The 72,089-nt window shown below is 39.7% G+C and overlaps 1 protein-coding gene across 1 annotated transcript; it reads left to right on the forward strand.

Annotated features, from left to right (window-relative positions):
* Positions 1-24,208: 24,208 nt before the first annotated feature.
* Positions 24,209-45,356, forward strand: RND3 (Rho family GTPase 3). The gene is made up of 5 exons (XM_020893099.2): positions 24,209-24,655; positions 25,147-25,234; positions 37,723-37,832; positions 41,328-41,462; positions 43,307-45,356. Exons 1-5 carry the CDS (start codon positions 24,506-24,508, stop codon positions 43,556-43,558), a joined length of 735 nt encoding a protein of 244 aa, XP_020748758.1. The 5' UTR covers positions 24,209-24,505; the 3' UTR covers positions 43,559-45,356.
* Positions 45,357-72,089: the final 26,733 nt, after the last annotated feature.

The raw sequence follows: 72,089 nt of genomic DNA on the forward strand, positions 1-72,089 counted from the left end.
GTCTCAGGAAGGAAAAAGCAGCAAATATATTTGGGATAGCCAACCAACAATGTCAATTACAGTGTAGCATGAAAAGGATTAACCCTGGCTCCATCGCTCATCCTTCTCTAGTCCCTCTCCTAGAAACCACTTTCTTTTTTAAGCCAATTTTCATTCTTTTTTAAGATTTTTTTGGGATGCGGATCATTTTTTAAAGTCTTTATTGGATTTATTGCAATATTGATTCTGTTTTGTGTTTTAGTGTTTTGGCCATGAGGCATGTGGGACCTCAGCTCCCTAACCAGGGATTGAACCTGCACCCCCTGTGTTGGGAGATGAAGTCTTAACCACTGGACCACCACAGAACTTCCCTAGAGACCACTTTCAACACCTTTATTCTTTGGATAATTATTCCTGTATCTTTAAATAATGTACTGCTATATCTTGATTTATGAATTTTAGAGCTTATCTATGGAATTTAACAGTACCTTATTTATATTCTCCACCACTAATGCAGTCTTCTAACAAACATAATTATGCTCTTATTTTTACTTACTTGAAATATAACCTTTGTAACTCTAAGGAAGAAAATGGATACACAATTTGCTTGAGCTCATGCTCTTGTTTTTTCTTTGTCTGTTTCCTCATTTTGCTGATGAATGTCTTTAAAAACTCCTGAGAAAATTTGGGAGGTTGAGTCTCTAAAGAGTTTATTCTGACACCATGTTTATTTGATAGGCCAGCTTGTAAATCACATTTCCAGCTTCAAACGTTTGTTTTGTTATTGTTTAGCCTTCAGAGTGGCTGTTGAAAATATGGATGCAAGTTATTCTCTTGATTTTGAACATTATATATATATATATATATATATATACATACACACATGTATTTTCTCTAGAAACGTTAAAGATTTCTCTTTATGGTCAATGTTCTGAAATTTCACAAGAATATCACTGATTATATGTTTTTCATTCATTTTGTATAAATGCTATTGAGCCCTTTCAATCTGAAAGTCCATGTTCTGCAATAAGAAATGTTCTTCTGTTACTTTAAAAAAATAATATTTATATTTTATTTTTGGCTGTGCTGGGTCTTCGTTTCTGTGCACAGACTTCGGCAATCTGGGGTTACTCTTTGTTGGTGTGCATGGATTTCTCATTGTGATGGCTCCTCTTATGTGCTCTATGTGCTCTGACTTCCATAGTTGTGACTTACGAGCTCTAGAACTTGGGCTCAGTATTGTGGCCCATGAGCTTAGTTGCGCCACGGCATGTGGAATCTTCCTGGATCAGGGATTGAACCCATGCCCCCTGAATTGGCAGGCAGATGCTTATCCACTGCTCCACAGGGAAGTCCCTTCTGTTACTTTTTTGATAATATATCTTCTTAACTAAGTTTACTTTTTCTTTCTTTTTGAAATATCATTTAGACAATACATTTGCTAGATGGGCTGTTTTTTAAAAAATCTTTTCACATATTTTCCTTCTTGTGGTGTTTTGACTCTATTTTTTGAAATAATTTATTTATATTTTCCTATAAACATTTTTATTTTTGTTTTTCTAATTTCAGTAATAATTTTTTTCTAACTCCAGGAGCCCTTTTTTCCCCTTTGTCCTTTTTTCATATTGTTTTACTTTTTCATGGATGTAATATGCTCGAGTCTACCTAAGGATGCCAATTGAGAATTTTTCATTCTCTTCAGCTTCCTGAATTCTCTTATTTTTCTCTAAAGTTAAATTTTCTCTTTATTTCTTTCTCTTTCATTTTGAAGACTTTCTACAAATGCCTGTTTCTCGATTGCCTTATCATATTCACGAAAAAGGCAACATACAAATTTACTCTGAGCTCGAGTTTAAAGATAGGAATCTTCAACAAGCAGTGTTCTCCCAGGGGGAGCTGGCAGGCAAGGGACTCTGAGTTTGATGCCCCTCTCATGCTGAGAGACTTCTGGTTTGGACTCTCAACTGCTACCCCATCAGCCCTAACTTCTACCACTTACTTCAGTTTCTTTAGGGAAGAGTGCTTTGGTAACAGTGGTCATGGTGGCAGGGACAGTGGTGGTGGGTAGATACCTTGATGCCAGGCATTCTGTTAATGGAGATCAACTGGGTGTCGTCAGAATTTAATTTCTCTGTTGTTAGTCCCACAACCTTTCTTTACCTTCAGCAGCATCTGCCATTCCAAAGTCCTAATCCTTTTCAGGGTCATAAGTCCCTCCACATGAACTCATGGCTGTATGTTCACTGACCAGCTTCATCATCCACCAAACTTTCATCCCACATTTGTCTCCCCAAAATCTGAAAATCTCATCTGTAGATGCTCACCTCCTCCCCACCTCCCAGCCACCATTTTCTTATTGTTACAGGCTTTTATTATCCTTCAGTTGATTTCAGTTCAGTCGCTCAGTTGTGTCCGACTACTTGTGACCCCATGGACTGCAGCACACCAGGCCTCCCTGTCCATTGCCAACTCCTGGAGTTTATTCAAACTCACGTCCATTGAGTCAGTAATACCATCCAGCATCTCATCCTCTGTTATTCCCTTCTCCTCCTGCCCTCAATCTTTCCCAGCATCAGGGTCTTTTCAAATTAGTCAGTTCTTCACATCAGGTGGCCAGAGTATTGGAGTTTCAGCTTCAGCATCAGTCCTTCCAATCAACACCCAGGACTGATTTCCTTTAGGATTGACTGGTTTGATCTCCTTACAGTCCAAGGGACTCTCAGGGGTCTTCTCCAACAACACAGTTCAAAAGCATCAATTCTTTGGTGCTCAGCTTTCTTTATAGTTCAACTCTCATACATGACTACTGGAAAAACCGTAGCCTTGACTAGACAGACCTTTGTTGGCAAAGTAATAGCTCTGCTTTTTAATGTGCTGTCTAGGTTGGGCATAGCTTTTCTTCCAAGGAGCAAGCGTCTTTTAATTTCAGGGTTGCATTCACCATCTACAGTGGTTTTGGAGCCCCCCCAAAATATAGTCTCTCACTGTTTCCATTATTTCCCTATCTATTTGCCATGAAGTGATGGGACCAGATGCCATGATCTTAATTTTCTGAATGTCAAGTTTAAGACAACCTTTTTGCTTTTCTCTTTCACTTTCATCAAGAGGCCCTTTAGTGGAAAAATAACTCCAGAAAGAATGAAGAGATGCAGCCAAAGCAAAAACAACACCCAGTTGTCGATGTGACGGGTGATGGAAGTAAAGTCCAATGCAGTAGAGAGCATATTGCACAGGAACCTGGAATGTTAGGCCCATGAATCAAGGCAAATTGGAAGTGGTCAAACAGCAGATGGCAAGAGTGAAAATCGACATTTTAGGAATCAGTGAACTAAAATGGACTGGAATGGGTGAATTTAACTCAGATGACCATCATATCTACTTCTGTGGGCAGGAATCCCTTAGAAGAAATGGAGTAGCCATCATAGTCAACAAAAGAGTCCGAAATGCAGTACTTGGATGCAATCTCAGAAACGACAGAATGATCTCTGTTTGTTTCCAAGGCAAACCATTTAATATTACAGTAATCCAAGCCTACGCCCCAACCAGTAGCCCTGAAGAAACTGAAGTTGAATGGTTCTATGAAGACCTACAAGACCTTCTAGAACTATCACACAAAAAAGATGTCCTTTATAAACAGATCACCAGCCCAGGTTGGATGCATGAGACAAGTGCTTGGGCCTGATGCACTGGGAAGACCCAGAGGGATCGGGTGGAGAGGGAGGTGGGAGGGAGGACCGGGATGGGGAATACATGTAAATCCATGGCTAATTCATTTCAATGTATGACAAAAACCACTGCAATGTTGTAAAATAATTAGCCTCCAACTAATAAAAATAAATGGGGAGAAAAAAAAGAATCAAAGTTAGAAGGGCAAAGTGGAGTTCAGAAGAGGCCCTTTCTGGGATTTGGGGACAGAAGTTGCACCAATGCAGATGAGAGCAGCAGGGCAGTAAGACGAGGCTTGAGTCTGGATATATTTAAATGTTGAAGCTGCAGGATGTGCCCATGGAGGTGTGAGAAAAAGAGAAGCTGCAAGGAAGATTAATGACAGGGCTGCAAATACACGTTTGAGAGTTAAGTTGTAGATGGTATTTGCAGCTGGGAACATGTCCAGAGAGAGAGAAGGGAAAGGCTTGACTGAGAGTTCTGGGCATGCTAACATTTAGAGGTCAGGAAGACTGAGGAAGACCCCAGCAGTAGAGCCAATTTAAAGCTATAAACTGGCATGCTTGTTTATATCTATCAGGGGCTGCCATAGATGCCATCACAACCTGTCAGGCTGTTGCGAACCTAGAACAACTTCGGCACATTTGTTACAATAACAAATACATCTCATGAGCCCTCTTGGGAGAAGGCTGTCTCCTCTTCCAGGAGACCCCATCATTATGGCCCATCTGTCTCCATTTGTATTTCAATATCTGTCTCATTAATACTTATGTCAGCTTTGGATGTAATTGTTATTATATTCATCCTGTAGATGAAAAAACTGGTGTGGGGGCTGCTCAGAGAAGCTGAACAATTCGTCCATGATCACAGAGCTTATAAGACAGGGAAGACAGGCTTTAATGTGAAGCTTCCCCCCCCCCCCAAAAAAAAAAATGTCCTTTTCATTATAGGGGACTGGAATGCAAAAGTAGGAAGTCAAGAAATATCTGGAGTAACAGTCAAATTTGGCCTTGGAGTACAAAATGAAACAGGGCAAAGGCTAACAGAGTTTTGCCAAGAGAATGCACTGGTCATAGCAAACACCCTCTTCCAACAACACAAGAGAAGATTTTACACATGGACATCAACAGATAGGCAATACCGAAATCAGATTGGTTATATTCTTTGCAGCCAAAGATGGAAAAACACTATACAGTCAGCAAAAACAAGACTGGGAGCTGACTGTGGCTCAGATCATGAACTCCTTATTGCCAAATTCAGACTTAAATTGAAGAAAGTAGGGAAAACCACTAGACCATTCAGGTATGACCTAAGTCAAATCCCCTACGATTATACAGTGGAAGTGAGAAATAGATTCAAAGGGTTAGATCTGATAGAGTGCCTGAAGAACTATGAACGGAGGTTCATGACATTGTACAGGAGGCAGTGATCAAGACCATCCCCAAGAAAAAGAAATTCAAAAAGGTAAAATTATTGTTTGAGGAGTCCTTACAAATAGCTGAGAAAAGAAGAGAAGCAAAAGGCAAAGGAAGAAAAGAAAGATATACCCATTTGAATGCAGAGTTCCAAAGAATAGCAAGGAGAGATAAGAAAGCTTTCCTCAGAGATCAATACAAAGAAATAGAGGAAAACAATAGAATGGGAAAGACTAGAGATCTCTTCAAGAAAATTAGAGATACCAAGGGAACATTTCATGCAAAGATGGGCACAATAAAGGACAGAAATTGTATGGACCTAACAGAAGCAGGAGATATTAAGAAGAGGTGGCAAGAATACACAGAAGAACTATATGAAAAAGATCTTCATGACCCAGATAACCATGATGGTGTGATCACTCACCTAGAGCCAGACATCCTGAAATGTGAAGTGAAGTGAGCCTTAAGAAACATCATGATGAACAAAGCTAGTGGAGGTGATGGAATTCCAGTTGAGCTATTTCAAATCCTAAAAGATGATGCTGTAAAAGTGCTACACTCAATACGACAGCAAATTTGGAAAACTCAGCAGTGGCCACAGGACTGGAAAAGGTCACTTTTCATTCCAATCCCAAAGAAACGAAATGCCAAAGAATGCTCAAACTACCACACAATTGCACTCATCTCTCATGCCAGCAAAGTAATTCTCAAAATTCTCCAAGCCAGGCTTCAACAGTACATGAACTGTGAACTTCCAGATGTTCAAAATGGATTTAGAAAAGGTAGAGGAACCAGAGATCAAATGGCCAACTACTCTTGGATCATTGAAAAAGCAAGAGAGTTCCAGAAAAACATCTACTTCTGCTTTATTGACTATGCCAAAACCTTTGACTGTGTGGATCACCACAAACTGTGGAAAATTTTGAAAGAGATGAGAATACCAGACCACCTGACCTGCCTCCTGAGAAATCTGTATGCAGGTCAGGAAGCAACAGTTAGAACTGGACATGAACAACAGACTGGTGTCAAATCATGAAAGGAGTATGTCAAGGTTGTTAATTGTCACCCTGCTTATTTAACTTATATGCAGAGAACATCATGCGAAATGCTGGGCTGGATGAAGCACAAGCTGGAATCAAGACTGCCGGGAGAAATATCAATAACCTCAGAAATGCAGATGGCACTGCCCTTATGGCACTTCCCTTATGGCAGAAAGCAGAGAACTAAAGAGCTGACCACCACCTGCACAACCATATGGAGAGATCACAGCTTTCAAGATGTTCTTTTGGTCACTGGCATATACAGTATGTATGATAGTATTGTGTGAAGAGCTCTTGGCTGGAAGAGTCGGAAATAGTCTTATTTCTCCATACTAATAAACCACACCACCATGGATGTTTATTTCCTTACCTGTAAAGTGACAGGGTCAGAGGTGATGCCATTTCCACAGTTCTTTTCAACTTAATGGCTGGTGTTTCTATAACCCTAAGACTGTGTCACCAAATGGTATCATTTGAGACTTGATAAACATTACTGTAGAAGTGTTTTCTGAGCATGTTGTTGTGGACTTGCAATGCCCTGCCTTTAGTGGGATGGGCTTCATCAAGAATTTTCCTAGGGCACCAAATTAAGTCTAATAATACTTAATAGTGAGGACTCTTACCTAATTGGGACAGTCATGCTCACTTAACTGAGATGCCTCTAGGTGATTGTGAGTTGTATCTACAGAACCGGAGGTGATGGGAGACTGGTGATGCTTTGGGCTTCTTCAAATAATTCTGTTAGTGCCACGTCAGCAGAGCAAGGTAGAGAAAGCAAACTCTTCTCCAGAAGAGTCATCTCTCCTCTGTGGGAAGAATCAATTCTCCCAGGAAGATTACCCATCAGTTCTCCAGTAAAAATCAATTAGTAAAGGGTACTCTGACTTCCTCACTGATAGGCTGGTCTGGTATGTCTCAAGATAGGTGTGTACCACAGCAGATAGTGTCTGCCAGAAAGAGTCTTATAATCGACATTACAAGACAAACTCACATAAAGATGGGAGGTAGAAGCTGAATCTGAGGCTGAGTTAAAGCAAAGGCTTGAAACGTACACAAATAGGCACACGCCTATTAGTCAAATTTTTAAAAAGGCATGAGATTATAGATTCTTCTTCACAATCTTCATAACCATAACAGAAATGCTGAATTTAACACTCGGTTGTTTAACCATCAGGCTTCTCCATCTTTAAATTGAATGATGTCTCTGTTTCTTTGGCTTAAGGTTTGTTGCCATTGTATCATAAAAATCTTGATTTTTCTTTTTCAATATAGTTCATTTTAACTCCTCCACTTGGCCTATAAGACAATATTTTCCTTATAAATAGCAGTTAGGGAAATTTTATAATGTAGAACTTTATTATTATAAGACCTAAAAGAAAGCATGGTTAAATTTTTCTCATGTTTTTGTCCACATGGACCTAGGAATTGTGATCTGATTTCCTTCTGTGGAGATTTTGATATGTACTGATAATTTGCAATAGTGAACATGTCCTAGGACAATCTTAATACTCCCTGAATGTTGAATAGTCTACACATAGCATTTGTTTCTAATCCAAATAATCCCAAATCACGTCTCATATAATCACTGCCATTGCCTACAGCAGACTCACACTAACTTTTTTTCCAGAGGGGTGGAGCCTTTAGATAATTCATTTAACAAAGTCAAAGGTGTAAGTTTAATTATTGCTTTTCAGCAGTTTACATTACATTTGGGCTCAGTAACATCATTGAGATTTCTTCCACCCAAAGCAGGAATGCTCCATGCCCTTGATTTAACCTCCTCTGAACTAGGTGCTCACCTACACTGTTATTAGCAAAAGTAGTTTACAACTCACTGCTCATGTAGGAACTTACTTCTCTTTACCTGTCTTACTGAGACACTGAGGCTGGGGCAAAAACCAAGTGGAAGTTAAGCAAGCTAACATGCTGAAGTCAGGTGGATTTCAACACCCCAAAGACACTTGAGTGACTTTCTAGCAAGGACAAGCTTTTATTTAGGACTCTTCTTTCCTTTCCTTTGGTACCTCCTCATGCTCATGTCTGATCTGTACTGAGCAGTGAATTGACATCTTTCACTACAATGGAACGTGATAATTTTGGATATATTAGTAAAAATAAAATATTTACTATCTTTAAAGAATCTATGATTTTGATTTAAAATTTTTAATTATTTTGCCCTTGTTATAAAATCTTAAGTTTATGAAACAATGCATCTTTGTTTCATAGCAATTTAAAATACTTTTGTGACATTGGAAGGTTGTCTCTGTTTGGAAAGCAGAGCAATTATGCCAGCAGACACTCAATCAATGAAAAATGTTGTTTATTAGATAACTGCTAAGAATACATTTTGTAAATTAACCCGTATAATATTTTATCAGTATTCTGGTCTATCTGATGATTGTTAAACATGCCAACAACTTCAAGTGTTAAATAAATTGCTTCAGTCCAGAGTTGATATCTTTCTCTTTGTGGCTATATATTATTACATTATTTATTCTCCTAAATAAGGTCATCTTATGACCCACAGAATTCCTAGGAATCTCTAACTCACTTTGAAATTCAGATTTATTGGATTAATTTATAAGGTCAAAGTTCTGCCGCTGCTTCATAGGAACAAGAATTTCTTCAGCTATAGGTTCGGGTTACCCCTTAAATGCAAAAGAGTTCTACATTTATTTTTGGACTTTAAAAGAACCTGGATAGGAGCAAGAAGGATTGTGGATGAGTTACTGAGAAAAGAAAAGTTTAACAAGAGTCAGAAGGCTGGTCAAGGTTGCAGAAGTGCCTCAGCTACTTATTTGTTTGTGATTCTCTTTAGACTTCAGTTTCATGAGTTTTACAGTGGAGGTGCTATACTGAGTCTCTCTGTCCATATGTGTGTGCTAGTCGCTCAGCTGTGTCTGAATCTTTGTGACCCAGTGGATTGTAGCCTGCCAGGCTCCTCTGTCCATGGAATTCTGCAGGCAAGAATACCAGAGTGGGTTGCCATTCTTTCTCAGGGGATCTTCCTGACCCAGGAATCAAATCAAGGTTTCCTGCATTGCAGGCAGATTCTTTACATCTGAGCCACCAGGGAAGCTCTGACCATATAAGATGTTAATGCCTTTTGCTCTCCACTTTAGATTCTCTAAAGACTCTTTATAAAACTATGGTGATCTTCTGAACCCAACAACTGGTGATGTAACACAGTCATTTTCAGATTTATGAAATATCAAAAGTCTACCAAAGTCAAGCAGAGATACAAAAGTATTTTACCGTTAAAAAATCTGGCAAAGGTAAAAAAAAAAATTCACATTTAAATAATTGCCTTTTTCATTAAAAATAAATTGAATTTCTTTAAGAAATTAATACAATGCCAGTAAATCTCCATATTTATTCTCTACTTTGGACTACATTGTGTCCCCCCAGTTCACATGTTGAATCCTAAGCCCCAGTGTGACTGTATTTAGATAGAATCTTAAGGAGGAAACTACATTTAAATGAGGTCACAAAGTTGGGTCCCTAGTCTGCTAGAACTGAGGAACTTAGAAGAAGAGGAAGAAGTCTCTCTCTCTCTCTCCCTCTCTCTCTCTGCCTGTCTCTCTTTTTTTTTCTGTCTCCATGCACACAGAAGAGGCCATGTAAGGACACAGCAAGAAGATAACCATCTACAAACTAGAAGGAAAGATCTCACTAGAAAAGGAACCCATTCAAACCTTGATCTTGGACTTTGTAGCCTCCAGAGCTATGAGAAAGTAAATTTTTATAGTTTAAGACATGTAGTCTTTTTTTATGGCAGCCCAAGCTAACTACGACATTCTCCATACTTATTAAAAGTACAGAGAAATGAATAAAATATGCCATAGAGGTCCACAGGAGTCCTCAAAACAGTTCTCTAGTGCTATTCTTTGCAAACACTTGACTATCTGGAAATCATGGCATCTAATGCTAAGAAAACCCCACTCTATTGGGTTGCAAAAGGGAAGGTCTGACCCTGGTATCACCCTGGTTAATATTCAGGCAATGTATACCACAGGCTTCCCAGGTGGTGCTAGTGGTAAAGGACCCGCCTGTCAATGCAGGAGACAAAAGAGACGTGGATTTGATCCCTGGTGTCAGGAGGATACCCTAGATAAGGAGATGGCAACCCATTCCAGTATTCTTGCCCAGAGAATTCCACAGAAGAGAAGCCTGGCGAGCTATAGACCATCGGGTCACACAGAGTCAGACATAACTGAGCGACTTAGCAGAACACAATGTATACTGCATGTGTAATTTTAAACTAAACAATGGCAAAGTCTATCTATTTACAGACACTCAAGATGATCTCTTAAGATTCATTCTGTCCAAGATAGAGAAGGGTACAGGTGTTCCCTCCAGGGTGGAGAATACTGTGGGGTATCCTATGGGGCTGCAGTATCATCACTACCAGCTTTCTTGGATTTGTAGGGGTTGTTCTGCCTTCTTTCAGAGTGAATGAGTATAGGGACAAGTAAAAAAAAAAAAAAATACAGAAGTCAGGGATGAATGGTACTAGAATCTAAAGAATGTAATTGAGATACCATCCACAAGCACAGAGAAGCTAAAGTTTAATGGACTTACCTACAGAGCTCATTCACAGGAAGTAAATGAAGTCCAGAGGAGGATTATTTGAGAGTTTCTTGTTGACCAGAGCTAAATTATTTGTCTTTAAGTGGCAAGAGGATGGGGGCTTCCCAGGTGGCTCAGTGGTAAAGAATCCACTTGCCAGTGTAGGAGATGTGGGTTCAATCCCTGGCTTGGGAAGATCCCCTGGAGGGGGGCATGGCAATGAAGCCAGCTCTCTCCAATTCCACTGTTCAATCTCTTACCCAGTCCACTACACATAACTCCTCTCTCTGTGGAGAATATGATTGGGCCTAAATAAGGTATGCCACAGATTCCACAGGATAGCAAAATACATTATAATATCCAATAATGGGTGCATATTACTCGATGGAAAAGCAACATGAAATATAAGATATTTATAAAAACACCAAACCCATTCCAAATTACTGGGTGTTATAGAGTAATTGTTTTTCTTCCTTTGTGAATTATCTAGGATGAGGACAAGTCAAATGATCTCCACATGTGTTCTAGAGAAGTAAACAAACTTATTTACTTTCCTTGACCGGTTCTCATTTTGTTATCTCTTATAGAGGTGCATTCTTTAAAGAAAAATAATGATTTGGCTGTGTGGTCATTGTCAAAATCACTTGTAAACACTCTTCCATAATGGAAAAGAATCAACCTTGAAATAAACTAAAACAGCTATTTTTTCTTGACTAAAGTACTGCCTAAGAAAGAATTTTAATTTACTTTCAACTATCAAAGATATTGTTTTAATTGTAGCACAGAAGAGCAAAGTAACAACAAAAATCAATCTCTGAATTTCTAAGAGGATCATTAAGGTTGTTCTAAGTCTATAGGTCTGAAATTATATAATACGGATTTTAATGATATTTGAACTTTCCATTTAAAAAGCATTGGCCCTATAAGCAAAACCCACCACAGATAATGACTTTTAATTGTAGCTCTTCACATGGTTTGTAGTATGCATTCAAACCTTGTGATGAATGGATATCTGGGTTTTTATTTCCCCAGTAAGCTGTAGCAAATTACACTTTTGAACAGTTCATAACTTAACATTTTTAATTTTGACATAGTATTCATGAAGAAGAATTCCATTTGTTGCTGACAAGTAGCGTCATACTCTTCAGTAGGTCTTGTGAACACATTTTGGTCAGCCAAGGGCATGCTTAGGTAAACTGTCTCACCGAATACCCCAGCCCTTGTCATTTACAGTAAAAGATAAAAGTGGCGAACTTACGGTAAAGGCTCAGCAGGGAGGTGGGCTCACTCTGGAAATGGTACTGGATGGTACCTAAGAACAAGAATGTGTCATTGGTTTCAAGTTGTATTTCTCTTTCTTGGAGTAAGATCTTGCAAGAGAATAATAAAGAGGCACATAGTAAGGGCAAATAAAAAAAATCTGATATGGAAGTTTAGGGATCTTAAACAAGATACTCCCATCTGTAGAGGTGACCATTCTAGATAGGTGAAACATATCCTAATTTTTAAAAAATCAAACCTCTGGGGAAGAAATATTGTGAGTTACCATACTAATAAGTAATGGTTCTTGCTGTGTGTTTCCTAAATTCCTACCATAGTATTTCATTCTGCATGTCCTTTTCTTTAGTCATCCATGGAAATGAAGCCCTTGGTTAGAGGAGACCAAGAGTGTCTGGTCATCATTTTTTAAATAAGAAATTTTCATAGGCTTATGATAGGTATTGTACCTAAACATTTTCTTCTCTATAATGAATAATCTCACTTCCTTGCATCTTTCCCCATCTCCTCTGATTTCAAAATCCCATGTTCATTTGTGAGCTAGAAGAAGCAATAGGCAAAGGATTAAAAGTTAGAGTTCTAGTTACAGTTCTGCCATGTACTATTCTGTTGGATGAAACACTTCAACCTTTTCGAGTTTCATCATTAATACAGCGTTGAAAGTTTGGACAGATTTATCTCTGAGTCTAGTTCTAAAACCAAAGTTCTGATGCTTCCCAGAAATCGAGCTAGTTCTTCCAGGTTAATTAAGGAATTTAGAACTGGACACAGCATGCTGATGTTAAGTATAGAAGTTAGGTCACCACTGTGACTTGGTTTATTATTATTTCTGAATCCTAGTCTCACAATAATATCTGTAATTTGTTGGACTTCAGTGGTAAAAGAATCATGTGATTATTCATGTGAACCTCAAGACTTTTTCCTGCTAATCTTGTTCATCCTTATTAGCTTTGAAAATATGTTTAGCTTTGTTTTTAAGGGTATCAGCTGAAGATTTACCTAAATAATACTCATTTTGTTTGCTACTGATTATTCCTCCAACATATCATTTCATTATTATAACCTGGGCAATCATGTACTGGCTAACCTTCCCACCTGACAGTGCATCATCTGCTCCCTTAATTATATTTCTTATAAATCACTAAGGAAAATATTTAGCAGGATCAGAGCTAGTGCTGGTCCCAGACAACTGCCACCAGTATTGACTCTGATCCTCTGATAAGTTCTTTCTGCATAGTAACCATAAGTTGTGTGACTCATCCTGAGCTTATGTTCCCAACTGACTTATTTTCCTCTCCCTGTTTATTTGATTATGTTTATCATGTATACATTCTATTGATATACTTCTTTTGACAGACAGAAAAGCAGTCCAAGTTGATAGGATGAATCCTAGGAACCTGCTTAGGTAATATATGACAAAAAGAAACTTAGCATAGCAGGAACATGAAAAAATAAAAGCAACCCCCAAATCATAGCCTAGCTGAATTGTATCATTTACTATATTAAATGTAAATGGGATAAGATCTCCAGATAAAAACAGAATTTTCAGAATAGAAAATAATACAAACCCAACTGTATACTGCCAATATAAAGCACACTTTAAATATAGAGTCATAAATAGTTTAAAAATAAAAAGATAAGGGGAAAAAAACACTTTCCAGACACTAATCAAAAGAAAGCTAGTTTGACTGTACTTATGTCAAAATAGGCTTCAAATAAGAAGTATTACCCAAGATAAAGAAGGATTTTTATAATAATAAAAATTGAATTTTTAAAAAATATTAATATGACAATTTTGAATATAATACAGCTAATAACAAATCTTCAAAGTAAATGAAACACAAATTGACAGAAACATATAGGGAAATAGATAATCACAATCATCATGGGAAACTTTAACAGCCAATTGTCTGCAACTGATAAAACAAATAAATTTTTAAAAAGTCAATAGCAATATGTAAGATATGAATGGCACTGACAAGTTACCTAATAGACTTTTCTAGAATATCACATCTGACAGATACAGAATATACATTCTCTTCAAGCATATGTGGAATATTAAACACAAAGACAACATGCAGTCTACTAAAGACTTACAGTATATTTAAAAGGATTGAAATCAGAGTATTTTACCTCACCCCAACAGAATTATATTTGAAGATATCAATAAATTCCTCCAAATATTTGGATATTAGGCAATATTTCTAAATGATTCACCAGCCAAAGAAGAAGTCACAGGAAAATTTAGAAAATATTTTGAATGGAACAATAAAAACATACAACACATCAGAATCTGTAAGTTGCAGTAGCTGCTGCTACTGCTGCTAAGTCGCAGCTAAGAGTGCCTAAAAGGAAGGTCATAGCTTTAAATACTTATATTAGAAAACAAACAAACAAAAAAAAAAAATCTCTAAAATTAATTATCTACCCTTCCACCTAAAATTATAGAGAAACAAATTAAGCCCCAAGTAAGCAGAAGAAAGAACATAAAAAAGGTAAAGCAGAAATCAATGAAATGAATCTCAAATAATAATAAAATTAACATTTGGAAGAATTGAAAATTGGTTCTTTCAAAAAAATTAATATAATTGAAACCTCTAGCAAAATTAATCAAAAACAAAAAAAGGTGGGGAAAAAAAAACAAAATCAAGAATGAAAGAAGGGCTAGCCCCATAGATCCTATAGATATTAGAAGAATAATAAGAAAATACTATGTACAGCTGTGTGCCAACAATTTCAACAATATAGATGAAGTAGACAAATTCCTTGAAAAATGTTATTTCCAAAATGGATACAAGAAGAAATATATAACCTGAATAAGAGTATCTGTGTTACAGAAATTGAATTTGCAGCCCTACATTGGGAGCCAAGCGCTATAGGCTGACAGAAGGCAGGCAATAGGGATGTGGTTCTTCCCACTAATCTAAAATACAATCTGAGTCATAGGCCATGCACTGTAAAGCTGTTCAAGATCTCAGACATCATCTAGGTCAGCTCTCTAATTTTACAGGTGGAGAAACTGACATCCAGAGAGGTTAAATATTTGCCTATGATCACCAAGCTAGTTGGTGGTAATAAAAATATCCATATTCCTAACACTATGTGAAATCATTATATGGGCATATCTCTCACACTTAGTTACCGGCTGTTTTCAAAGCCCAAAAGTGAGTGGCCCATTGGCGCATACATTCTTCAGTCTCCCTCAATCCCTTTAAGACTTCATCTGATAGATACTCTTAGAATAGAAGGGAAAGAGTGTGTGACTATGCCCAAGTCCATGAGGGCTGGCTCATGACTGAGGAAGAGTTTCATGACAAAGAACTGCATTTCAGTTTCTTGCATTCACTTCTCCATAGAGGTTTTAAGACCAGAGAGGGGAATGCAATGCATCATTGAATTGAACCATGAGGTGAACACAACCGTTCATTTGCATTGAGCTTAAACATAGTAATTTCATTGGGCTTAAAAAAAAAAATAACAATGTGGGGGTCATTTATATTTTCAAGATGTAAGCAAAATTTTACCCTCCAAAATATAACCTCATTGTTTTTACTCCTGTGTAATTTTAGAAAACCTAGAGACCAGATTTCTTTTTCTCCCAGATTTCTTTTGAAGACTGGGTCCACCATCTGATGACCTGTTTATATTTTAATGCAAACTGATTTTCCTCAAGGTAGTAAACAGTGTCACAGGACTGTGTGGGGAGGAATAGTGGATATCCGGGGCCTGGAATTACCCAAATCATTGACCCTCAGAAAGACTTCCTCCCTTATCCTTGCACCCGACATTTTGGACTATTACAGAACAAGATTTTCTGTTTCCAGAGTTTCCCTCGTCATTCACCTTGATGTGTTTCAGAGTCCTGTGAGAATTTCTGTCAGCACCAGTCAGTATAGGAAGCCTCAGGAGGTCATACAGTCTAGGCTCAGTAGGTGAGCTCCTGAGAACTGCAAAGTCTGCTGATTCTCTTTCCTCCAAATCTTTTGCCCCGACTTCCCAGGCCTTCTGACTGAGAAGTGTAGGCAAGGTAGCATTTCCCCAGACTGCTGAAAATACAAACAGAGAACTCAACAGGGGAGGTGGGGGGTAACACTGTGAATTTGTGTATGTATGTGGAAGGCATCATTTCTGGAAAGTTTCCAGGATATATTAATTGGGCAACAGCTAGTCAGCTTTTTGGGAAAATGAATCAAAGTTGAATGCCTTCCATTGTACATTATAATAAATAAACCCCTCTTTAGGATGCTAATACTAGCCTTTCTTTATAGTTCTTGTTTTTAAATAAAAATAAATACATTCATATTTTCCCTAATTTTCTTCTTTTCTCATCATGCCAAGATTTATGATGTACTTTGAAATTTGGTTTCGAATGTCTGTTTTAATTATATATGAACCACCATAAGTGCCCTGGTTCCAATGTGTTAAGAGACTTTAGCGACCTCGTCTAATATGAATCTAGACATCTATGTAGGACTTGATGACAAGGGGGACTCCTGAGAACAGTCATTGGATTGATTCCATACCATTGCTGTGACAGTGTGGAAGCACCATGGGGCATTTTCAGAAGCAGCATGGAGGCTATAAGCCAGAACAAAGTGCACTGGCATAAATCCTCAGTAAATATTTATTAAGATCAATGGCTATATACAATGTGCTGATGGTAGCCTTTTGCTCTCAGTTATAATTAAGATGAATTACATTATTGATGTATTAGGACCTCCTCTTTGCCTTTAAAGCACAGGACAGGACTTTTTTTTTTCTAAGACAACTTATATATCTTGCTAGTTACCAGACACTGCACCAGTGCTTGCTCATAATGCTCATTCTTTTAACCTATAGCCAGTCTGTAGTGGTTGGGTGACAATGATGTGACCCACAGAGAAGTCTTGGATAAGTGCCAGGATCAGATAGCTGTGAATCATTTGACCTCTACTCATGTGGACGGTTTGAAGGCACTAATAGTTCATAATCACATTCAACAGCTCTCAATGAGTAATAGCCAGCAATGGTAAAAAGTGGTGCCTCTTAGAGAGGATTCCTGGAAGGTCAGAGGGAAGAAGGAGGACCCAGAGGACCCTCAAGACTAGAAGATGTTTATAGAAGGCAAGATTCTTATTGGCCAGGGGTAAAGGAATAATCTTCTTCTCCCTTATATATGTTTTCAAAAATTGGTGGTTGCAAGACATTATCTGAACCTTCATTATCTTAAATATTCTTGAATACTATTTTGGGTATATTCTCCAGAATGCCCTCTTCCCTCAAAGCAGTTTCCTTCAAAGGAAAGAGTAAGATTTGGGGTTTTAACTTACACGTTGGAAGTAAAGAAGATTTAACTGAAGGTGTCTTTTAGGAAAAGAACATAAGACATATTGGATAATTCAATGAAAGCAAATAAAATAATTTTGCTCCATTTCTGCAACAAAAAGGAAGAAGAAATTTATATTGTCATGTTTTTACAGTCTTTAACAGTCATAAACTCTTGGATAAGTACTGTGTGCTGCATGCTGTGAGGTCGCTTCAGTCATGTCTGACTCTGTGACCCCATGGACTGTAGCCTACCAGGCTCCTCTGTCCATGGGATTTCCAAGGCAAGAATACTGGATTGGTTTGCCATGTTCTACTCCAAAGGATCTTCCCGACTCGGGGATCAAACCCATGTCTCCTGTGTCTCCTGTGGATTCTTCACCACTGAGTTTATGATCTGAAGTACTAAATCCACTCTACTGAAGTCAAATCAGTTGTCAAAAGGAAACATCTCTCATCCCTAAAAACCTGGTCTGGAGTGGTGATCCTCAGATTCTGGGTCTAGAATCACTAGTGATCCATTATAATCTTTGTTCATGGATCACGCATGATTCAAGTTCTATTACAATCCCATCTAAAGCTCTCAACTTTTAAATAAATATTACAGACTAAGTAACAGACCCAGACATATTTTTATAGGTTAGTCATCAAAATTGTTGCAATTCAACTACTAGTTTTAGGCACAGAAAACATCTGTGGACTTTATTTGTTGACTGGTTGGTTTGATTTACCAAAATAGTAACCCTCTGCCCAAACATAAATTGAGAGCTTCTGGTCAGCAAACTGAGGTTATTTAACTTGAAAATCTACTCTCTGTCTTTGTCTTTGCCTAAGTTAATGACTCCTTTCAAGTTGTTCTAGCCAATTATTTCCCATTTCCTCATTCTGAGCTCAGAAATAATAAAAGAGTGGTTACTAAGTGTTTTGTTTATAAGTTTGATCTAACAACAACTGCCTTTTCAGTAAACAAACACTAACCTCAATGAAATTTTCACATTTCCTTTGTTAAAGTATTTCAACATAAGGGACAAGAATGTCCACAAAGGATTTTTCCAGAAATTTGATAGGACATCTTTGACTCCATCTTTTTAGTCTTGGATTAAAATATTGAATGCCCCTTGGCCATGGGCATAACCATAGGAACTCAGCTCTGTGTATTTCATCAGATTGCCAGCGAAGCTCTGGTCGTGTCTGAAAGATGGCCTGATTACTGTTCAGTAATAATCTTGGCTTTTCTTCGACTACTCCTGGAACACTGAAAATGGTGTATCTTTTGAATACACTATATGTTTTTCAAAGGCAACCATTTATAAAGAACTCATTCTTTTAAAGTTTTTTCTTAGGGAAGTTCCTTAAATAGGGTTCACATTGCACTGACAAACTGATATAGAGTATATTTGCACGTTTAATAGTATCAGTGAGTCTTATCATCCTGTGTTGATTCTTTGAATGCTAATCTTTTGTTCTAGTCCCAGGAGATCCTGAATTATAAAAGAAATGTCATTAAGAATCAATGACACCGAAGCTTGGAAGGGGCAGTAGGAAAGAGCTATACGTGCCCTATGATTTACAGAACCAAAATTGTGTGACCTGGGTTTCTAAAGAATGCAACAAATTCTTGTCGAATTCTTTTCTGTAAACAGAGAAAAGGATGATCAGTTGGGCAATGACTTATTCCACATTCACACAGCTGTGTCATTTCCTGTCAGTTAAAGGGTGTGGGCTAAGTCCACACAGCAGCGGTAAATCATATTAGCAGTCAGCATTAGTGAGAAAAAGCAGGACCAAATTCTGCAACCTGGGCCGGAGTACCCTTACCAAACAGCCTACACAGCTTACTGCAATGCCCTTGATGGAACAACCAGCCATAATTTTGAAATAAAAGATTCCTCTCCAAGAGGACAAATTCTTCCCAAACAACAAGTTCAATCCTTTGACTTTTGATCAACCTTCTTTCCTTAGTTCCTCTTTCTCCAAAATAAATAAATAAATAAATAATAATTGCCTCCTATTTGGTTGATGTTACATAAGACTAGCTGAGTGACCATCTTCAAAAAGGGACAGCTGTGAAAGTGGCACCTTTCAGTACAGAGCAGGTCACATTTTTACACCCTGCTATTATTTTATATTAAACTTCATGTATTTGAAGCTACTTCAGATCCGCCATCGTTCAAAATTCCCAAACAGAATGCCTATGACTCAAATTCATATTTTCTGACATAATGTCTCTGAAGAAATCCTGAACGTTTTCTTGTTCTTACGTCATCTTTCAACTCTGTTGACGATGCCTGTAAGAGACTGGGGCTTCCTCCTCAGGACACACTTGCTCCTTCAAACACTTCTTCTGGCGTCTTAGGAAAAGCAGGCAATCATGAATAAACAATTAGGATTATGCCTTTACAATATTCCACTGTGAGCTCAGATCTCCATAAATACACTGAACCTGAATAGGGAGGCAGAGGGGTTGCCTGATGTGTTTCTGAAGAAGAATGTTCAAAAGTAGAGAGCACGTGATTTTCTGAGCAGCCTTCTTGTGGGACTTAAAGGAGGCAAATATCATCGCCTTGTAGGGATGAAACTAAGGAAAAGAATTGAGTGTTTGCTCAAGGTCAGACAGTGCATTCGTTTAGCCGGGGCTAAAAGACAGTTTCCTGACTTGCAGTCCAGTGCTCATAGAAAGAACACAGAGCTATTGTTGTTTATCAGGTCTATACCACCCCTAGATGGCTATTCTCTCTTAGTTAGCCCTCTCTCCAGGCCTGGAATCAACCCATTTGGTGTTAGATGGGATGTAGTATGAGAGGGACTGCTTCTGTGTAATATGTAAAGAGTTCACCAGAGAGGAAAGAATTCATAAGTTCAAACTTCTTAGAACAACAATGCTGAATATACATGATGTATTTAATATTAACCAATCCATGTTGAAACGTTTGCTATTTTTTCTCTCCTCTTGAACTTAGGGGTTAATTAGAGAAAGGAGAGAGTAATAGGAAAGAAGAAGAATAACAAAAGACAAGACATTAGGTAATGCATGATTCCCTAGATGGGGCTACATGTCTTCCAAATGAGTGCTTTCCTTAGGGAAAACCTTTCACTGCAGTCTAAAATTGTAGTCTTTTCTAGGACTTTAGGTGGCGCTAGTGGTAAAAAACTTGCCTGTTAAGGCAAGAAACATAATGAGATGCAGGTTCAATCCCCTGGGTCAGGAAGATCCCTCTGGAGGAGGGCATGGCAACCCACTCCAGTATTCTTGCCTGGGAAATCCCAGGGACAGAGGAGCCTGGCAGGCTGCAGTCCACAGGGTCGCCGAGTTGGACATGAAGTGACTTACCACTCGAAGGACTTTAGGTTTCATTTAGATCTGAAAATCTCATTGAAGATAAGCAGTTTCATCAAAGTTTCATAATTAGTGGAAGGAGAGGTGAAAATTTAGAACTGGAGCCATTCATTCATTCATTCAAATAATCAAGTCATTACCCTGCTTCACACTCTTCTGTGTCTGACTATCCGTTTCCCTTAGGATGAAATCCAAATTCTATGATCCTGTCTATTTTCTTCCTCCTTCAATGGGCCCAGTGATTCCAGCCTTCCTTCTGTTCCTTCTACCTGCCGAGTTCTTTCCCTGCGTGTAACTTTTTCACTGTCTGTCCCTTTGTTTTCAAACGGATCTTCTCATGACTGATTCGTTCTCACCATTGACGGCTTAGGATCGTTAGAAAGGTGTTGCCAGGCCTCTGGGTTTGATCCCCACCTTCCTATGCTTCATCACACCATCCTGTTTTGTCTTCATAGAGCTTAGCGCACTCATCCTTATTTGTGTACTTGCTCACTTCTTTATTGTTTATCTTTTGTCTGGCATAGGTATGTGCAAGAGCAGCCGGTAGGCTGGCTTCTTTACTTTCATAACTACAGTCCCCAGAACAGTATCTGGCATATTGTTACTGTTGTTTACATGCTAAGTCATGTTCAACTCTTTTTGCGACCCCATGGACTGCAGCCCGCCAGGCTCCTCTGTCCATGGGGTTTCCCAGGCAAGAATACTGAAATGGGTTGCTATTTCCTTCTCCAGAGGATCTTCCTGACCCAGGGATTGAACCTGTGTCTCCTGCATTGGCAGGTAGATTCCACTGAGCCACCAGGGAAGCTCATCTGGCATACAGCAGGTGCTTAATAAATATCTGTTGAACTAAATGCTTAGTGCATTTTTAAAAAAATATTGAGTATCTACTACACACTGAACAGTGGAGACTCAAAGTTAAGGCAAGGAAAGAATTCTTACCCTAAAGAAATTTGAAGCCTGGTGACTTCCGGCAGTTGGGTTTCTACTCAATTACACAGCCGCTAAATTTCACTCAGTAACTGGCAGATTCCTAGAAATTCAGGTCAACTGATTTCCAAAATTGGTCTGTGATTCCAGATTATTCATTAAAGTTATCAGGTCTTTCATTTTGCCTAGGCCAGATCCTATTTACAGCTGTTGTTCCGACCATCAATAGTACCTCCTTTTGCTCTCAAATTCTCCCAGCATATATGATGAATTACATGGTCATCTTACTGTCAGCCAAGTACTAATAATTCATAACTTATTGTTAGTTAGAGAAGTTTAACTACATAAACTTCATCAGTTCAGAAATGTGGAAGGTCAAATCATATCTCCAGAAAGAAGCAACTTCCTAAGTTAAAACTCTGAGAAAAAAAGGTGGGGGGTAAATCTATTCTCTTAGTGCCAATTAGTGAGTCCATTAACAAAGTCAGAATTTCCCAAGATATGTTCAACAATTCTAAGAAGTGCAAATAAGAGTTATGTGTGACATATAAAGTAAGGTCGAGGATTCTTTATTGTGTCAGAAACTACCCTGCAAACTTCACTCGCATTTCCTCATCATTATTATTAGGATTTTACAGATGATGAAATTAAGGCTTTGAGAGGTTAAGTAACTCATCCAACTTCACACAGATAAACTTCTTTATGTTTTCCTGCTCCCAACCACTATGTTCATTGCTTCCCAAGCAAGTAAATATTTTGATAATTTTGGGGAATGCTGGATTAAACTCTGTTAGGCAGGCTACCTTTCTACAGAGCCTCTTACTGTTGTAATATACCAAAGTGCATGGTATATCTTCAAGGGGTGTCTCCACCACTCACTGGGACATAAGACCCTTTTTGTGAGGACCTTTTCTGCAGAGCAGACTTTGGCTAGTGCTGCTTTAGGAACCTGAGCAGGGCCAGCAATCCCTTTTTCTGTAGGTCAGTTCTCTGGGTGTGTATGAACACAGCCTTACACACCGAGTCTGAGCTAGTCTTCCTTGGGGGAGCTCCAGTTTTCTTTGCTCTGAAAGGAAGAAGAGACAGTCCTTAGACCCCTGAGGCTTCATGGTCCTAGGGTTGATACTTATATCTGTGCTTTCAACCATCTTTCATCATGCTTTTTCACTCCCCACACTGAACTTTCTGGTTTTTCACCTCATCTTCTCATTTACAAATCTAGAAATGTCCATCAGGAAACCTAAACTTTTTTTTCAGCCAATGTCCTTAGTACAATTTAATAGCTAAAACCTCTGCAAATTTTGTCAGCTGTAACAACACAGATGGACTTGGAGGATATTGTACTAAGTGAAGTAAGTCAGAAAGACAAATGTTGTATGATATCATTTATATGTAAAATCTAAAAAATAAACTGGTGAATATAACAAAAGAAACAGACTCAAAGATACAGAGAACAAACTAGTGGTTACCAGTGGGGAGGGGGATGGGGGAGGAGAAAGATAGGGTTAGGGGATTAAGTGATACAAACAACTATGTATAAACTGAATAAGCTACAAGAATACATTGTACAGCACAGGGAATATAGCCAATATTTTATAATAACTATAAATGGTGCATAATCTTCAAACATTGTGAATCTTTATGTTGTACACCTGAAATTTATATATTTGAAATCAGCTATACCTCAATTAAAAAATTGTAAAAAATGGGTGAAACCTTCTGATCACTTGGAGCACAGGAAATGAAGATGAGTAAAGAAAGACTTTTAGAGGGAAGAGAGAACAAATATATGGCTATTTTTAGTCCTCTCTGAGACTTTCAGGTGGGGGGGGGGGTTGGGGGGTGGATGTTGAGGCAGTGGAAAGGGAGTGGTAGGGTGTACCTGCATTTTTCAGCTAAGCATATCTGCATTTTCCGGGTCAGTCAAGGGTGCTTTGAGTTTAGGGAAGGGGAGACTACTGATAAAGGAATTAAAGGGCAGGATCAGAATCCCTCCTATCCCCTCTTCTCACTGAAACAGGGGCGATGGCTGACCTTGCATGCTTAGATCCCTAGTGTAGTAGGATTGAGTTTTCCAATGGTTTTTGTTACTCAGTTCTGGTCATCTTCCACTTTTTTTCCTTCTACTCACAAACTTCCCCTCCCCTCTCTTCCAAACCTTTCCCTCTCCGCCTGAGTCACTGAAACAGAGGTTTCCAACGCCAGTCTGTTGCTGTGACCCAAGCAAGCCAGCTCTGGCATCTGAAACAACCTGGCTGAGCTATTGTTCCATGGCCTAAATACCTGATGCAAAACATTTCCTAAGAAAATACAAGCACTTAACCCTTCCCCACCCAAGATTTGCTTTCAGTGTTTGACAACGATGTTTTGGGTAGAAATGTTTTTGCTTTCATAAACGCTCACAAGGCTTCCGTAGAGCAGCCCCCATGAAAACGTTTATCCAGAAATTCCAATAAAAATCAATATATACAGACAATTCCGTTCCCCACTTCCTCCTGGACTTGGACAGTCCCAACCTTCAGCACAGCGTCATTGTGGTCCTCAAGTCGTCGCCGAGCCTTGGGCTGGAAATCGATCCCGCATAGTCACCCTAGAGGGCGCACTGTCTACATTTTCTGCAAGTAACTAGACGGCGCTGTCTCCCAGGCTCCATAAAAGGGGAGGAGGCGGATCAGTTTCCTTCTCTCATTGAGAAAGAGGATTGGAAGGCCGGGCGTATAAAGCCGCGCAGAGAGCGTGAAACAAAGCAGTCGGATCGGAATTGGACTTGGGAAGCGCCGTGTGGAGTCAGGCGTAAAACTTGTTGGAGGAGAGTAACGAGCCTGCTCCTGTAGCTCTCTCTCCTCATCCGCGCGGCGCCTCAAGGGGTTCCCACCACCCTTGCGATTTATTTTTATATCTGCTTTTTATAGAGAAAGAAATATATATATATATTTTTTTCCTCTTAAGTGAAAATTCCTGTTTCAAGAGAAAATAAGACAAGATCAATGAAGGAGAGAAGAGCCAGCCAGAAATTATCCAGTAAATCTATCATGGATCCTAATCAGAACGTGAAATGCAAGATAGTAGTGGTGGGAGACAGTCAGTGTGGGAAAACGGCGCTACTCCACGTCTTCGCCAAAGACTGCTTCCCCGAAGTGAGTGTGGCCGGCTGGGGCTGCGGGCGCGGGGCGGGGAAGGGATCCCCATCTCGAGGTGGGTTTCCCCTGGCTTTCACCCTTCACCCGTTTCTCTCTCTCTTTTTTCTTTTCAGCCGTCTTTCTCACCGCTTATTACTTTCGCCCGGGTTAGTTGCCGGGAAAGGAAAAGTGGGATGGAAGCGTGGAGGGGTTGGGATGCGCTTGCACATTCTCCTGTTAGCTTCTGAAACTTGTTCGGTCATGTGTGCAGAATCTGGGGTTGGGAGATTCGGATCCTCCAGTCTTGGAGGATCCGGGTGGGGCGAGAGGCAAGTTAGGGCTTTCGGAAAGGATCTGCGTGTTTAGTGTGAGATGTGGTGCGTGTGGATTTGGGGGCTCTTCGTTTTTTAATGGGAGAGTAAAGAGACCATTTTCAGAGGGTATTCTGCGGTTGTGCATTTTAAGATAACCTCTTTGCCCTTTTTACTTCTTCTGCCCATTTTATCCAGAATTACGTCCCTACAGTGTTTGAGAATTACACGGCCAGTTTTGAAATCGACACACAAAGAATAGAGTTGAGCCTCTGGGACACTTCGGGTAAGAGAGTCATCGGACCGCGTGGCGCTCGGGCGGGTTTCCAGGCGTTCAGGGGGTGCGCAAAGGGTCTCGGGGCCCCGCGTTTCTGGCACGCTCTCGACACCCGCCAGCGCCCGTTCTGCGGTCCTCCGTTAACTTTTGCTTCTTACGAGGGATTCCCTGGTGGATGAAAATTTTGCCCCTTCTTAATGGGGGTGGGGGACGATATTGGGTCTGGCAATAGCTGTGGGAAGAGAAGGAAGCTCCGTGCCCGAAGGGTGACCCCGGGGTGTAAAATGCTGGTAGCCGGGTGTCCGGGGAGCGGTTGGCCCGCGGAGCTGTGCCCGAGTCCTCTCGGGGTGGCCAGGGTAGCCAAATGTTAGGGGGGAAGTGTGCGCGTTGTCGGTATCAACTGGCTCTAGGAAGCGAGCGCCCCTCCAGGATCTAACTTGCTGCTTGGCTGGTAGGCTGGGAGCACCGAGGGGGTGGTGGGAGGTGGGAGGTGGGAGGTGGGAGGTGGGAGGTGGCAGAAAACCCCCGAAGCCACGCAGTTACGTGCGGATTCCGCGCTTGCGGAGAGAGTAGGGGGCGCGCAGGCATCCGCGGCGCTCGTGACGCCTACTGCCAGGAATGCGCTGGCGGCGCGGGCAGCACCCGGCGGGGGTCCCCGGGCCTCCTCTCATAGCTGCCGGCCGCCCGCGCCGCCTCGGTGCCGACCAGCAGATCTGAGCTCCCCCAGCCCTCGTGATCACTCGGTGTCCTCCGGCCCACGCTATTCCCTCCTAACCCATTGCATCACCCCCCTCCAGTGTGCGAGGCCGCGGGCTGCCCTATTCGCCTTTGACCTTCCCATCCAGTTGAATTATTGGCACGGTGAATTATTTTCAAGTGTCTGGGGTTCAATGCCGGGTTATCGCCTTCCCACGCACTCACGCCCCAACCTGGCAAGCAGCTATAGGGAGGGCCGGTTACACCGCGAAAGGGAAAGCTTCCCTGCGCGGATGTTAGCGGTTCCTTCTGGGTCAGGCGCGGCGGGGGCGGGAACATCACCTAGACTCTCCGGCTGGAACCCGGGCACCCGCCGACCCTGCTGCGGTGCCTGGCGACGTAGGAGTGCCTTTTCCGGGAAGGGTGTAGCCTCTGGAGGAGGAGGAGGAGGAGACAGCGGGAAGGCCCCTGAGCTTAGGTCTAGGAGTTTTGCAGGGAGCTGGGCTGCTGCGGCTGAACAGAGCCAAATCCTGGGTGAAACTGGCGGGGAGGAGAGCGCAAGTGCCAGCACGCAGGCTTTACTGTCGGGCGGGGAAGGCCCGCGAGGTGGACCTGCGCTCAGCTGGGCGGGGCCTGGCGTAGATGCTTCTGGGCTGTGCGAGCTTCCCACCGCCTCCGGCTGTAACCTCCGGAGCCCCGGAGGGACGGAGGCGATTAGAGAGCCCAAGGAAGAGGCCAGACTGACGGGGTCGCCAGAGGCAGTCCCCGCACAAAGGCAAGTGAGAAGTCTCGCGCGAGCGCCTCTCACGGTTGTTGCCAGGTTCCCCGAGGGCTGCAGTAAGATGCGCTGATTTTGTTTCTCCCTGGAGAGTCGGGGGCTCTTCCTGGAGCCTCGCCAAGGGTAGCAGAACCAAGACCTCACCGGATTTTATGCTGAGGATTGCACACTCTCAAAGCTATAGGGAAGGTGGTGATAGACGGAATGCTTGTTTCAGTCATTTCCACCGTCAGATTTGTACACAGCCTAGTTCTTAATGGACTCCAATTACCAGATATATCATGGTATTTGTTATGCCTCGTGGGCAGGACAGCTGGTATGGTACCAATAATTAAAACCAACACTCACCACCCTTTCCCAGTCTGTTTGGACCTAATGCAGGATAAGAGTGATTTAGACATGGGGGTCTGAGTCTGATTCGGTCTTTGATACAAGAGCTATGTTTAGATTTTAAGCTACTGCTTACACTGATATCTGGGTAGGGATTATTCTCGCCTTCCCTGAGTCTCATTTCATCATCTGAGAAAAGGATACAGAAGCAAATAATGTGCAGGATCATTCCTAGCTGTAGACTTCTTGGCTTTGGGTCACCAGACAGGCAAATCTTTTTGTTTCACTGATGTTAGTTGGCTTCAGCTCTTAGTCCCAGTGGATCTGGCATCCCACGCTCTAGTTTTCACCACCCATGAAGCCAGCCAGATTCTGAACAGAGCCACTGCTTCCTGGTGGATTTAGGAAGGAGACCCATTTGGGCAGAGAGGGGGCATGGGTAACCTTAAAGGGATGTTGAGTTATTTACCCCTTCCTTGTCTCAAGCTTCAAGAGTCACAGGACCACCAAAGGAGATTTTAAATTAGGCGCCCAAAGGGCTAAATTGACTTTTTTTTTTTTAAGAGAAAAAAGGCACATGCTTTTCAAAGGCTAGGAAATAAACAGAATGTAGGCAGTTTATAGTTGGAGGCTATGCTTCACATGTGCAGATAAATATCACTTCAGATAGCTTCAAATATTTAATCCAAACTCTACTATTTGTTGTCTCTGCACACATAGCATCATACCTTGCACACAGTAGTCACCCAGTAAAATCTGTTGAATGAACAAATGAATAATCATATGCGTCGTTTCCAAGGAGATGAGATTCCCTGACATTTATCATCACTGAATTACCTGTGCACAAAGAATGACAACTATAAACATTGCCTTTCATCAGATTAAAATAATTACCTGAAATGAAGTCTGTTGTGAAATAATCACTGTATTTTTATTTAATGAAACAAAACATATGTGTATTTAACTAAAATGTGAAGGTTTGAAAAGCCTGTGATTAAGAAAATATCATACTGAAAATTTATCCAGTAATGCAATCTTAGGGCAAATTTAGATTAAGATTTATCTATAGTGGAAAAAAGGCATAAGGGAATTATTTAAAATCCCATTATGTTGTTTGTGAGGTGAAGTGTGAGTTAATTAAACACAGTCATGAAGCACTATTTGGATTCTAAGAATAGACTACTTCCACCAAAAATGGTTTATCATTCATGAGTGAAATAAATGTAACCAGAGCCATTTCATCAGCAACTAATCATTAACAGTTTTTCATTTCATCTCAAGCCTTTCATGGCACATTTCTGAATAGGATGTTTTTTTTTGACAAACATTTGACATTTTCTTTGCCCACTAAGACATTTGTTTAGTTCAGGTTGTGAAAATAACTGTATATGTCTGATGCCTCTTGCTACATTTATTTTTTCCAACTGCTATCAATTTAACTCTGGAGGAAAGTTTTCTCCTTCTAGAACTTTATGAAAGTTAGAGGAAAAAGAAGGCATGTAACTTCTCTTACATAGGGAGAGTGATGACATCAACTTTGTTCTTTCAATGGCATTCACATCCTCCTACCAGATATTGGGAAACTCTCTCCCCTTTCTTTCTGCACCTATGTGCAGGCCCTCTCTGAGGCCTTAGAGATAATAGTTTTAATTTAAATATTGTTCTACCTGCTGAGGGTCATACACCCAGGTAGGGCAGAGAGCTGGGAGAAGGAGTTTTTCCCCTTAGTGTGGCCCGTATGCAACCTGTGATGAGCCAATTTTGTCAGATTCTTGAACCCAAGTGCCCTTTTCATCTGGTTTCTGTGGCTTTCCCTTGACAGGCATCCCTGATGTTGATAGATCCCCTGGATCCTCCTCAGGTAGAAAATGCTTCTAGCTGCCCCCAGTGCACATACTAGTTAAAGCAACCACAAGTGGCAATTTGCCAGTTGGTATCTTATGGCTGCTTAAAGTTATTTCAGTCTCTCTGAAAGGAAACGTAATTTGAAAAGATACATGCACTCCAGTGTTCACGGCAGCACTGTTTACAGTAGCCAGGACATGGAATCAACCTAAATGTCCATTGACAGAGGAGTAGATAAAGGTGATGTGGTACAATATACAATGGAATTTTATTAAACAATAAAAAAGAACAAAATGCCATCTGCAGCAACACCTAAGAGACTGTCATACTGAGTGAATGAAGTAAGTCAGACAGAGAAAGACAAATATCAAATGACATTACTTACATGTGGAATTTAAAAAAGTGATACAAATGAATTTATTTATAAAATGGAAATAGAGTCACAGATATAGAAAAACAGTTACCAGGGGGGTATGGAGGGTGGACAGGATAAATGGGGAGATTGGGATTGACCTATAATGCTACTCTGAATAAAGTAGGTAATCAACAAGGGCCCATCTATAGCACAAGGAACTCTATTCAATACTCTGTAATGGCCTATATGGGAAAGGAATCCAAGAAAGAGTGGATATATCTATGAAGTGAAGTGTTAGCACTCAGTTGTGTCTGACTCTTTGTAACCCCATGAACTGTAGCCAACCAGGCTCCTCTGTCCATGGGATTTTCCAGGCAAGAATGCTGGAGTGGGTTGCCATTCCCTTCTGCAGGGGATCTTCCTGACCCAGAGATTGAACCTCGGTCTCCTGCATTGCAGACAGATTCTTTACCATCTGAGCCCCCAGGGAAGTCCTGGATATATGTGTAACTGATTCACTTTGCTGTACACTTGAAACTAACACATGATCAATCACTATACTCCACACACTATTATCACTATTAACACTATTATCAATCACGCTATACTCCAAAAAACACGTAAAAAGGAAAACCCAGGAAGCAAAGCCTTCTTAAAAATAAAACAGCATTGTGAATCCTCCTCTTAAAGGGGGGGATTTTAAAGGTAGTCTTCAGACATAGGTCTATGATTTCTTTATCTTAATGAGTAATATTCACTTTTTATTGATGATAATACAAGCATTTTGATTAAAAGTTGCAGAAATGCTCCTATTGGTTTTTCAATTCACTCAGTGAGTTTCTGTAAAACAATGGGTAATGGTTTCAACATTTTGATGTGATGAGACCAAAGTAGTCTTGTGCTTCAGATTCTTGGCCACATTCGCCAAGCATAGAAGCAATTTGTAGCATGGAGCCAGTGCCTACTAATAATAGAAATCCACCATTTAAGGATCACCATATCTTTTCCTAAGTGATTTGATTGCAGTGTAATTTCAGGACATGTGATGTAGGGAGTAATAATCATTCATTTCAGCTTTTAACCAGGGCAAGGTAATGCACATTTTATCTAAGGCGTATTATTAGTTTTTAAAATACTCAATTTAGCTGCTAATATTCCTCCACAATAACTCCTGTACACTTTTTTGAATCCTGTCCTGATACAAGGTTCTTTTAGGCCATGAGTGCTAAAGTTAACACTTCCTGTACTAGTTTTTAGCAGTATTAACAGGAAAGATAATATTCTTTAACTTTTATACTTAAAGGAAAAGGTAAGAGAGGAAACTCTTGATTACTCATGACCTGACTTTGAGGACAAATTCCTCTACATCCATAAATCTATATTCTTATGTTTGTAGATTATGCATCAGGTTTGAAGAATGGTCTCAGTGATAAGCACTTTTGAAATATTTCTTAACTCGGATGGGAATGTCAGCAGTGTAATCAGTATATAATTAATCCAGAAAAGCAGCATCAAAAGGGTCACTGGTCCTTTTTTGTCATTTAATAGGCAAATTAACACATAAGTACTTAGAGAAATACTTGAAACTGGTAAACATTTTTTAGAGCTTTTTATGTGCCTGAACTCTGCTAAATGTTGTGGGAGCTGGAAGAGGGTGGTACAAAACCTGGCTAGGACAGTGCCTGCCCTGAGAGTACTTACAGTCAAGTACTTGTTCTTAAGAGGGTGAGCCGGGAGGTTCTAAAGCTGGACTCACTTAACAAGAAGATCCAAAGAAGAGCTGAAGACTGCAATGTCAGTCAAGGCCTCTGACTTGTGACTCACTGTAGCCCACCACAGTTTCTTCTTTATCTCTAACAAGTTGACTCAGTTCTTAAATCTGTAATATCCCTGCCTCTTGAAAACATGCTTATTATGTTAAATGGCTAGCAAGGAAACCAAGATTCTGAAAGTTGAAGAATTTTAACTTCAGTTAACCTTCTTAGAGAAAGGAAGAGTTTATACAGAAGCCAAAGAAGCGTGGGTGCTTGTGTTGTGAATCAAAGAGCAAAACTGCACAAAACTAGTTAGTTCATAAGGTAGTAATAAGCTTTAGGAGCTTAGAATTTCAAAGCCAGGTTTGAATTCCCTTTCAAAGTTTATGTCTGTCTAAATTGTTTTCTTGCTAAGTTGCACATTTTTGGTGAGGCATCCAGATTGGTCATTCTGATGCCACCTGTAATAACCAGATGTTTCCTCATTAATCTAGTTCTTTTGCATGTAGATATAACACCAAGGACCAATAGTTCTTCCAGTTAGCTCATGGTGCCTGGTGGGCTGTGCCAAATGAATTGCTTGTGTCGCCACCCTTATCTGATGCCCTTTAAATGTCAGCCACTATATGTTGGCAGCCTTACTCAGAGACCCTCTTGACAAAACAGGCACAAAGGTAAGCTGCCTCAGAAGTCCAACCAGGAGCTGGACTTTGAAAAACACGTTGGCTTTGAAAAACAAGCCTGATGACATAGTGTGTGGTATAGCAGCTTCACTCCTGGGTTGTTACTGAATAATAATGTAATATTTTTAGATGTATACCTACCTGCTCTTCTCCCTAAAGCTCTGTGATTTGCTATAGTTCCACTTTAAGTAAAATATTTTGGTTCTTATATTTTTAAAGTATCTCAGTAAGATTAGGATTTTAACCCTAAACCTTTATTTAAAGCTCAAAAATAGCAGTCTCATTCTACCTCCTTGACTTTCCATACAACTACGTATCTACATTGTTCCCCGAAACTGAAAATATTGATTCTATTTTTATAGCAATAGAGAAATGCCCCCCAAATTTTCATAAAATCTGTTTATAATTTCTGTTGATCTGAACCTATAGAAGAAACAAAATATCCTTCCTGGGAATACTTGTTGCATGTTTGAGGGCGTGATGCTTGTAGTATAAACTGCTTAGAATAAAAGAGTTCAACAGTCTTACACTGAGCCAGACCAAAGGTTCTGCCTGGACTTGATTCACATTCCTGAGATGATTGCTGATTGGAGCTTTTACTCTTAAGTGGAGATGGCATGAGGAAATAGAATCTTATAATAACTAGGCAGTTCATCCGCATGGTAACTGCTCTTGGGTACAGATATTCTCTTAGTCACAAAAAAATACCAAAAGCAAATGTGTTTCCTCTGCCCAAAATATGCAGTATTCCTGATTTTATTGTTCTAGATAGGAATTAATTATGGGGGAAAGTGAAATTTCTCAATTTAAGGTTACAGTATTAATTTTAAAAAAGTTGTATTAATGAAATATTCAACTAGATGAGTTTTCAGTTCTCAAACTCCTATAAAGCTTCCCAGTGTTTGAACTGGTTTTGCAAAAGGTTCCACAAAGCCTCCCTTTTGGGCATTAATCTTCAAACATATACATTTAATTATGTACATATATGGTGTGTTCTATCTTTGTGAAGAGATGACTTAAGCAGACAGGTATGTATCTGCAAAAGTAGTTTCTGGGTGAGGCACTTTGTGACTATTCTTGGGCTGGAAAGACTGCTCTCGCCCAGAATTAATGATCTTGAAGACAAGGATGGGTAGACCTGAAGATTCAGAAGCCTTTTAGAACTTTGCTGATGTTTGCCAAACTGCCGAAACTCAGTGAACCTCACAGGGCTCTGTTGCAGTCTTCGCCCTGCAAAGCTTGGTCCTTGTGAGGTTTGGGGACACATTTTGCATATGTAGTGTCCTTGTTTCATTACAGTTCGGAATTTTCTGAAAGTTTCCCTTTGATGATCTGACGCTTAAGTAGAAAGGACCTTGGAATAGTGCTGCGTACTTAAAAGTTACACAAAGTAGAAGAGAAATGCTGCATCAGAGCTACCATGTGCGTGAAGCCTACTTCACATGGTGAGAAAGTTTTATTCAACCAGCAAAGCTCAGTACCTAGACTGACTGAAATGGTTAAAGAAGAAAGTGTTAGTCACTCAGTCCTTTCTGACTCTTTGCGACCCATGGGCTGTAACCCACCAGGTTACTCCTCTGAAATCCTCCAGGCAAGAATACTGGAGTGGGTTGACATTCCCTCCTCCAGGGGATCTTCCCGACCCAGGGATTGAACCCTGGTCTCCTGCATTGCAGGCAGATTCTTTACCATCTAAGCCACCAGGGAAGCCCTGAAGTTTGGTGCTTTTCTGCATAAGACAAAATCAGTGTTCTTTCTTGCCCTGTGTTTAGTCCTATAGGTACCTTGGAAGTTTTTTACATGCTTCTTTATTTAAAATAAAGAATCTGTAGAAGTTAATCTTTTCCTGTTTGGCTTAACAGAATGCTTTAAGACATTTCTGATAGGATGGAGGAGGAGGGGCAATTACTGTTCCTGTCTCATCAGCTTACTTTCTGCTTCTTTCTTTGGGGTCACTTCTGCCTCCCTGTGTTGCTTCTCACTTCACAGGGGCATTCCTGGAATTCCTCTTCATTTTTTTTTTTTTGGCGGGTGAGTTGTTCCACTCATGCTTGTGATGACACTGTGCGCTCTTAAGCTTGGCTTTTCCTCCTCGCTTTGTGCAGTAGTTTGGCTTTATAGGCAAGAATTCCAGGTGCTTAAACATAGAGCAAGAGCATGCAAGTTGAACTGGCTATTTTCTTTTTCCCTGAAGGTTCTGATTAGCTGATGAATTGTTAGATTCTTCCTGGCAGAACAGTTGGTTTGTTTGTTTTTTTAATCTATATCAGCTTTCCGTTTTACTCTGAAGAAAAGCAGACCATGGATTTTTCTATTCAAAAAAAGTTTTAACCTTGCCTTATCAAGACTTATAATAAATAAGTGATCTTGTTCTTTTTAATGACAAATTATTCTTGTGGTTAGTGGTTAGGCAAATTATGCTTATAACTAATAAATGTGGAGATCAGTTTTATTACTACCTTTGGACACTCTGGTTGATCTAAAAGCACTGTTCATTAGCAAAAGTAATAGGACAGATCAAAGTGTCATTCCTAATTAGATCTTGTTAAAGCTCTTAAAAATGACTTCTGAACCTCAACAAGCAAGGTGGTTTGTTTCTCATGAACCTTAACCTATATATTTTTTACATGTGGGTTTTCATTCAAAATATGAAACCCAATAAAAACAAAAGCAGAATCAAACCTCCATAAGAATGTGGTTTAAGTTACAGACTTCATTTTTTTAAAGTCAGGCCAGTGTCTACATTTTTTAGATATTTGTGTACAACCGGTAAGCACAGGGGGCTTCTTCCCAGGTGGCTCAGTGGTAACGAATTCGCCTGCCAGAGCAGGAGACATGGGTTCGATCCCTGAGTCGAGAAGATCCCCTGGAGAAGGAAATGGCAACCCACTCCAGTATTCTTGCCTGGGAAATCCCACGGACAGAGGAGTCTGGCAGGCTGCAGTTCATGGGGTCGCAAGAGTCGGACACAACTGAGCGACTAAACAACACACCACTAAGCCCTGGAGACTGCTTCCTTGATTCTAGGAAGCCGGTGTCTCCAGCAGTGAAGGAGGCCTGAAGACAAAGCCACATCCCCTTTGTGGCCTTAAAATGGGAGGGGGCGGGAAACCCAATACACAGAAAGGAGGGCAGGGTCGTCTCTGCAGACATGTGGTGGCTTAGAAGTTAAAACCACTCCTCTGGATTTTCTCTGTAGTTTGGATTTTAATTACTCTGTTTTAGTACCTTTGTAATTCTCCAACTATCTTTCCTTAATTTGTGTTTGGAAAAGATCATTTTCACTGTTTTGTAACACAGTCTTAGATCAGAGATTAGGAGTGTTTACTTGCTTTCATCTCAGTCAAAGTTTCTGTCCTCCAAAGTTCAGATGAACTGGAGACTCAGGTGAGCTGGAGACGGGAAAGTAACCACAGAATTTTCTTCCCAGTGGGAGTGATTTCCAAGAAAGGAGATTTCTGAAGCCTAATTAGGCTTCTGACAGTCTGAATTGTTGCAACGCTGGGACTTTCTGGATTTGGGGTCAAGTCATCTCCTGCTAACTTTGGCAGAGCAGAGGAAATCCTCGTGTATGTGTCTGGTATTTGAATTCCCACTCTAGGATCTGGAATTTTCTGATTCCACGTTTGGAAAAAGAGAGTCCCCCAATGTTTATGGCAGAAACTGTGCCCAGGTTAGACTTCGGACTCAGAAACAGAAGCTGCGATTGAGAAAGTCTGAACTTCACAGAGCAAATATGGAAATCCCAGTGTGTCTGTATAGAGTGATAAGCCATCTCGTTTCTGAGTTCTCTCAGAAATGTTGAAGTTGATGAAGTCTTTGTGAATTTTTCTCTTAACCTCAGATTTTTTTTTCCTTGATTGACTGAAAAGGCAGCAGCTGTAGTGTGTCGTTTTCAGAGACAGCCTTATTCTAATAAGTCTTACTGTTTAAAATGGCTTGATTGCTTTTTTTTTTTTTAGCTGTAAAGCCTTTAAACTTTGGGAAAATACCTTTATACCTTTCTATTGTCAGTCTCTGCTTCATCAGGGTTCTGATTCCAGATGTGGGCAAGGAACTGCTGCAGCTCAGAACTGATTCTGGCTTTATTTGGTCTGTATTTATTCACACTTTCCTTCCTTATGCCTAGAACATTTCCTTTCTTCTTGGCTTGGTAGACACACCTGGCTTGAAATTGTCACCGCTGGTGAAAAGGCCACAGCATTCCTAGGGTTAACCAGTGGATACTGGGCACCCACCATATCCTGTGAGAAGAGAATGGTGCACCCTAACCACACAAAGTAACTTCGACATCTCAAGAGCAGCCTCCTGAAAATTTTTGTTTGATAGAAATTTAAAAGATTATTTGAAATGCCTCTTTAGTCTTTCGCTTTCCCTGTCTTTGACTTTTGAAGTTTTGATTTATCAGGGGACAACATGTCATGTTTTTCTGCTAAACATGGAAGGTGATATCAAAATGAAATTGGGTTTCAAAAAGACTGGTAGCTTATGTTTTTTCCCTCTATCCTGGAGTCAATTTTATATATATATATATATACACATAATGATATATACATATATAAAATTATTTTCCTGTTGTGCTTGTGCAATGTCAGTATACCGAAAATGATTTTTCAAAAAAAAAAATAGCATGACAAACTTATTTAATTTTATAATTGGCCTCATGCAATCGTGCATCCTTTGGGGTTCTTAAAAGAACAGAAGAAATGTCCTATATGATTAGAAGGGGGTTCTGCGGTTAAATTAATTGGCTGGTAACTTGAAGCTTTAGGGTTTAAGTTAGGCTGGATTTAACTCAGTCTCGTATCCTAGGTGTTACTCCCAGAGATGGAACTGTGTAAAAAAGAGACAGAATTCAGTATGGCATTTATTACATTCTTTTGCTGTAACAGCAAGTGTCTATATAGGGTTTGGGGATAAGTTTAAGTAAGCATGCTCAAAGGTCATGGCTCATTGTAACTTGGAGACAGGGTGGTACGAGATGAGGTTCACGATGGCTCTCTATGCATAGCTGAATCTACCCTTTTCTTCTCGCCCTCAGCCTCCATTGTACTTACAGAATGATCTTGAACTTGGGGCTCTTTGCCAAGAAGTAGCTCCAGTTATGGTGCTTCCTACCACTCCGCTTGCAATAGCCCAGCCGTGTGTGTGTGCTCAGTCCCTAAGTTGTGTCCACTCTTTGTGACCCCATGGACTGTAGTCCACCAGGCTCCTCTATCCATGGGATTTTTCCAGGCAAGAATACTAGAGTAGATTGTCTTTTCCTATTCCGGGGCATCTGCCAGTATCCTACACTGGCAGGCAGATTCTTTACCACTGAGCCACCTGGGAAGCCCTTAGCCCAGCCATAACCACAGTTAAGACTTTCTGATCTCTTATTAAGTGCGGGCACTGCCCAGGTTCACTTAATCCAAGGTAGGTACTGTCGTCATCTTCATTTCATGAGTGAAGAATTGAAGGAGCAGCGACCTGAAGCTACCTGCCCCTCCCCTGCAGGGGTAGAGGTGGATTTACACTTCAGGACATTGGGTTCCAGATGCTCTGCCCTTGACCCAGGTGCCTTTCAGGCTCTACTGTTTGAACTAAAGATCCTGGCTCCTCCCCTTGATTTTAAGTCAAACAGTGAGGCTTCCTTGTCTTGTTGTAGAAAGAAATATAATACTGTTACAGACGGTAAAGAATCCACCTGCAATGCAGGAGACCTGGGTTCAATTCCTGGGTCAGGAAGATCTCCTGGAGGGGGAAATGGCAACCCACTCCAGTATTCTTGCCTGGGAAATCGAATGGACAGGGAGCCTGGCGGGCTACAGTCCATGGGGTCGCAAGGAGTCGGACACGTGTGAGTGACAGAGCAGGCATGACTGTTACACAAAAACTCAAATGAAGTTTTTGGCCAGCCCAACACTACTCGACTTTTGTTTGCTTTCTTTTCCGAGAATTAGAGGCGATGGGAGCCACGTGATCCTCCAAAGATTTAGCTCAAAAGGGCAAAGTTCATGCATGACTGGCAAAGGGGATTTTCATCTGACAACTTGTGTATCTTTGCTGCTTCTCAGGGTCTCCTTACTACGACAATGTCCGGCCCCTCTCTTACCCAGACTCGGACGCTGTGCTGATTTGCTTTGACATCAGTAGACCAGAGACTCTGGACAGTGTCCTAAAAAAGGTAAGTGCTAGGGAGGGATGACACAGATCAGTACTGGCTACATATAAAGTAGAAACATTTGGTCGACTGACAACTCAGACACTCCAGTCACCCTGCTATATGTTCTGTAATTAAAACATTGAAAAGGACACTCTCACATTATAAGAGGGTTTCCACTCATATGTGACCTAAGTTTTGATGATGAACCTGCTTAACATTTGATCTCATTTTAAGAGATAAAATACCTTTTTAAGAACCCCTGTGTTAGACTTTGGGCGGCAGTGGTGCTGCTAACAATAACAACACCCTGTTACTGTTCACTGTGTCTTCCTTCTTTTCTTCCTTCTTTCATTAACCTGTAAACTGTGCTTACTTTTCAGGTTTATGTTTGACCTCGAGTCAGGGCTTGAAATGAATGCAGTCCTTGCTGTTTTAGTTTAAAAAAAAATACCTGTATTTCAGTAATGATGTTATTTATTAAAAACAGAAATATAATGCATAGGGGAGATATAAGGCTATGTTTCCAGGCAATAGACCAGGTGACTTGTGATCGGGGTGTTGTCATACACTAGTAAACACAGTGGTTGTATACAGGTTGTAAGTGATATCGCATGGCTAGTGTCTGGAGACAAAGGTAAGGGAGGTTTTGTCCATGGAGAGGGGACCCTAGGAAGCTCTGTGTGGAACCCAGGGAAGGTCAGGAAGAAGGGACCCTGTTGCAAGTGGCCTCTGGTCCTGGTGAGGCCAGAGGAGGGAGGAGACAACCTAGGACTGAGCCCCAGGATAGCTGGAGAAGGCACATGCCTGTCCGAGGGCCAGCGTGGGGCAGGCTCTAGTTGACTCTTCAGTCCTGGCCTGAATGCCCTGACGTTTCAGAATCAAACCTTTCTAAAGCCCCTTTCTCCTCCCTGCACTCAGGCTTCATCTGAGGGTGTGCTTGAGAGCACAGCAGTGTCCTTGTATTTTGTATGTTTTTATTAGTTTGTTTTTCCCTGTTTTGTTTGACTACTGGCCTTGTGTGTCGTGGTGAAATTAGGCTCTAAGGTGTATCAACCCCTCCCCCAGCCCCGCCTCTTTACTAAACATGACAAATACAGTTCAATGAAATACTAATTTCTTAAAAGATGAAAGGCTCTTTTTAGCTTTTTAACTCATTTCAGTGTTGAGTAACATTTGTATCTTAACGCATGTGATGTGACTGTCAGATTCCAGCAGGAATACGCCTTTCCTGCCTTCGATGCGTGTGAACAGTTGCTAGATGGGAGGCCAGAGTCGTCACACAGCCGAAGGATGACAGAGCAGCTTGTCTCGGGCTCGTCTATAGATCAAAGAGGCTCCGTGTTTACTGGAATTCTTACTTGATGTAGTATCGGGTTATGCATAATTTATGGTGAAAAAGCCTGCGTCTGTTTTATTCTGTCTGCAAAGACCAAATGAGGAGTGACTTGGCCTTAGAGATATTAATGAATGTGTTTTATGTTTGTGTGAAGTTTAAGGCTCATGATAACCCCTGCTATGGGTTGTCCTAAATTAATTGAATCCTTTAAGTCCTTGAATATCAAAGAGGTTAGAGTGACTTAGAGCTGGAGAGATCTTATTCTTTTTTTTTTTTCCCCAATTCACCTTCTAGTTCTTACTCCAGGGCTGTCTAACACATGGTAGATGCCTCTAAATAATGCCTCTGAATAATACTGGGGGGGAAAGGGAGGAAGGAGAGGAAAAGGGAGAAAGGAGGGAGGAAGTAAAGTGAAATGAAAGTCACTCAGTCATGTTCGACTCTTTGTGACCCCATGGACTGTAGCCCACCAAGCTTCTCCTTCCATAGGATTGTCCAGGCAAGAATAGAGTAGGTTGCCATTCCCTGGACTTTTATGCAAAGTAGGTATTACTCCCTTCAGTATCCTGGTGTACTTTGGGCTAGAGTTTATTGCCCACACTTCTGGATCCAGAGGTGTCCTCTAGAGATCTTTTAAATTACTCATGCAAGATGTCCCTTTTATGTAGTATTATAGACATGACTTCATCACCCTCCTCTCTTGTGAATTCCTTTCTGGAAGACACAGCTACATTGTAATCATCTCAGTAACCACCACAGAATTTAGAGCACTGAACACATATTTGAGAATGTGGGCAGGGAGAGTCAGGCAGAGATTCCTGACCTCAGCACCTCTGATCACTCCTCTTCAATGTCAGAGCTCTCCTATGAACTGTCTGAACTCCTGACTCCCATCCTGATGGTCATCTCCAGCTTGAGGAAATAAAACTACAAAAAGTCATCCATTTGTTCTTCTAAGGGGACAATTGGAATTCCCTGACAGCCATTTCTGGAAGTTCTAAGAGTTCTTGTTGGGCTATGAAACAACTGGCTGGGATAGACTAAATTAATAACTTACGTAGCATAAAACTAACTCAAGGGCATGTGAGCTATAGGACCAGATGCCTCTCTGATAACCCAGGAGATGGGCCTTTGCAAATGTCATGGTCTTTGTTGATTCAACCACTCCAATGGAAGCTCCTTAAAGGCAGGAGATTCTGCTGTATTAACTCTAATCTCCAGCCTCTGAAATCTCACTAGAGATTTCAATGCAGGGTGACTGCTCTGTCTAGGTGGGGGTCAGTGAATGCATTTCTCTGCTTGTGTTGACTCTTCCCATGCTGGGAAGTACCAGCTGAACATATCCAAGGACATAGTGACTTGTTAGAATATATAATTTTTCTTAAGTCGTGTTTATCTTTCAGAGATGCCTCGATAATTAAGAAATTGCCTTAGCTACTTTCTGATAACACCCAATAAGTCTCTTACAGTAGGAATGAGTCACAGAGAAAGAGAACAGATAATAACGTGCTTAGTCACTTCAGTCATGTCTGACTCTGTATGGCCCCATGGACCATAGCTCACCCAGGCTCCTCCGTTCGTGGGATTTCCCAACAAGAATACTAGAGTGGGTGGCCATGCCCTCCTTCAGGGACTATCCCTACCCAAGGATTGAACCCACATCTCCTGTATTTCAGGAAGGTTCTTTACCTGTCGAGCCACCGGGGAAGCCCCATAGATAATAATATGGTTCCCTAATGGATCCATGGGCTTCCCAGGTGGCGCTAGTGAAGAGCCCGCCTGCCAATAAAGGAGACATAAGGGACTCGGGTTCAATCCCTGGGTCAGAAAAAATCCCGTGGAAGAGAGCATGGCAACCCACTCCGGTATTCTTGCCTGGAGAATCTCCTGGTTCCTCTGCCACCAGGACAGGAACCTGGTGGGCTATAGTCGAAAGGGACACAAAGAGTCAGGCACGACTAGAGCGACTTAGCACACACACAATGGATCCATACTTAAAAGCAGTAACATTTAATATCTACTCGGCCGATAATTGCAAGCTTGCTCCTTCATCTGAAGTGACACTCACTTTTAAACGTCCCTTCTGAGTCCTATTTCCAGTGCCTGCCAGTAAAGAAATTGTTTTCCATTGTACGGATGCCAGCACCCTGTTAATTCTTCATCTTCTTCTCCCCCCATAGTGGAAAGGTGAAATCCAGGAGTTCTGTCCCAACACCAAAATGCTCTTGGTTGGCTGCAAATCTGATCTTCGGACAGATGTCAGTACATTAGTAGAGCTCTCGAATCACAGGCAGACACCGGTGTCCTATGACCAGGTATGTATATAGTCAGTATGCACATGTGGATTATAAAGAGGGACAGAAATGAAACATCACTTGTAATAAATAAACTGAAAAGTAGCTACTTCTCTACAGTTTCAAGCAAGGGTCACCATCAAGTGCAGGTCCCTCTCCTGAGGTGGAGAATGAACACGCTGTGTCCGGACTGTGCCCATCTGTGAACAGAGATGAAAGGGGATGGTGTGTCTGTGCCTCTGGCTTCTCAGCAAACGTCCAGGCCCCTTCCTGGCAGTCCACTGCTCAGATTAATGTAAAAACTGCCCAGTGAGCACCAAAGTGGTCCAGGATGAGGTTAGGCCAAAATTATAGTGATATTTTGATTGTGAGTTTCTCAAAAAGCTTTCCAACATTGGTTGAGCAGTTGACTGTGTAAGGATTCATATGTGTACATGTATACATAAGGCAAATTTGAGAAAAAATCCTTTAAAATCTTCTGTCATTCAGCAGAAGAATCATGTGGCACTTGATTACTTGAGGACAGAAACAGTGGCTCATATTCAACCCTTTGTATTTCTCTGCAACTCTCACTGGGTTTAAAGTTAAATAGATTTAAGAGAGAATGTGGCCAAAACCAGTAATACTCTTAAAGAGAGTTAATCTTATTTTACACTCAGCAACATAATAAAATACTACAAAAGGCCATTGTCAGTAAAATAGAGCACCCCCCCAAAAAAACCGTCTTTTAGAGTTTCATCATTCCTGCAGGCATTTCCCCCAAGTATTTAGGAAGGAGGAGGATTAGTTTCAGAAGTTCATTCTCTTAAAACTTACAACCAAATTCTAGAGAGTTCATGTTGAAATAGCTAGAAGTCTATTGATTGATTGTTTGACCAGTCATACTGTGGTCTTCTTTGTCCTTCATTCCAGTTAACACAACTCTGGCTATTTAAATAAGTTATTCTGATGTAGACATGCTCTTCTTGGGTCCCCTTGTTGCCTGGTCCACATTTAAAAATTACATATTTTATGTCTCCTAAATTATAGATGTATAACAGTATTATTCCTTTCCTCAGTTTGTTTTGGCCCTTAATCATGTAAGTTTCAAAACTGATTCTAAATTCTCTTATGGCTGCTTTTTGTACAGCCTGTTAGCCTTGAGTGCCATTTGCTCAGTTGCTCAGTCCTGTCTGACTCTTTGCGACCCTGTGGACTGTAGCCCACCAGGCTCCTCTGTCCGTGAAATTTTCCTAGCAAGAGTACTGGAGTGGGTTGCTGTTTCCTACTCCATGAGTGCCATTTACACTGGAGAAAAGAAAAGCTGAGTGCCCCATGAGGTGCTGAAATAGGCTGGAAGAGCCAGATGACTCTACCAGAGCTGTGTGAAAAATGCAGCATTTACATCCGTGGTCTTCAGCTTTTTCACTCTTTTCCAGCAGTAAGATTCTCTGGGTAATTCTATACTTTGCTGTAACTTGGAAGACCTAAGTGTCTAGTTACCCTAGGTTACAGTTGGTAGTGAAGATAAATCACCTCCTAAGACTTCTACTTCCTGGCAGCACCCCATCCTAACTACTTGATGATTGGGCTGTTTATTGATTACCCAGTGTCATTACACCAGCCTGTAGCACCTCTGGGAAGTCAAGCAGTGCCTACTGAGTGATGACAATTGAACATCTTAAGACTGGTCCTTGACTGGAAATATTTATGAAATAATAAAGAAGGCAGTTAAAATGTTAAAAAAGATTTTTTCATCAATACTTAGAAAATTCAATTACATATTAGAAATATTTTGTGATGCATTATAATTTTGAGGTATTGGAATATACTTTCTAACTTTCCCCAGAGACTTATTGCTGATCACAATCCCTTTTGCTTCACAGGGAGCAAATATGGCCAAACAGATCGGAGCAGCTACTTACATTGAATGCTCAGCTTTACAGTCAGAAAATAGCGTCAGAGACATTTTTCACGTGGCCACCTTGGCATGTGTAAACAAGACAAATAAAAACGTTAAGCGGAACAAATCGCAGAGGGCGACAAAGCGGATTTCACATATGCCTAGCAGACCAGAACTCTCAGCAGTGGCTACAGACTTACGAAAGGACAAAGCCAAGAGTTGTACTGTGATGTGAATCTCCGGTTATTTTTTATGAGGACAAGGAAATTAAATGTAAAAACCACCACCAACAAAACAGAAAGGTGAAGTCTGAACAAAGTGCACAGCCAAAGTCACGTGTTCTGGAGGCTTAGGAGGCATTTGGAAGGATTGTTCATCTTTTTGGAATCCTGTCCTTAGATTTGGCATGTAGAACAAGTGGTGGGAAGTGAGTTCATTGAAGAGTTTTGAAATGTGACTTGAAAAATATGCCAAAAAAGAGAGATTCAGATGGGCTAGAGGTTGAAGAAGAGGAATGCGAGTACCTCCAAGAAGAAAAATCACACTCTGAATGGTGCTTGCATTTTTGTTTTCTTTGTTACATTCTATTCACGGATCTCTACTTTGATTTAATTTTTAAGTGTTTTAATCTCCTTTACAAAAAAGTATATATTAATATACCATCCTCATTGGGGAACTGGCACTGTGACCTTAGCATTTAGTTTTCTAGAGGATGTGATCTAATTTTCTCCTAGCTCATCATTAAAATGGAAATTGTATCAGGACCCATGGGATATCCAGAGGAAAGTTGGTGAGGCTTTGAAATCTAGCTGTCCGGAAGATAGCTGAGCGAGATGGTCTCAAGGAAGCCCTTTGCAGTGTTGTGAGGTGCGGAGACCAGTACTACAAAGATTGAATAGGTCAACTAGAGGAAAAGTGTCAATTTTTATTCAGTCTGATGGTTCTGTTCATCCTTGTGATTGTCATTAAAAAGTGGTAAATTGCTCAATGTGATATTTTTGTGTGCTGTTTAGAAAAGAGGGTGTGTGATTTTTTTTTTTTTGCCATCATTGATAAAAATGCAACGTCAAATAAAAGGTGTCTTGGTATGACGTCATAGAATGATCCAAGGGGGAAACCATGTAGGTACTATTGATATTTTCACCTGACCGAGATAACGAATGAAGGATAGTAGCAGAAAGCACAGTTTGTGAGTTAAGTTGTCTGGATGTAAGAGACCAAAAGTACAAAGCAAAAGGCCTATTTTGGGATGAAGCTCCAAAGTTGGCAACATTTGATAATCAGTTGGCTTATTTCAATATCTTTCAATGAACATGATAAGAATGGCCCTCTGTTCCAAGCTTTTGAGAATCCTTAGAGGAAAATTATGTAATGTCAGTCCTACACTATCCTATGGCATTTCTAGAGAGTGATTGCTAAACCTCACTTAATCAGATTCTGCCAAGGCCGTGTTCCATACTTGATCACTATTGTTACATAAAATAATCAGCCTTTAAAATAGTTTACAGATATTTTTTGACCAGTTGCTTTTAGAGCTTCTTTGAGAGAAGAAACCAGATCCGACCTTTTTATTGTTGGCGCTTGTTGAAAACGAGCTTTCTTTCCAATGATAAAGCTTCATTTTTGAAGTGTTGAAGCCGTGCTCCCATTCATTCAGTTGTGGCAGGAGAGGAGATTAAGGTAATTACAACACTCAGTCTGTGTCTTACAAGCACTTTGTTTTGTCTCTGCAAGAAAATACCATTCCAGTCATTGTCCCCAAGAAATACAGACGTTTTACCAACATGATATGCTCTGATTAATGCAGCATTATGCTTTGGGCAGTATTACGAAATAGCTGGCAAGTGCTTTCTGTATTTAAATATTGTAAAAAGAAAATAAGTTATAACTGTTATAAAGCAGAACTTTCGTTGCAGTTTTTTAAATGTTGAAGTCACTTTGTATGTTTGTTTGGTCAATGTTTCTGCAGTATTTATTAAAACATACTTTTTTTTGTTTCTTCAAATAAAAAAGTAACCATGTCTTTGTCAAAATGTGAGCTGCCTTTCATTACCTACTTCCTGATTTAGCTGTTTATTTTTCTTTAATAGAGCTGATTACAGAATCTGGCCTCACATTTCCTGGATGGGTAGGCCTTGGAATTATTTGCTTCTTGGCAGAAGTTGGAATTTCTTGGGGGAAGATACATCTGTGTATATAAAAGTTTTTCATGATGATTTCAAGTCTCGAGAAGGAAGTGGAGTGTAATTAGAATGAGTAATTTGATCATAAACAGAGCCACCATACTGCTTAGGATTAATTCATAGAAAATGTGGGGATTTCCTTCAACCCTTCAGTTATAACAGTATGATGCAGTCTCAGGGCCCAGGTGAATTCTGATAATAGGGCTAGTTTGCTTCTGTGGCCTGTGTAGCCCCAAACCTCAATTGCTAATCCAGCATCCACCTTGCAAGGTGTGCTCTTATTCACAGAGGCCTGTTGTGCAGATGACCCAGGACTCAGCTATTGTATTAAAGAAAACAGAAAAAAAAAAAAATGGCCTTATTTATGGTAGCAGCATCTCTAAATAACACAGAACAGCATAATTCAGGCTTCCTCAGTGACCTGAAAGTTGTAACGTCAGCATGAAAAAGCTTAGGATCAAGAGAGACATGGTGGCCCATGAACCCAGTCTTTTAGCTGAGACTCTTACTTGCAAGTTTTACAGAAATGTCCAGAGATACTCCATGTGTGTATCTCACAGCTATTTAGGAAAATTCAGCTATCTCTACACAGTTAAGTCACTTCATATAAAAACTTTGTCCTTGTGGCTTTTTTTAAAATTGGAACATAATTTATTTATAATGCATTAAGTTTATGCTGTACAGTGAATCAGCTATGTGTATACATATATCCCCTGCTTCTTGGGCCTCCCTCCCCCCATCTCCCCCCCCCCCCACCCCTGCCAGGTCAACATAGAGCACTGAGCTGATCTCCCTGTGTTATTCCGCATTTCTCACTAGCTAGCTCTTTTACACACAATAGTGTATATATGTCAATCCTAATCTCCCAGTTAGTGCCACTTCCTCCCATGTCCACATGTCCCTTCTCTACATCTGTCTCTACTCCTGCCCTGCAAATAGGTTCATCTGTACCATTTTTCTAGATTTTGCATATATGCATTAATATTAAAATATTTGTTTTTCTGACTTCACTCTGTATGACAGACTCCAGGTCCATCCACATCTCTATAAAAGGCTTTAGAAACCTGAGCTGTAGTGACTTGCTTGAGAACAATTCTCAGAAACACAAAGCAGAGAAAACCAAGGATCTAGCAAGTACGACCGAACAAATGAAAGAGCATTGACATTATGGGATAGTCTCATGAAAATTTTTTTAAAAGCCCAGAATTACCAAAAATACCTAACTCATTCTTGTCAGCATGTAGTAAAGGGAATAAAAAGACTTTCCTAATCCTTAATGTTGAGTAACTTCTTAGGCATAACATCTGAATTGGGCTTGCAAGAAACTCGTTTCTCAACAATGACTGACACAAGAGGAGAAACCCAACAGTTGAGTTTCTGCTGACCTTGGCAGTATTTTATGGGTTGGACAGTAATGTTTCCCTCTGGTGAATTGTTCTTTCCCAGTGGCTTTAATTTGCTCAACAGAAAAGAAAAAAGTTGGTCTTCAGCCCTAGGCATGTATGCTTTCCTTTTCTCCTCTGAATTTTTGCTTCAGCAAACATTTATTCCAAGCATTCTGTGAACATTCCTTTCTTTTGATTAATGATCATGATTAATGCCTCTTTAAATGCTAAAAGGTGATTTTCAAACTCTGAGTAAGACTTTGTGTCTCACTTCTATTAATCTTTCCCAAGTGTAGGAATAGTTGCTTAGAAGATTCTCACCTTGTAGGGAATGTGCCTTAAATGCAAATTTAGAAATAACCCAGGGAATTATTTTTTATTAGAAGAAATAAAAAAAGAATCAACTCATCCTTAAGACTCCTGAAACTCTTAACATTCCATGTCCTTTTTGATGGGCTATGTTGACATTAGCATTCTGTTCTAAATCTAGCTTTTATTTTTGTCCTTCCATCAAGAACATATTTACTGACTGCCTACTATGTGCTTTCCACTTTACTAGGCTTGACACATAATTATTCCCAAAACAAAGTCTCTGTCCCAGGAAATTTATAATTGATTTGAGAGAAACAGTCATGAATGCACCATGTCCAGGTGTGACCTCTGTGGACATTAACTGAGTCATAGACACTGGCTGATGGAAAACATTCCTGTATGTAGCCAGGTACCAATGCAATACGCTGAAGAATTGATGCCTTTGAATTGCAGTGCTGTAGAAGACTCTTGAGAGTCCCTTGGAGACGCCCAAGGAGATCAAACCCATCAATCCTAAAGGAAATCAATCCTGAATATTCTTTGGAAGGACTGATGCTGAAGTGGAAACTCCAATACATTGGCCACCTGATGAAAAGAACCAACTTATTTGAACAGACCCTGATTTTGGAAAAGACTGAAGGCAAAAGGAGAAGGAGCAGCAGAGGGTGAGACAGTTAGATGGCATCACCAACTCAATGGACATGAGGTGAAGCAAACTCTGGGAGATAGTGAAGGAGAGGGAAGCCTGGCGTGCTTCAGTCTGTGGGGTTGCAAAGAGTCAGACACAACTTAGTGACTGAACAAAAACCACCACCAATGCAATAGTGACATGTTACACCATACTTAGAATGTTATGATGGTGCAAAGGAAGTTTGCAAGTGCATCCTAATGGCTGATATCCATAAATGGTGACTATGGAAGAGCAGTGTGAGTGTGAATGATGGTTGTCAGTCATCAACATCCTATTTGTATAAGGACTTTAGATTTTTATGCTAGATTAGAAGTCCAATAGGGGATTACATTACTGCATAATCCATGGTTGGTTGAATCCAAGGATATGAAACCAGGGATACAGAGGAAACATGAATGTCCAGAGCTATGCTGGCTCTGAGTTGCATTTGAATTTTCAACTGTACTAAAGATGGGAGCTTCAACCTCCACATTGTTCAAAGGTCAACTGTATTATATATTAACACAATGTATAATACTATGATTATTATTTTAAAATCCTCCAGTTTTCCAGTCTTCCACATGAATGGTGTAGATGTGGAAGATGTGGCAAATTGCTGGTGAGAGGAGACTTCTTCATTCCTCAGGTTCCCCAGAGGGGGCAGCTATTTAAAAACTTTAGGTTCCTTTCAGGTCTGGGCACAAGGTTCTTCCCTCTTTTGTTACTGCTTGTTCCTGTTCTTAGCTATGTAATTTCCCTTTCTGCTTTTGCTGCACATTATATCCATGAATATAACTCTTCCTACAGAACCATAGCATAATAAAAAATAAGTAGATGTGAGCAAACATAAGGTAAAGTGGTGGACTGAATAATGGCTTCCCAACCAAGTCTCCCTCCTAAGCTCCAGTAACTGTGAATGTCACCTTATTTGGTACTTGGGGTGCTTACTTACCAAAAGGACTTCGGGCTTCTCAGGTGGCTCAGGAGTAAAGAATCCACCTTTAGGAGGCACAGGAGAGGTGGGTTTAGATCGCTGTGTCGAGAAGATCCCCTGGACTAGGAAATGGCCACCCACTCCAATAATCTTGCCTAGAAAATCCAATGAACAGAGAAGCCTGGTGGGCTACAGTCCAGAGAGTCATGGAGTCATACACGACTGAGCAGACAGCATGCATACACTTATGTACACAAAGGGACTTTGCATTTGACATCAGTTAAAGATCTTGAGATGGGGAGATTATTCTAGATTATCCACTTGTGCCCCTACATAATCACACATACTTGTAAGAAGGACACAGGAGGAATCCGAGTCAGACAGTAGCAACATGGCAAGACACCCAGCAGAGGGACAGAGAGATCTGAAGATTCTGAGCTGATAGCCTTGAAGACAGAGGAGAGGGCATTAGCCAAAGGGTGTAGTTGGCCTCTGGAAGCTGGAAAGACCAAGGAAAGGGATTCTTCCCTGGAGTCTCCAGAAGGAATGCCATCCTGAGGACCTGTTGTAGATGTCTAACCTTAAGAACTGTAAGAAAATAAAGCTATGATGTTTTAAGCCACCAGTCCGCAGTAATTTGTTATAGAAGCAATTGGAAACTGATACAGGCATGTTAATTTCCTTCACCCCTCACATTTGACTCCTTAATTTTTAAATTTATTTTTCTCAGTAGTTGCAGCACTTGGGCTCTCTATTAATAGTTGTGACATGGACTTAGTAGCTCTGCAGCATATGGAAACTTAGTTCCCCAACCAGGGATCAAACTCAAGCCCCATGCATTGGAAGGTGGATACTTAACCAATGGACCACCTGGGAAGTCCCACAATTGACTCCTTTAAATGATGAGGCCATGGCCTTTGCTTGTTGAGTTGCTACTACAGAGCCAAATTACTCCTTTTAGGAATTGCCTACCTGCCTACTCATTCCTAGGAGTGTTAAAAACCTCCCCTCTCTCTTCACTTGGTATCTCCCAATGTTCCTGGACCAGTGTCTCATCCCACTGGCCTCTTATATGGGCAGTCTTAGCAAACAGTCCCTCTACTATCCTTGGCGCTCCTTTTGGGTAGATGATATTTTATAGCCTGATCCTGGAAGATATGGAGGTGTCTTATGAGGTGAAATAGTCAATGTCTGAGATAAAATAAATCTACAAAAATTTTCAATCACAATTTTCTCACAAAATTTTTTTGTGGGAAATTGGAGAAGTCAAAGGTTAAGCTCCAGATTCAAACAATGAAGATGAAGTTTAACCTGAACACATGTAGATAGCTAAAGTGTCATGAGGCAGTGAATGATTAGGGGCAGATGAGCAATTGGGGCTGGTTGGGAAGCACTGTGACTCGAGGAGTTATAGAAGTTTTCTTAGAAGTATAGAGATTTTATAGAGAAAAGGGATATCAAAGTTAGCTATTCAGATGTTTCTTAATTTTTTTTCCTGTTTTTTGGTATTTATTTCCCGCCCCCCACCCCGCCCCGCCCTGGTCTCCCCCACCCCCGCCCAGTCAGGAGTCTGTTTTAACACTTTTCAAAAAAAAAAAAAGATTTTCGGTCACATTGCACAGCATGCAAAAACCTAGTTTCCCAACCAGGAATTGAAACTATGCCTTCTGCACTGGAAGGCAAAGTCTTAACCTCTGGACTGCCCGGAAAATACCTCTTACTTTTTAAAAAAATTTATTTTATTTTAACCTTTTTTAGAAGCTATTTTTCTTGAAAAAACTTGATGAAAGCTATCAATACTTTTGCTCAAAAAATTACACAGGTGTACACATACACATAAGGAAGGCATGGCATTGCACTTAAGTATTCTTGCCTGGGAAATCCTGTGGACACAGGAGCCTGGAAGTCTATAGTCCATAGGGCCACGCAGAGTTGGACATGATTAAAGTGACTTAGCATGTACACATTCATACAACCATAACACATCACACACAAATCTCAGGAAGCTTACAGGCTTGCTGTGGTAGTCATCCATGAATCTGTGCACTCCAGCTTAGTATTTTCTGTGGCCAGCTCCTGTAGACTACAAACCAGAGACTGGAAACCCAGCTGCACTCAGGAACTTGTTTGAGGTCTCTAGAAGGAGGCTGATGGCAGAGACGAGTGGGCCTCCTGAGTGCTGTTCTCCCAGACCTTCATGGGTGAGCAGAATATTTCATGAGGAGGACCAGTTACTGTGAATCTCTCATTTGATTGAACTGGAGAACTTGGTTTCTTACAAATCCTGATGTGGCACCACTGGCCTATGCATCAGAACTCTTCCCAAGATGAAACATTAGACAATGGAGATCATTGTGTAAGGGACGCCCTTTGCTTTTGTGGAGCCAGTCACTGATGTAGTCAGCAAATACTTTTTCAGTATTCTCCATGAGTCAGACACTGTGTTCTGTGCTGGGCATCGAGAAGGATGAATTAGACCTTGTCTTTGTGAATGCCAGTCCAGTGGATGAGAAAGACAAAGATAAATACAACCACAATTCAGAGTGATAAGTAACATTGGGGAAGTATAAACAGTCTTCTCTCTCTGTTGTAATTACTGTTATTAAAGTCCTCTGCTCACATTCTAAATCGCGAAGATAGATTCTGAGAAGCATTGGAGGACAAAAAAGAAGAGATCACATAGCAAACGGTTACTGTTCTTTCCCTCTGAAACTGGATGGAGAACAATGACAAGTCCAATTCTGTCTGTGAAAGCCACGTGTCTCATTCTCCTCCAAATGGAAACTCTTTTGTTCCCCAAGATTGAAAGGGAGAAGTCTTGAATGTTCTCCTGATCTCATGTGCAGAAGCTGGAGGGTATTACTTTTTTAATATCAATATTAAAAGGAGTGACACATTTTCTTTTTTTCGTAATGGATGTATTTTATTGAAGTATAACTGACTTACAATATTTCAGGTCCACAGTAAGGTGATTCAGTAATACACATATGTTATTTTTGAAATTATTCTCAGTCAGAGGTTATTATAAGATATTGGCTATAGTTCCCTGTACTGTACAGTAAACCTCTGTTGCTTGTTGCACATCTTTTTTTTTTTTAATTAGAAATCTAGCATTCTATTCATACTAAGTCAAACAAGTAGAATCAAAACGTCCTAAATTTTTTCAGTTCAGTTCAGTTCAGTCTCTCAGTTATGTCATACTCTTTGCAACCCCATGGACTGCAGCACGCCAGGCCTCCCTGTCCATCACCAACTCCCAGAGTTTACTCAGACTCATGTCCATTGAGTCGGTGATACCATCCAACCATCTCATCCTCTGTCGTCCCCTTCTCCTTCTGCCTTCAATCTTTCCCAGCATCAGGGTCTTTTCCAATGAGTCAGTTCTTCACATCAGGTGGTCAAAGTATTAGAGTTTCAGCTTCAGCATCAGTCCTTCCAATGAACACCCAGGACTGATTTCCTTTAGGATGGACTGGCTTGATATCCTGCTGTCCAAGGGATTCTCAAGAGTCTTCTCCAATACCACAGTTCAAAAGCATCAATTCTTTGGTGCTCAGCTTTCTTTATAGTCCAATTCTCACATCCATACATGACTACTGAATAAACCATAACTTTGACTAGATGGACCTTTTGTTGGCAAAGTAATGTCTCTGCTTTTTAATATGCTGTCTAGGTTGGTCATAACTTTCCTCCAAGGAGCAAGCGTCTTTTAATTTCATGGCTGCAGTCACCATCTGCAGTGATTTTAGAACCCCCCAAAATAAAGTCTGCTGCTGTTTCCACTGTTTCCCCATCTATTTGCCATGAAGTGATGGGACCAGATGCCATGATCTTAGTTTTCTGAATGTTGAGTTTTAAGCCAACTTTTTCACTCTCCTCATTCACTTTCATTAAGAGGCTCTTTAGTTCTTCTTCACTTTCAGCCATAAGGGTGGTGTCATCTGCATATCTGAGGTTATTGATATTTCTCCCGGCAATCTTGATTGCAGCTTGTGCTTCATTCATCCCATCCAGCATTTCTCATGATGTACTCTGCATATAAGTTAAATAAGCAGGGTGGCAATGTGCAGCCTTGATGTACTCCTTTTCCTATTTGGAACCTATCTGTTGTTCCATGTTTAGTTCTAACTGTTGCTTCTTGACCTGCATACAGATTTCTCAGGAAGCAGGTCAGGTGGTCTGGTATTCCATCTCTTGAAGAATCTTCCACAGTTTGTTGTGATCCGCACAGTCAAAGGCTTTGGCATAGTTAATAAAGCAGAAGTAGATGTTTTTCTGGAATTCTCTTGCTTTCTCAATGATCCAATGGATGTTGGCAATTTGATCTCATAAATTTTTTATTAGGCAAATATTCATAAATTTTATAATATATATATTATACATATTAATATATGTATACAAAAGCTTTCTACTATGCTTGATAAAGGCTTGAGAAAGAACATTAAAAAAAAGAAGAGATGGAGAAATTGAAAAACACAAGCTAAATGAAATGGGAACACTGGATATGAAATAGAAAAAGTGAAACAAACTAGATAAAAGATCATCATATAGGAGTCACTCGTTTTAATAAAGACATAAGTTCTATAGTGTGTGTGTCTCTAGATAAGAAGGGATACTGATACATACAGTAGGACCAATTAACTTCAGGAGCAAAAGAACAATAACAGCTGAGCTGTCCTATAGCACAGAATTCAGCAATTCAAATCCAGTCTTTAAGTCCATAATAAGGGATAACGAAAGTGTCATTTTTCCTTCTCATACCAAGTCATTTTTCTGAGTGAAACTCCCCAAATGCTCACCCCAGGGTCTGTTAAACCCACCTTAGACAGGAGTTACTTCTTCTCTCCACTGTTTTAAATGGAAGATGATGGAAAATACCTATAACGTTGACTTTTTTTTGGCCTTGCCACACAGCTTGCGGAATCTTAGTTCCTCCACCAGTGATTGAACCCATGCCCTCTGCAGTGAAAGTGCAGTCCCAACCATTGGACTGCCAGAGAATTCCCCTATAATGTTGACTTAATTTGGAAATAGGTGACTGGAGGAAAAGAAATAGGTTACCTCTATGCTTGAAGATCCCGGAGAAGGAAATGGCAACTCACTCCAGTCTTCTAGCCTGGAAATCCCACAGTCAGAGCGCCCTGGTGGGCCACAGTCCCATCGGGTCGCAAAAGAGTCACACACAACTTAACAACTAAACAACGGCAATAACAATGCTTAAAGAATCATCTCAATTTATGGAAGTAAATTTTCCAGGTGCATGGTTCAGAATGTGGTTAGCAAAGCAAGATCCAACAATGAAGCTTATCCAAAAATGAAACTTCCAACCAGAAGGACCAAAACGTGTCAGGTGGCCCTTTCCTATCACGGTTGCTTTTGTCATATTCTGATGTCCTGCCAAGGTGGGAAGAAGATAGTTTCTGGATAGAATGTTACCGATTTCCTTGGCATCTCTTGGCATCACTCAAGAGAAAAGTTGGGTTGGATTTCCAGGTCCCTAATGACACAAAACAGGTTGAGGTAAGGTAGAGAAATAATAGTTTGTGAGAGATCACAGGTGGAGTAATAAACAGTAAGTTTCTAGAGAGCAGACCCCAGATCTCTGCTTTTTTTGTATGTGTTACCCCCTTTAAGGGCTACCCACAATTAGGTGGTGATAAAATATTTTAGATGATAATTTAAATATGGATCTATTCTAATCAAACCCCCTCTCCCTCTAAAATTATCAATGGTGTTGTTTCTCATAAAACTGGGATAGGAGAAAGTACCATTTTAATTCATTTTTACTTACATTATACCTAGGTAAATGGAGATCAAAGGAAGTGATAAGAATGACTGGATAGAATTCAATGACTGCTATCCTCCCTGGTGAGACAACATAAATAAGCCCGAAACTGTGGCTAAATCAATGACTCTCACAGTCCATGGACTAGTTGACCCTCCAGATGGACCCTTCAAGTGGGTCTTAATCTGATCCCAAAGCATATAGGCAATCATTCTACAAGGAAATTATTTATACATATAAAAGACGGGGCTTCCCAGGTGGTGCTAGTGGTAAAAAACACATCTGCCAATGCAGGAGATATAAGAGACGTGGGTTTGATCCCTGGATTGGGAAGGTCTCCTGGAGGAAGGCATAGCAACATCCTCCAGGATTCTTGCCTGGAGAATCCCCATGGACAGAGGAGCCTGGAGGGCTACAGTCGATAGGGTTGCAAGGAATCGGACATGACTGAAGCAACTTAGCACACATGCACACATATAAAATATAAACTTTTTTCCTCTCAAATAAAATGGTACATTTTTAATGTATAATCTTTTTCATTATTTAGTTTGCATAAAAATTAAGAAGAAAGAGAAAAGCAGGCCACTGTTACACTCTCAAACCTTCTGCCAGAAAGACTCTTCTCTCTTTCCATGACTGGCAACTGTTGTCTGACAAACACATTCTGACCTTTCAAATCCCAACTCTGATATTACTGATAGAGATATATTCCCACCGACATCACAAGTTGGGTTAGATGCTCCTATTATCTGGATTTATGATACTTCCTATGTCATAGACTATATCACAGTCTAAGGAAGCCATATCTGTCTTATACATCATTATAACCAAACATTTGGGCTGATTTATGGCACACAGTAGGCTTTCAATAAACATGTGTTTATTGAATGGACCACAAAGTTACTAATTCCATAATTTCTCTGTCAATTTTTAACCCACATGAGGAGAAAGGAAAAGAGAAAACAGGGGCTATGCTAATCTGAAGCTAAGAGATTAAAACTCAGCAAGAACATGTGCTGAGTTAAACATAGAGCTGGGGAGGGAGAGATGGAAAATGATAAAAATAGAATATGGAACATAATTAACTGTGTTTGGTAAAATAAAAGAATCTAGGACATTTTTAATATGACCCCAAGTGAATACATGAAAAAAGTAAGCAATTACATTTAAGAAAATATATTCAGTCTTGGGGTGGGAGGTAATAACAAGTAAGAAAGTCTTCAAGAAACCTGGATCTCACCTGGGATGGCATTTTCAGAGGGACTTAATGCAAAGTGTGATGCTGGAATCAGGTCTCTCAAACAGAAGAGGGAGTAGAAGGGCCCAAAGTAGACCTTGTTATAAAACAAACTTAAGAAAAATAAGAATATTCTAAATGCAAAAAGCAACCCTGTTACTGGTTTCAAGGAATCTTTGTCATTTCGGGATAAGAAAATTAAGTAATAAGGCTTGTTTTCCAAAGATGGTTCATGGAATTCAGTTTGTTGTTCTGCTATCATTAATCAACTGTGAGAGCATGTGGTCAACATTTCTCATTTTTGTTTATGAAATGAATAATAGAAGCTAACAAAAAATATAATTAGAATACACTTTGCTTCAGAGAAGAATTTGCTACTGGGAAACAGTATCATGAAGGACATTGAGGGAGGTACTGGATTCTTGGAACAAGCTTCTACTTTCATGAAGGGGAGGTTGATGAAGACTTCCCATAGCAAGATCCCCTCTAGCCCTTGACGTTATAATACACGGCATCATGAGCTCAGAGTATGCACCTCAGTGTCAGAGATACTCACAGAGACTCAGGTTCAAATCCCAGCTCATCCACCTCTGTATTGCTAGATATAGATGAAGTGCAATTCTTTCTCCTAAGAGATGGATATAATACCTAAACATAGGTTTGCCAAGAACATTTTAGTTTTATTCCTTCCTTCCTTCTTTCCTTCCTTCCTCCTTTCTTTCTCTCTCTCCTTTTTCTTCTATTGTGAAAAGAACATTTATGATGAGATCTTCTTCTTAGCATATTTTAAAGTCTATGATTAGTATTGTTGACCGGAGATACAATGTTGTACAACAGGTCTTTATATCTTATTCACCTACTTCTCTTAGGTCATGGCATGATTAGCACTATTTTAGGAAAGCTCTTCTTAACCCTGTCAACAATGTCACTTTCCTAAGGAAACACTCTCATTGCACCATGGGCCCTTCCTTCTTATCACTCATCACAGCTATAAACTTACATTTTGTCTATAATTCTTTTTATATATAGTTCTTTGATTAACTTGTGTTCTTACCTAGTCCAGTACCTGGAACCTAATAGATGTTCAGTAAAGTTAGGTTGCTGAATGAATAATTAAAAGAATGAATAGTTGACTCTAGAACAACGTGGATTTTAACTACATAGATCCACTTATATGCAGTTTTGTTTTTCAATAAATTTGGTATTACCACAAGGTCTGCAGTCGATTGAATATACAGATCCAAAAGCAAGAATGGGAGGGTCAACGGTCCAGTTGTTCAGGATTTTTGACTGAGCTGGTGGGCACCCCTAATGTGACCCCAAATCCCTGAGGTATTCAAGGGTCAACTGTGTACATGCGAGAATAAAGATTAAGAGACAAGTAATGGCACATGCTTAGCTCAATGCCTGGCCTTTGGGGTGATGCCATATCCTCTGCTAGTAAAATTATTGCATTGTCCTCATGGGAAATATTACAAGGAATTTTTCGGTTTCTTTAAAATGCATATAACTTCTACAGCTGCTAATAAGCTAGTCCAGGAGACATTTTGGAATGTTTAGGAGCTAGGAGATTTCCTAGTAGTTTCTTATGTGTTTGCTCCTCCAAGAGATTTATCTTTCTTCATCCTCCAATCCCTGCCCATAACCCCGCCAGCCCTGTAGGTGAACATGCCTCAAACAAGTCTATCTGAAACCACAGGGACCACATCCTTGAGTAACAGATAATTATACAGTAGTGACTTTTTTTCTGGCTCACTTATCTATAATTTTTTCATCCTCCCTGCTTTTTCTCACTGTCTCATAGTTCTTGTTCTTTTAACCTCTCGTAGCTGCTTGTGTCTCTGTGTATTGCTTACCATCCTGGTGGTATTCTCACAGCGCCCCAGTGTACTCCTGAAACTGAGTGAAGATTATAGGCTCTTTTTTTTTCTTTTTTTAAATAGTTAAAGACATTAAAAGTTTCTAAAAAGAAAAGTGGAACCAGCTTCTTGAGAACATAGTTCTCTAAATCTGAATTCCTTTCTGTGTGTATCTGTGCACTCAGTCCTGTCTCTTTGTGACCCCATGGACTGTAGCCTGTCAGGCTCCTCTGCCCATGGAACTTTCCAGGCAAAAATATTGAAGTGGGTTGCCATTTCCTGCTCCATGGGATCTTCCCAACCCAGGGATTGAACCTGCATCTCCCATGTCTCCTGCATTGCAGGCAGATTCTTATCTGCTGAGCCATCAGAACTTCATTGTGCCATGTGAATGCCTGTAATAAAGATCACTCAGTTGTAAGGTCCCCAAGCCTGGGCGCCGTGTCCCAGTAGCTAACACAGTACCCAGTGTGAAATGAGTGTGCTGTGCTGTGCTTAGTCTCTCGGTCGTGTTCGATTCTTTGAGACTCCATGGATGGTAGCCCACCAGGCTCCAGGGAAGAGATATTGAATTCTCCAGGCAAGAATACTGGAGTGGGTTGTCATTCCCTTCTCCAGATCTTCCCAACACAGGGATCGAACCCAGGTCTCCCACATTACAGGGGGATTCTTTACCATCTGGACCATATTTGTTTAACAAACAATGAAAAAAATTATTATACACTAAAAACATGGGCTTTCTTTATCAAGAAATATATTTTAGCAGTGAAATACACTTGGATGGCTTTAAAAGTGGACACACTTACTGCTCTATAAGAATTAGAATAATTGAATTATATTGTAATATAGGATAAGGTAGTATATTAAAGATGGAAGAGAATTCTGAATCTCTTCATCATGACCAGAGTAAAAAGTAGCACATTTCTTCAAAAACTATAAGCTATTTATGTTGCATTTGGCATGGGGTTTAAATTGTTATTAAAATTATTAAAGCCATTACTAAAATTAAAGACTAGAGTGCTGGCTGATATTGCCTGATGGATAAGGACTGTGAGTATTCTCTGAATTTCTCCTTGGTATCTTTGATAAACATTCACTAAGTATTGACATAATGGTTGATTGAACTAATAACAGAGGAATTTCTCTGGGTTGATTTACCCACTGTTTTCTTTCCTATCTCCTTGATCCTTCTTATGAACAACCTGGTTTGGTAGAAATCATTAGCTGACATGTCCCCTTTAAGGGAGTGGTTTTGTTAGAGAGTCAAACCAAATCTGCTGGTAGCGTCAATATTTGCTCACATGTCAGTATAAAATACACTGGAAAAAGTCCTGACTTTTCTTCTTTTCAGATGTGTAGATCTCTGTATAAAACTAAACAGTGAAATTAACCCAGGTGTAACATTCCCACGAAAGTCAGGTTCTCTTCTCTGTAAACTGGTAGGAGTGTCTCTTGTGTTCGGTGATTCTAAGAGAATTCCTTCGTGTTAACAACAGACGGTCTTTTTAAATCTCCCTGTTGTAGAGGAGTTTGACCAAAACTAACCTTAGATCAGAGTTTGCTTTTTCCCCCACTAGATGTCATCCAGTTTTAGAAGACCTAGTTAGGCAGCTATCTTAAGAGATAATTTTGAAAATTGATGGTAATCAGTTTAAGATTTAAAGTGCCTGAGGACAGTACTTTGGAGAAAATAAGATTGAGCTCTTACGATTGCTGCTTCTGTGATGACTGCAATGTAGGTGAACTTTTAAGATGTAGAAATCCTAGCCACAAAGCTTTTTCTGTAGATATCTGCTCTTAAAATAAATTAATTTCATAAAGAATCTATAAATGTATTCCTAGTTTTCTAAAATAAGACATAGGGGAAATCAGGTCCTCTAGAACACCAGCTACACGAAATGCTCATCTTCTCTTCCACCCACACTCACCCAGGACTGTAGCTTTGCCTTTTTTCCCATCTTACTTTGCTCATTCATCAGCCTTAATACCCATATCCTTCACATTTTATTACCTTTATTTACCCATTCAATCTTGGCACTTGGCAGTGAATCAGGAGTCAGATGACAGAACTATTTACTCTTGGTACAAAAGGTCCTGTAGAAAATACCCACACAATTAGCCCCTAAGTCTCCTCATCACCATCACCATTAACATCATCATCATCAAGACATCACTTAACTCCCCCCATGGCTCCACCTCCTTGCCCCTCCACCCAGATCCCCTTTTCTGTTTTCTTTTCCCTAGAAGAACTTTCCTTAATTTTTCCCAGATGCAAAGATTAAAATTAAAATAAAACATAGAAGAAGAAAAATGGAACTAGCTTCATGGAAGCTCATTCTCTAAATCTAATTTCTTCTGTGAGGCCTTTAAAAATGATATTTGTTTATTCATGAATACCTTGCCATATTCCAAGAAGTATTAGGGGTGACTCAGGAGATGCATTTAAAACATGATAACAAATAAATATACTGAAAAAACATGAAAAGGAAAACAAATTGAATCAAGACCTATATCACACAAATCTGAAATTGTTTTAGAATAAACCTTAATTTTGGCCTTGATTTTCCTAGTAAATCAAAAAAAGAGGTAAGCCTTCCTTTAAATAGTTTATGCTGCAAAGGCTATTTGAATAAAGTGATACAGCTTTAAGGGCAGCCCTAATTTCAAATAGAAGGACGTTTAGTAAATATCTTTAAACTTGAGGGGAAATAAATTCAAACTTCCTTGGATGTTTGTTTAAAATTTCATAAAATTTCTAAGGGGCTTTACTGATCGGTGGCTCAGTGGTAAAGAATCCACCTGCAAGTGCAGGGAACACCAGAGAAATGGGTTTGATCCCTGGGTCAAGATGCCCTGGAGGAGGTCACAGCACCCCACTCCAACACTCTTGCTGGGAGAATCTCGTGGATAGAGGAGCCTGGTGGACTGCAGTCCAAACGCGACTGAGCGTGCATGTACGAAAATTTTCCGAAATTTCTTCTCTGCCAAAAAGGTCTTTTTAAATGAACAAAATTATGCTGAACATGTTGATTATCATCTAAGCAACCCTTTAAGAGTAACATGTAGCTGAAACTGTGTGTCATGTAAGCTACGGTTTCAGCTCTCGAGGATGTCACAGTCCAATTGGGAAGGCAGGTGTGTACACATATTTCTAACAGAGCAAGAGCATCCTAATAAAAGGATATACAGAGTTGCTCAATGTGGTGGATACATACTGGATTGTAAAAATCTCAGAAACTGGGGTTCCAGTCCTGACTCACCCACTTCTCCATGGCTAGATATAGCTGAGACTCCATTCTCTTTCCTAAGACATGGTTATTATAATACCTATAACACAAGTTTGTGTTGAACATCTTAACTTCTAGTAGCTTTTAGCATAATTAACCCCATCCCAGGAAAGCTCTTCTTAACCCTTCCAACATGTCACTTTCATTTTCCCCATCAGACACTTTCATAGTATTATGTATTCCCTCCTTTTTAGCACGCATCACACTGTAGCCTTATGTCTACACCTATTATCCTTTATATAATGCGTGTCCCAGGTACCTAGCCCAGTTTCTGGAACTAGTAGATGCTTGATGAATGAACACTTGAATAAATGAATGAATATATTCATGAATAGAGATTAAGAGATGTAACCTAGCAGATACTTAGCTCAGTGTCTGACCTCTTGGGTGATGCCATATTCTTGGCTAGGAAACTTCTCCCACTGTTCCTAGCAGAATATGTCATTATCAATAGTTCTTTAGCTATGTGTCTAGAAATTCACTAGATAGGGTTATGATTGTAACTTAGACTAATTTTCATTCCACTTTATATCTTGTTATGCTGATAAAGTTAAGAGTTCCACTGCTTTCCACTGGGAGAGAAATGAATTTATTTATTTTTATTGGATTATAGTTGTTTTACAATGCTGTGCTAGTTTCTGCTGTAAAGTCAATCTGCCACACGTATCCATTGATCTACTCTTCCTTGGGTTTCTTTCCTATTTATGTCACCACAGAACATTGAGTAGAGTTCCTTTTGCTACACAATCGGTTCTCATTAGTTACCTATTTTGTGTGAGCACGTGTGCTCGGTCATGACCGGCTCTTTGTGATCCCATGGACTATAGCCCGCCAGGCTCCTCTGTCTATAGAATTTTCCAGACAAGAAATACTGGAGTGAGTTGCTGTTTCCTTCTCCAGGGAATCTTCCCAGCTGAGGGGTTCCCTTGAGTTTCCTGCATGAGCAAGTGGATTCTTTACTACTTGTGCCACCTGGCATAGTGGAAAGTAGTTATCTATTTTAGGGAAATGAATTTAAACTCTTGGTATTAGGGCTAGGCAATCAAATCAGAAAAAACCTTCAAACATTGTACCTTGAATCATAGTTAATGTTTAATATTTACTTCTAAGATCTAAGTTACAGCAGCGAAAAGAGCCTTTTTCTTTTAGATCTTCTAACACAGTAATGAATAAACTAATCTGTATATTCCCCATATGAATATGCGCTCAGTCTCTCAGGTGTGTGTGCTCAGGTGCTCAGACATGTCCAGCTCTTTGCAACCCCATGCACTTTAGCCCACCAGGTCTTGGGTACATTGGATTATCCCAGCAAGAATACTAGAGTGGGTTGCCATTTCCTGCTCCAAAGGATCTTCCCCACCCGGGGACTGAACCCGCGTCTCTGTGTGTCTTGCATTGGCAGGCGGAATCTTTACCACTGAGCCACCTGGGAAACCCCCTTATTCCCCATATGTTGAGTAAATGGTCCCAAATAGGAATATGTGTCTGATGAGAGCAGTTTTAATTTCAGGGTGACAGAGGAAACATCCAGGCATATAATACAAAAATCTTCTTCATTCTTTGCCCTCATAAATAATTATCTAATTAATGTCTGACCTAACCTGTAAGTTTGATTAGTGGTCACTGATTTTTCTTTCCTGGCATAGTAATATGTACTGAGCAAATATTTATTTAACAAAAGAATGTATGAATGAATGATTAAATAAATGAAAATGGATGTACAACCTCAAGCAATGCTCTCTTACATTTGGGGGAGGAAGTTTATCTGACCAACAGGATCTCAGCATTACCCATTCATTTTTTGAAAAACCTCACTTTCAGTCACTAGTTTGAATTTTGTAAGCTATTAAACTTGGTTGTTACCTGGTGTCAATGTTCACCACACAAAAGACCAAGAACACACCTATAGAAAACACTATTGGGAATACTTCTCATTACAATGAAACAGTATAGGGCATCTCGACAAGAAAGTGTTAGGAGTGACTTGTAAGATCTGAGCTTATATCAGGTGACTCGAGAAAGGATGCAAGGAGGAGAGCGCTCACTGGATTGAGTGCTGTCAGAATATGGGATTAATTCTATGGTTGGATATCTTAATGAATTTTAAGTAGGAAAAAAAGAAGAGAGGGATACTAAATCTGTCATTGGTAAATAAGCAATAATCATTCATATTATCTGGGCAAGGAGATAGTTGATATTTGTGACATTAATCATGATCGTGTTTTGTCATATTCAGACATTATTACAGAGCAGTTTTGTTTTTGCCTACATCTCTCATGGGTCCCAGAGTACCCTGGTCAGATGCTGATGTTCTATGAAATTATTGGTATTTATTAGGAGAACACCAAGACCTCACTGTGAATGCTGGGCCAGCTGCCAGGTGTTAGGGACTTCTCACTGGTAAAGTGACATAAAAATCTATTACCATCTATTTGATTTAGGTTGAATTGATTTCTTAGTTTCCTTAGCAGAGTCTAGTAATTAAAAATTAGTCAGAAATGGGTTGCTTTCACAGGGTAGGAGAAGGGGTAAATTTTGAAACAGGAAGAAGGCAGAAAGGAATGTCTCATTAGAGCAAACTTTGGGGGTGGGGGATTCAAAGACACATGAAACATAAGAAGAAGAAAAATAAATCAGAAACTTTACTCGGTGTTTTGGATTCTTGAGATTGAATTTTAGAAATAGGATTTTGTAAAATGATAACAAAGAAAAAGTTGGAATTTAAGTTTTTCACAAAGTTATGCAACACTGTTACTGAAATACATAAGAAAATGGTGTAAACGACAACATGGGGCGGCATTTCCCATACAGAATGCCGTAGTCAGTCTAGTTCATAGATAAAATTTCACTTTTATTTTAAAAGATCACTTTAAAGATACTTGGGCTTCACTAGTAGCTTAGATAGTAAAGAATCTGCCTACAATGCAGGAGATCTGGGTTAGATCCCTGGGTTGGGAAGACCTCCTGGAGAAGGGCACAGTAACCCACTGCAGTATTCTTGCCTGGAGAATTCCATGGACAGAAGAGTCTGGCGGGCTACAGTCCATGGGGTCACACAGAGTCGGACATGACTGAGTGACTAACACTTCCCCTTTCTTTAAGGGTGCTTACATTGCTGTCATTCTTATTGCTCTCTGATAGGCAAATAATGAGTACCACTAAAAACAGATCTTTATTCTTAGATATTAAAATGCTCAAGAATTTATGTGTTTAAGCGTATTTAAAATCTTTCTTTGTAGAAGATCAATCAAGCAACTGAAAGATTATATCTCTATTCTTTACATAGTTTTTTATCATCCATCATATCCTGTCAGTGATGTTAGCTGTTTTTGGCTGGTTCCCAAGACCTTTTACAGGCTTTCATCTTTAGAAACTCAATTGCTTCCTGTATGGGTAAACTCCGGAACATAAAACCTGCCCTTCCACTCATTTGGAGGTGAAACTTATGTCAGAGCTTATGCATGCCTTTTTGCTGAAGACATGATTATCCTTCTAGCCTCTCATACATAAAAGTTCCCGACTCTCCCATCATCTTCATCAAAGGGCATATTGCCATGTAAAGAGCTCTAAGTATACCATTAGTTTTATTTTAGTCTCTGAAGTTTCTTTCATTTACATGTGTGGTCCTCTCCTTTCCACAATTTTAGTACAGTATTTATATTTTTTACTTGGGTGAAAACATATACATATATACCCACATTTGAGGTATACTACTGAGGTTGATTCTTTGCAAAGACACAAGAAGCATTCCATTAAAAACAAAACACTGCTCAGAGATGTCCCTAAGCTTTCATCAGCACAGCCATAAGCAAGTGGAGATTTGTTCATTTTCTGCTTAATTAAAACATTCCTCAGTTTGGTTCTCCATATTAGACTACAATAATTAGACAATGGCAACATCTTTGCTTCACTACATGTTAGATAGACCTGCCAGATTTAAGACAAACATTCTGGTCCTTCCTAAACTTCTATCACCAATTTGTTTTGGTAGAACACTAAGTATGCCTGTTTAGAGTTGAGATAATTATCACATAACTTAAATAAAATGCCACCATAGAAATAATTTACATCCCTGTTGTTTTGGACCCATGTAATTCACAGTCAATCAATTCTCTGATCATTTAAATTGCTGACTCTGTTTAAAATATGACTGTGCTGATAGCACAAGACAGTAGTTTGCCGTAGTAAAGGGTACTGAATAGCTGAACAGTTTTTTTGACAGCAATTTTTATTAACTCCCAGTAATTTAAATCACAATTCATATTGCAAATGTGTACATATAGAAGGGACATGACACTTAAAAGTTTGGATTAAAAAAATCTGACATGAACTGATGTGAATACCTTGGTGAACAAACTATTACTTATGGAGCTGTATTTTAATATTGCCCTCAATTGCTTCTGGGATTTTTTTAACTATGTAATTAATAGTTTTTGTTGGAATTTCTTATAAGCAAAAACAACATTGGGTATGTTGTGTTAGTCACAAAAACACATTGTGTTAGTCACTCAGTCGTGTCTGACTCATTGCAACCCCATGGACTGTAGCCTGCCAGGCTCCTCTGTCCATGGAATTCTCCAGGTAAAAGTACTGCAGTGGGGAGCCATTCCCTTCTCCAGGAGATCTTCTGGACCCAGGGATAGAACCCAGGTCTCCGGCATTGCAGGCAGATTCTTTACCATTTGAGCCACCAGGAAAGCCCCAAAATAATGTTAGAAACTGAAAATAAAAATATGGATTAAAAATATATAAATAATACCAACAGCAGAAGTTGGAACCCATTTTTCATCTATTTTTCTTTCCTAATAATCATTCTACACAAGCTTGTGCAAACTGAAGGGGATAAAAGCAGAAAAGAATTCTTACTTGTTCAACTGTTTACAAGGCCAGTATAATCTTTGCCTTTGTAATTTCCTCGGAAAAGTCTGGGGTTCCCTTAAGCAGTGTTAGACTGAAAGCAGCCGGGTAGGATTTGAAGCTTGGTTCCAGATCGTCTGGAGATATGGGTCACCACAGTGCACATGGGTCACGTATGTTCCTTCCTCTATGTGTGTGTGAAGTACACACATCCTACCCAGTACTTCTCTTTTCTAGGATAAGACATTTCCAAAGTTCCAAATTGTAATGTTGACTTTCATAAACTTGGTTTTTCAGCTTCTATTGAAAAAGTATAGTAAGTAAGTAAAAGCAATTTAAGTAAAAGCAATTCTACAGTGTCCAGAAATTATTGGTTGGATATACAACATATTGGTGGTCCAGCTTATTCCAAGAAAATCTAAAGATTACTTGCAAATGGCTCAAAATGTGTTTCATAGAGTATCTGGAGGACAAAGAAGAAACTTAAAACATCAAAAACCATAACCGACAAATGACTCACTGCTAAGATCTTAGATAATTGGCAATAATTATAAAGGAATCAGACTGAGGGAAAACCTCCTCAGGGTGCAAGTCACAGCAACAACGCAAACAGTTACATGCTATTTACTGTATGCCTGGTAAGGTTCTAAGACTTTCCTTTTTCTAATCACTTAAAATTCAAAACAATCCTGCAAGTTTGGCTACTACTATTTTTCCTGTTTTTCAGTTGAAGGAAACAGAAACACAGAGAAGTGACTCACATAAGGTTAGTACACGGTGGAGCTGACAGCTAAACCAAGAACATCTATATTTTAATTAAGGTAACATGCTACTTCTTCGTATATCACAGTTTTGTTTTACACAAAAGGGGTCACCTAATAAAAGTACATAAACACTTCACAACTCCCCTAATATAGATCCTAATATACACCTAATATAACTTAAAGTTATATTATATATAATATATATTATATTATTTTATATTTTATATAATATATTATATTATTTTATATATTATATAGTATTTTATATTGTTATTTTATATATTATATTATATATATAAGACTTAGAACATGTCTTATATATATGAGACTTAGAACATATAATAGTGAAGAACTGGGGCAACCATCACTATCTATCCCTGGGTGCGTCTCCATGGCAGACCATCCTGTCAGCATCTTTCTGTGTGTATACAAATTATGTACAACCCAGGAATAGCTGAGAAGAAAGAGTGGGGAGGTATACACTCGTTACACTGTGACACCTCAGTCCAGGAGAAGTAGAGAAAGAAAGCTGGAGTCTGTGAGGCATGGTGGGGGGTGGGGGTGGAGGGGGAGACTGCTGGAAAGAGAAGGGAATAGTAACAAGAAGATTTAGAATAAGATCTTGTCTTTGAAAATGATTGTCTGTAGCCCTAAGGGGAAAATGTCTGTAAACATCTGCAACCTAAAAAATAGCAAGGGAAAATACGTATTCTACTAAGCAAGGGCTGACAATTATTAAAAAGAAAACAGGTTGAGATTTAAAAAAAATAAAATCTAAGTAAAGTGTAAAAGAAACTGAAGGGGACTTCCCTGGTGGCCCAGTAGTTGAGAATCTGTCTGCCAATGCAGGGGACATGGATCAGATTCCTGGTCCAGGAAGACCCCTCATGCCGCAGGACAATTACGCTGATGTGCAGTAACTGCTGAGTCCGCACTCGAGAGCCTGTGCTCAGAAAGAGAAGCTCATCGTAGCTAGAGAAAGCCTGCTACACAGCAACAAAGACCCAGCACAGCCAAAAACAAACTAATTAATTAAAATACAAATAAAATAAGCTGTCTTCTTTATGAAAAACATTGAATAAGTAATCAATGCAAATGTACTAAACATATACATGGTAGAGTAATATCTCATTTTCCCTAATACCTCCACATCAGTGAAAGCATTAAAGAGCTACTATCCATAGATAAAACTAAGAAGATGAAGAGGAGGACAAAAAAATTAGGAAAATTAGAGAAAAATTTCTAAGGAGAAAACATTCCTGTGGGGAATGATTAAGTACAAAATTAAGTAGACTGAGGGTTAAAGAAGGAGCTGTGAGCAATGGTTTGGGTAGGGTTGAAAGTGAAAGTGAAAGCCACTCAGTCGTTTCCGACTTTTTGCAACACCATGGACTATACACAGTCGTTAGAATTCTCCAGGCCAGAATACTGGAATGGGTAGCCATTTCCTTCTCCAGGGGATCTTCCCAACACAGGGAACAAACCCAGGTCTGCATTGCAGGCAGATTCTTTACCACCTGAGTCAGCAGGGAAACCTACAAATACTGATGAAGCTTCTGCAACTAGCAATAATGAGTACCTGTTACCACCCCCAGGTCAGAGGGGTGAGGGAGCAGCAAGCAATGAACCCTGGAGAAGGCAAAAAAAGCAGGCCTGCAGAGCTAGATTCAGCCTTTACCCAGTGGGGAACAAGCTAAGGAAATATATATCCAACTTTTCCTGCCCCATGGTCTTCTGAAGATATCTCCCACTGGCCAGAGACAACTGGAAGGAAGAGGGCCAGGAAAATCAGTTACACAATATAAAGATCAGGTTCCCAGAGCATAGACCATAGTGGAAAAGATGGAGACAAATGGAAAATATCCAACGCAGTGAGCTATGTAGAAGGGGAAGGGCAGAAAACTAGCTTATGTGTGCTGTGCTTACTCGCTCAGTCCTGTCCAGCTCTTTACAACCCCATGGACTGTAGCCCACCAGGCTCCTCTGTCCACTGGATTTTCCAGGCAAGAATACTGGAATGGGTAGCCATTCCCTTCTCCGGGGAGCTTCCCAACCCAGGGATAGAACCTGTGTGTTCTGCATTGCAAATTCTTTGTCATCTGAGCCACTAGGGCAGCCCAGCATGTGTGAAATTGTGTGTTAAAAAAAAAAAAAAAGGAATAGGGAAAACAATGAAAAAAATCGTAAAGGAAAGTTTTCCTTAGGAAGCTCTGCATTGAATGGGATCACTGTGCTCTAGATAATGAAAACGATTTATGTCTAAATGTATCTTGGCTGAAGTAAAAAATAAAACCATATAGAGTTCAAAGAAGAGAGTTTACTACAAAGGAAAGAAAAATAAGCCAGTTTCAATACACATAATAGAACGCCAAAGCAACAATAACAACAGACCTAAAAGGTTTTGAAAGGAAATAATTTTAAGTCAAGAATTTCATACTGTGTCAAATTTTCCTTTATGTGTAAAGAAATAAGAAATGCACGGATATGAGTAGGCACAGAAAATGTAGTATCTATGTATCTTTCTTAAAAAACATTTCTTAAATATATACCATGAGAGAAGAAATAAAATGAGTAGCTAAGAGATCATGTTATAAACTGGAGCTGATTGTCAAAATTAAAGCATTAAACACACACACACAATACTTCTATAAGTTTAGCCACAAAGCAAAATATAAATGTCAAAATATTATCAAAATATGTAAAGGAATTGTAAGGTAAACATTAATACCATGAAAAAAATCATATGGATTCTAAATCTAAAAATGCTATTATGTATTCCAAATCTAACCTTGTATAAACAAATAGGAAAAAAGAATAGAAACACTGCTAAATTTCTTATCTCACATATGAGAATATGTTCTTCACTCTGACATTAAATAATAGTAGGAATTATAATAATAATACCACCACCTTTTACTGAGTACTTACTCTATGTCAGGAATTGCTCTGAACTATTTACACGAATTAATTCACTTCAAATCTGAAATAACTCTATTAGGTGTGTACTATTAAAATCCTCATTTTAAGATGAGAGGACTGAGGTTAGGTAACTTGCCCAATGCAAATCAACTAGGTTTTAAGTCTGCCTTTTTAATCACTATCTTACTATGCATGTTCAACATTAGGAAACTGATTGAATAAATCTAGAAACAAAACATCTGAAAATAAAATGCCTGTCCTTTTACCATCATAAAAGCGTATGTATTGATGTGAAGGTATTTATTTTTAAGCACATGTACAAAACCTTATTACTACATAGTAGAATGTGCGTTTGCCTTCACAGCATACTTGTCAAAGTGCTGTCTATAGTGCTAAATGATTACAGTGGATTAATCCATGTCTCAATCCTCAGTCTTTCAGTACAAGCTCCAATAAATTCCCTCTTTTAAGTCATATGGCATTGAGCATCCTGTCATTTGTGATTGAAGGAATCCTAATTTTTATTTTTTTAAGTTACAAACCACATATCATTTTTTAAACAAAGATACATATATGCATATATACACAGTGATTAAAGTCAGTGGTTGTTACTCATTATTATTAATAACAGTTATATTTGGATAGCAGGATTGAATGACTTTTAAAATCTATATTTCTAATGTTTCCCTTGACAGATGTGTTGTTATCGTGTAATAAACAAAAAGTAAATTCTTGAAACAACAGGATAATTGTATTTAGATATCATCTCTCTCAAACAAATTTTTCATACTTCTTGCAAATCAGGCAGTTTTTCTCTCATGAAAGTACACATGTTACTGAATGGATGAAGCCAGCATTTATGAAAAATAAAAGACAGTCTGGAGGTTTCTGACCATGTATCTCCTCAGAGAGGTGTCAAGAAGAAGAAGATGCAAGTTAAACTAGATTTTTTCTTAAGATGAATGTCTTGCCAGTTTCAATACAGGAATGAAGGATACTTTCTCTAAATTTTATAACATGGAAAGTCACAAGATTATTTTACTAATAAAAATTATTTAAACTACTCATTACTATTTAAGCACAATTGCCTAGGAAAAAAAATGTACTGATGCTTCTATTCCATGTCCAGATTGGCCAACCTGGTCTCTGCTCAAATCAGAAAAAGAAAGGAGTTAATTGTTCTTTTGTTATTAGAAAATATTTATTATATTTTTATATTTCACTGTACTTTTCAATGTAACAAAAATGAAATATACTAAATATAATAGTCAATGAACATCTACTAGGTGCCAAGTGCTTTACATACATTATTCCAACTCTTTAAGTTAAGATTCAGGTAGGGACACTGAAGCTCAAAGGGAAATACATATATGCATTCGATCCATATAGTTGTTTAATCCTCCTATCCAAATATAACTGCTACCAGCAATGATTTATAGCAACCACTGACTTTAGACACTATGTATGTATGCATATGGGCTTCCCAGGTGGCTCAGTGGTAAAGAATCCACCTGCCAATACAGGAGATGCAGGTTAGATCCCTGGGTCCAGAAGATCCACTGAAGTAGAAATGGCAACCCATTTCAGTATTCTTACCTGGAAAATTCCATGGCCAGAGGAACCTGGTGGGCTACAGTCCATGGGATCACAGAGTTGGACATGACTGAGCAAGCACGCACGTATACTTATATGTTTTGGTTTTTTTTGCATTTATGTATTTGTTAAAATTTACATATCTAATGTATTGTGATGTTGGTATTTGAACTCAAACCTGTTTAATTCTCAAGCAGCTTCAGGTCTGCACTATCCTGCCTCTTAGAGCTTGTGTCTGCTTTTGAAAAATGCTGGTATGTGTTTTTTAGTTTTGGGAGATTGAGAGAGAAATGACTGAAGTTAGTTGAATAGTTTTTGAAACTCTTTCCTTTAACGCAGGTAGACCTCAAACCCCCTTGCCATCAGCAGGGATCACAGGCTGAGGAAACAGGTTGGCCTCTTCCAAGTTTTACTTCATCATCTCCAGGTGACCACAAAAAATCAGAAGAACATGATAGGTATGCTGGTAGAGAGGCTACACTGAAGTTGCATGAACAGTAATAATGTTTGCTATATAAGGAGTAAAATTAGAGACTTCTGATTTTTAATTAGGCCTTACATTTCCTCTTATGTGCTAGAAAATGAATAAAAGAACATTTCTCCTCTCATATCAAGGTAATCTTATTTACTTTCATTTTAAATCAAAATACTAAAAACCTTTAAGAAAAGGTTAGAAAGTTAACTTTCTCTAGTTAATTCTCTAAATTAATTTTCTGTAATTGTAGACTGCCTACAGCATATACTAAATAAATACTAAAATCTCTAAGTAAATGACCAATAAATGTCATCTGCACATTAAACTCAAAATTGGGGCAAAGTAGTTAAGATAGAGTGATAAGAGAGGCAGAGTCATGAAAATTTGATATTTATGAAAGACAGACCAAGAAGAGATGGGTCAGAGCACCCATCTCAACAAATGTAATTTTAGAAAGATGCCATAATTAAATTTAGGAAGGAGTCTAGAATCTAAAGTGATGCCTA

The sequence above is a fragment of the Odocoileus virginianus genome, chromosome 13, assembly GCF_023699985.2.
Source record: "Odocoileus virginianus isolate 20LAN1187 ecotype Illinois chromosome 13, Ovbor_1.2, whole genome shotgun sequence".
Lineage (NCBI taxonomy): Eukaryota > Metazoa > Chordata > Mammalia > Artiodactyla > Cervidae > Odocoileus > Odocoileus virginianus.

What these genes read in the sequence shown, in the direction of transcription:
- RND3 (XM_020893099.2), top strand. Translation starts at nt 24,506, where the DNA reads ATGAAGGAGAGAAGAGCCAGCCAGAAATTATCCAGTAAATCTATCATG. An exon ending in CCAAAGACTGCTTCCCCGAA is followed by an intron (nt 24,656 to 25,146) that starts GTGAGTGTGGCC and finishes CATTTTATCCAG; the next exon opens with AATTACGTCCCTACAGTGTT. An exon ending in GAGCCTCTGGGACACTTCGG is followed by an intron (nt 25,235 to 37,722) that starts GTAAGAGAGTCA and finishes GCTGCTTCTCAG; the next exon opens with GGTCTCCTTACTACGACAAT.